The following is a 60,948-nucleotide window of genomic DNA, read 5'->3' on the forward strand; positions in this document are numbered from 1 at the left end:
ACAAGATCAATGGGCAACATGTTGGCGTGGGCTGCCAGCGTGGACAGGCCGTAAACATGTCGCTTGTTCAATGGATGTTCCAAAGAGCAACAGGTACCTTGCTATTTTTTTTAATTTTTTTTGAGAAATATAAATGATTAAAAAATATTATTAAGTAATTGAGCAATAAAAAATAGAATGTAATTACACTTATTTTTTCAGAAACATCAGCATTTTCAAGCATAACCTTTTCATACGTTAGTCTTTTCAAGCATAGTCTTTTGCAAACATCAATATTTTTAGATATAGACTTTTTGGACATAGCCTTTTTTGATAACATGACCGCTCCAGACAGAGGAATCAATTCATTTTCCCAACTATTTTTCATAGACTTGGTTCGTGAACCACCACAGATTTTAAGTATAAATAGGTTCATAGGAGGCAACATGTAGAACGAAACCAATCGCCTCAAGCTCTCCTACGCCCCCTAAAATGGCCTCTGATCCCCTCCCAAAGAAATATAGGCCGGTTCCTACGCCTACTGGGGTGGAAATGCCGATGTGCTTGCGTGGATACTTTTGTATGCCGAAGAAGTCTAACGACTTCTCAGGCACCTTCGGAAGAAGGTTTTTCACATGTCCGAACTACTAGTACGACCCTAGGGAGGGCAGCCTTCCTGGTGGTTACCACCAGGTAAACCCTTTTGGCCAAAGTATATTACAACTATCTGTCATTTACCACTGACCATTGGTGTCTCCATTGGTAGTCTCCGTCACCTCTCTGTGAGTTCGTATAATGAATGGATATTGAGCAATCGCAAGCAGATGTGTTCCACTTATACAACGACCATCGGGCGGCATGGAGATGATTCGAACAAATGGAAGTGAATGAGAGGAGGGAGGCTGAGCACAAAAGAAAGTAGGAGGAACGGAGGAAGCTGAGAGAGGAGTAGGCCCGTTAGGAAGGGAAAGTACTAGATGATGTGAGGAAGGGAAAGTACCCATGTTGCACTTTAATAGAGTAGCGATTGTAATCAGGTTGTTTACATTCCCTAAGACATGTTAGGTTTACAGGCGGTACATGACTTGGTTAGTAGGAAAGTGTACTGTACATGCCATCGTATATGTTTGTTGTTCGAGAAAGTTACTATTGTTGTGTGGAACCTGCGGGTGAAGTCCGAATATGCTCTGTGCGTCTTGGCCCTGGCCCATGACAGCTGCGTAGAGAATGCTCATTAGACTCACAAATTAATATATTCAACATTATCGTATCAGATATCTTACCCATCATCGGCACCACAGTGAACCTATGGTGGGTTCGTCCATGTCGTCTGACTCTGTGTCGTATGGGCTATGGTCCACTACCGGTCGACCAATGTCGAACCACTCGTAGGACCACAAATGGAGAAAAAGTGAACAACTAGTGAAGATGGCATCCACAGCTGTCTTTGTGCATGCCTCGCACAGACCCATGTAGATTGCGGCAAGCACAACATGAGCCCAACTGTACTAGGGGACTTTTCCCAGTCCGACATCAGCTATCTCCCGGGCATACAGGATCAAGATCTTCCAGATCGAGTTATTTTTAGTGGCAGTGAATATGATCCATCTGAACATCCACAACAAGTAGGCCTCTAAATACCTAGCAATTGCATCGTCATATGCATTTGGGTGGATGTAATCCGCCTGTCAGTTAGCAAATGAAAAACATTAGTATGTATAGGCGGAGCATCAGTCATGTGAAGAAACAAATCACAAGTAACATACCACGAACCAGAGTATAAACCTCTTGGTATGTCCATACGTCTCGGACACAGGTAACATCCTGTATGGGGGGCGCTGACCTTCCGATCAACTACACCAAACCATGTCAGGATGTCGTCGCGTCAGGAGGAACCCGTACCTCAGTCCCATCCCTAGGCTTGCGCAGGGTAGGCCAAGTAGGAGCGAGATGTCCTCAAGTGTAGGTGCCATCTACTTGCACAAGAGATGAAACATGTGCGTCTCCGGTCTCCACATGTCCACCAGTGCAGCGAGCAGGGCACGATTGAAACTAAACCACCGTTCAGACTCTATTCGCCCAATCCACGCGTCTGCCTCGACAAGTCTACATGACAGGAGCCCTAAAACACTAGGTCCAATAGTTACAAACATCCATAAAAAAACAACATTAAAAAAGTACAACTATCCATAAAATACCAGGTCAAACAATTACAACTATCCTTAAAAAACTATAAAAACATACAATTATCCTTAAAACACTAGGTCCAACTATCCAAAAAACATATGTAAAAAAAGTACAACTATCACTAAACACTAGATGTAACAGTTACAACTATCATAAAAAACCTATATCACAGCAGTACAATTATCCCTAAAAACACTAGATCAAATGAGTAACAACTATTTCTAAAACACTAGGTCCAATAATTACAATTATCCTAAAACACTAAATTTAACAGTAGCTCTGCCTTATTATAAAAATCTAGACTAAAAATCTTAAGTCTAATAAAAAAAATTTACCTCCACCAATAATAAATTTGGATAGAATTTTACCGATTTCCTCTCCTTCTCTTCTCTTCTACTAACCCTCACTCTATCTTTTTGTGGTAGCCCATGGTGAAAATGAGTTACCGAGTGACCAGCGTGGCAACATTGCCACGCTGAGTCTTAGTTTTGCAATATTTTTATATTTGCAATTTTTAATATTAAAAATATAAAAATAAAAATTCTCGCTGGCCAGCGAAGAGAAACAAGGACTCGGGCGGCGGGCCGTTGGAGGGGATGACGACTAGTTGCTACCGACCGCCAGCTCTGCTCTTCTGAAACATCGCCAACCTCGCGACTTTTTTTTTATTTTAGCCTTTTTAAAACTAATATTTTAATAATAGCCTGTCGAAACCTAAATTTTCAGAAACTAGCCCATTTTATCACGCCAAAGTGTCTGACGTGACTCCCTAACGCCAGACATTTTAGCGTGATAAAATGGGTTAGTTCCTGAAAATTTAGATTTCGACAGGCTATTATTAAAATATTAATTTTAAAAAGATTAAAATAAAAAAAAGTCCAACCTCGCTAGGGTAGCGTCGACTAGTCGTGAGATGGGGCGCGTGAAAAGCGTGCCGTGCGTGTTGATGTGGCAGGTGCAGGCCGAGTCAGAGTCAAACAACAACTCAACTGCTCCTCCATCCACACGGCACGGCAGCCAGGCCAAAGTCGCCTCGCCTCGCCTCGCCTCGCCTTCTCTGCGTCTGCGGGTGAGCCGTGTGCCTTCCCCACGACCTCTCCCGTCGCCTGTACCCGTGCCCGCCACACGCGACGCGACCACCCAGCCTGCCAAGAGCAAGATCTCCGTCGCCTGCTCTTCTTTCTCTTCGAATCGGAGGTGACCTTTCTTTCTTTTTCATGGATTTCTCGTTTTATTCGTTTCCTCTCTCCCCCTCCCCCCCCCCCCCTCCCCTCTCCTCTGTGAGGAACTTAGGATTAGGATGTGGAGAGATCGTTTCTTTCTTTCCTTCTCTCTTTCTAGAGAGGGGGATTCGATTCGAGAGTTAAGACGGATGAATGCAACTGATGCAAGGTTAAGGAATTAGTTAGCACCCGTAATGAAAGATTCGACTCAGGCCTACAAGTATGTTTTTTTTAAAATGACAAGTATGAATTTTGATCGCAACGAGACACCATTAACCCTGTATTACAAGGGAGACTCCGACCTAATCTAATGATGAGTTATATCTCCTCCTGTTTTCTCCCTTCTCATTTTGTTGGCGATCCTGACCTTTCTCAACATTTCAACAACAAACGATCATCCTGGGAAGGAAATTTGGGTGCTTTTGCTCGGCAGGCCAGCTCTCCCTGCGCATGCGCATGTGCTAACTGCTGTTAGGTAGGTAGGCAGGCAGGCCAACAATCAACATGGGCTCCAAGTTGTTTACTGGAATGCAACTACTACTCAACTCCAATCCAACCAGATTCATTCTTGCAATACCACACACACAAAAAATCATGCTTTAGGCTTGCCAGCTAACTTTGCCTGTGCAGCGACGCAATCTTCTGCTTCAGACCTTCTTTTTTTAGTTCTAGCATACCATTCAGGTAGTCTACAGTTGACTTTACACATGCTGATCAAGCTTTTCTCAAGCCTCAACATCAACTCTGCATTTGTGGATCCATAACCTACCCTTCCCATTAATGCTCAACAAGATGGATTTTGTTGACTTAATAACCTAATGGCTCATCTGTTAAGCATCAACCTTGCATGATAGGAGACAATTGGCAGTATGCTTTCTTACTCTTTCAACACAAACAATCTCTTGGCTCATATTGCTCTCTTAACTTTTCTGCACTTGCAGGTTGAATTGCCTGTGGTATTCGTATGGATTCCATTTTTCAGAGATCTCTCAGTGAACCCATGTGCTTGGAAGAGACTGTCGTCCAACAAGGAATTGAAAGATGCCCATTCCTGAGGAACATCAACGAGCCTACAAATTTTTCCTTCTCGGCCGTCAACTTTCCTGACCCTGTATGCCCTTTACTTCCAGCTCCTCTTTACATTACCAGACCATCTATTTCTGAAGATTGTATGTGTTCTGGATGCGATTGCTGAACTGTATGTTTGCTGCTTGTGAAGGCAACAGGAGCCAAGGGTCCGATTTTCGAAGACGGACCTAATTTTGACATGGCATTTCGAGTTTTCCACGGTAGAGATGGGGTCGTCCCACTTTCAGAAGGACCCTTTGCACAAATTGAGAAGCCATTGCCAAAGCCCAATCCTGAATTTAACCCCTTGGCAGCCAAAGCAGCAACCATCAGTCTCTCAGCGTTTGGAGGGTTTTTCAGCTTTGGCGATTTCTCAAATAAGCGCAATAAGAAAAACTCCAACAAAAAGAACCCCAACAACTTACCCCAGGTAATTTGTGCGTTGCTAAGATCTTGTCTTCCCAATCACTATGCTTCTCAATCTTTCCTGTCTCCTGTGTCCCAATTTTCCAGTGTTGTCTATTATGGTCCATCTTTTTCATCACCAAAAGAAAGTAATTTATCTTGGCAGCAGTAGACACACATTTCATATGATGTGTGTGAACTGTCCTACATAGCAGAAACACTAAAATGGGCACAACACAAAAAAGCTTACCGTGTTCTAGCAAAGGTGCATGCCATTCAATTATCTGATTTTGCTTTCCCTGGCATTTCAGAATAAAGGTCAGTCTAACAATCATGAAGCACTGAGCAATGAGTGGCTGGAAATGGGTCAATGTCCACTTGCAAAGTCATATAGGGCATTAAGCGGTGTTGTGCCTCTTGTCGCAAAGATGATGACACCCCCAGCTGGTATGAAACTGAGATGCCCACCTGCTGTGGTCGCTGCCCGTGCAGCACTATCCCGCACAGCCTTTGCAAAGGGGCTTCGCCCTCAGCCCCTGCCAACAAAAATACTGGTGATTGCATTGCTTGGTATGGCAGCAAATGTTCCTCTTGGCATCTGGAGGGAGCACACAGAGAAGTTTTCGGTGCAGTGGTTTGCTGCAGTTCATGCTGCGGTGCCTTTCATAGGGATGCTCAGGAAGTCTGTGCTGATGCCGAAGACAGCCATGGCCCTTACTATAGCCGCCTCAATATTGGGTCAGACAATTGGGTCAAGAGCTGAACGTATCAGATTGAAGAGGGCTGCGGCGGCAAAATCAGCAGCGGAGGGCCGTGGCGGTACTGCTGCCTGCATTAAAACGCCGATGAGTCTCAAAACCGGGAACCACAGTGTCGTTCAGTTCTGGGATCCGCTTGCCCTCAAAAAAGTTGAAAGCACCGTGGGTGCGGGTTCCCCAGCAGTTCTTGTCCGTACCGTTGGTGCCTTCAATTGATGACAGGATTGGTTTTATTTTGATCATACCAGCTTCAAACAACTGTTTGTTGTATTCATTATTGTACAACCAAAGAATTATTGGTTACGCCGAATCCTTCACTCCGTTTTGGAGGGTATATTGCAGTGAATAAATTATAAAACACTTCCACAGCTGATAACTGTTTGCTGTCTTAGAAATACGATTCTGGGAATGCATATTTTGTTTACTTTGTTAGCCAATTAAGTTGAAGCATATGTTACCATTGCACGCAGTAATCAGTGCTTCTCAATTTAACTTCACGAAGGAAATTCGTGAAATGGAGTGAAGAAGCTTCTGTTGTACTCTTTTGTTGTTTGGCCAAAAATCCGAAGTTGATTATTCTGGTCCGGTCCCTTCCAGTTCCAGCTCCCAACTTTTCACACGGACAAAAGGATTGGCTGGTTTCATTCGTCTGAAATGGTCAGAACACAACTGCCAGTCCATTTCAAGTCTCATCATACCAAAAGCAAACGCAACCAACAGGCATAACTGCCTGCTCAAAATCAAAATATAGTCAGAGTAATATGGGCAGCAAGCCAGATCAATAAGCTACAGCTAGTGCTAGGATTTTACATCATCTTTGTTTGGCAACAGCTACAGGACATCAAAAGCAACTGTTTGTTTAGCAGACTTTCAGATTCGCACAAAATACAGCCCATAGACTAGTATATCTCATCATCTGGAACATCTGGTGTAAGAAACTTCTGTGGATCCTTGTACAGTTCTTCGTAGTTGTATTTAGGCTTCACCCTCTCTGGGACAGGCTCAAGTGGGATGATGCTGTCTCCATCGATCACCCCGTCGATGAGTCCATAATCAACAGCCTCAAGAGGACCCATGTAATGGTCTCTGTCAATGTCTTTCTCTACCTGCTCCAGAGTGCGCCCTGTGAAGCCTGATATGAGCCGAATGACATTCCTCTTGTTAGTCAATATCTCCTTGGCTTGGACCTCTACATCTAAGGCCTGCCCACTTGCGCCTCCCATGGGCTGATGGATCATAATCCTGGTGTTGGGCATGGCGAATCGCTTGCCCTTTGTGCCACCACCAAGGATTATAGAAGCCGTGGATCCAGCTATGCCCAGTCCAATAGTGGAGACATCCGCCCTCACAAGCTGCATTACATCATAGATGGCCATTGTCGCACTGAAAGGTAAACAAAATAGTCAGTCACAAAATGCAAGGATTTCACATACACAGATCTATGATGAGGTAATGGCCGAAAATAACTATATGCACTCTAGCTTGATGATCCACATATACGATCACAAAAGACAACTAGTACTTGTTCTCGGTTTGACATAGAACGCGATATAATAAGTAGTCACCAGCAAGCCAGAGATTGAGGGTAAGATAACTCTTCGATCGGATCATTCAGCACAAAGAATCAGGTGTCTGCATGCAGATTTGAATATGATCTCCGCAACAATTATAGCTATAGTGCTAGTGCATGTGAGGTCTCACAGTCGGTATGTTTGGAATTTCAGTCAATGAATTGCTGCTTTAGGAATTACTAATCTTGTGGTTAGCAAGTACCAATAAGCTTGGAAAAATACAATAAACTTGATAAGCGTGGTGCTTAAACCAGAACAAAATATAAATTTAACTAAAGAAGATACATTTAGCGATCTAGACGCAGTTGAGGATAAGATTTCAATCTATGCAACAAGATATAAGCAAAAAACTAAAGTGAACGAATAATCTTTAAAGGAACTGAAGAATTCTCCAAAAAATTAGCAGGCCCGGAAGGTGAATAGTCAGTGCAGCAAAGATGCAGTGAAAATGGTGAAGAATCACACAGAGATGACTGCAGACATCAGAAGAATAGGTCCACCCTGAAACTATCATGGTTCATGAAGGCTTGGATCAATCAGCCCGCAGGTTATATTGTACAGGTCATGATTAGTGTAGAACTGTAGCCTATATTTATATTAACATAAATGGAAAGAAGTGAAGCCTGTATGAAATCAAATAGCTGAGACTGCTTTATATCTCTATCTATTCAACTAATAAAAGTTGTCAATTTATTTTGATTACAGTTCATATAGAATCTCAAGACCAAAATGTAGACCGTGCAGATGAATGTGGTTGTAGACTAGCACATATAAGATGGAGAATGCCTACACCTTGTCCGTTTTAGTTCTTAAATGATAAAGATGATGGTTCAAGGATTGGGTAAGATAAAGTTAAGCATTTGAGTTAAAGTTTGTACATTGCAAGAGTAGTAACAAGTGTGGTCATTGAATTGGATTTGTAAGTGAAGCAAGCATACACATCAGGAGTAGTCGATGATGATGAATGAACGAGGAGGAGGAGGAGGAAAATGGAAGGGAATGTTGGACCTTAGGGATCCCCCTGGGGAGTTGACGAAGAGGCGGATGTCAGAGTCTGGGTCGATGGCGTCAAGGAGGAGCAGCTGGCTGACGACGGCATCGGCGAGGAAGTCCTCGATCTCGTTGCCGAGGAAGACGATGCGCTCCCGGAGGAGGAGGCCCATGACGTCACCGGCGCCGGGCCCACCGCCCGCGGCATCCGACTCTGCTCGCCACAGAGGAGGGGCCGCCGCGGCCAGTGAGGCGCAAGGCTTGAGCTTGAGGAGGGGCCGTTGCTGCCTCTGGGTGGGGGCCGCCCAAGTGGGAGCGCGAGCGCATGGCTGCCTGATGCGCAGAGCAGCCGCCGCGACGGAGAGGGACAGGGACGCGGTGGCACTGGCACTCCCGGCCGCCATATCTATCCTATGGAGCTGGATAACACTCTTCGCTATTCTCTCTCTCTCTCTCTCTCTCTCTCTAGTAGAAGAAGAAGAGGAGGAGAAATGGAAGGGAAGAAGACGTTGGGCCTCATCCTATTTGGTCTGGGCTGGGCCGTCCATCTCTTCCTCGTTGTTGGGCCTCAAATGAATATGGGCCCACATCTGCAACAAGTCAAGCAAAGCAGGCCGCACGCGCAGACGGTTCTGTTGCAGGCAGCCCAGCGCGCGGGGCGTCGCGTCGGAGAAGAGGACGACGACGACGAGGAGGTTGGCGGCAGGCAGGCCCAGCGTCGGGGATGGGGGACGGGCGCGCGGGCGGCGCCAACCGCCCGGCGTGGCTGCAGCAGTACGAGCTGGTGGGCAAGATCGGAGAGGGCACCTACGGCCTCGTCTTCCTCGCGCGCCTCAAGCCGTCCCACCCGGCGCCCGGCCGGCGCGGCCCCCCCATCGCCATCAAGAAGTTCAAGCAGTCCAAGGAGGGTGACGGAGTCTCGCCCACTGCAATCAGAGAGATCATGGTCTGCTCTTCCGACATCCCTCTGCTTCTTGCTGCTTTCTATCCCTTCCCCTCCACTCCCCTTCCCTTTGGACTCGGGGAAGCACCAAACCCTAACACCACCTACCTGGCAGCTCCTCCGCGAGATCAACCACGAGAATGTCGTCAAGCTCGTCAATGTCCACATCAACCACGCCGACATGTCCCTCTACCTCGCATTCGATTACGCGGAGCACGACCTCTATGTCCGTCATCATGTCTTCTCTTCTCTTCTTTGACTTCTGTCCCTGATTGTATAACCAAACCAACCAACCAAACCGCAGGAGATTATCAGGCATCACAGGGAGAAGCTAAGCTCCCCCATTAATCCCTACACTGTCAAATCCTTGCTATGGCAACTGCTCAACGGCCTCAACTATCTTCACAGGTAACGTATATGCTGCCGGTGCTGCTTTCTCTGGAACACCCTATCTAAAATAATTTCCGAGTCTCACCTCAACCCTCTCCCCCTTCCCTCCTTCAGTAACTGGATTATCCATCGAGATCTCAAGCCTTCTAACATACTGGTACCCTGCTATTTGCCACTTGCCCATATACAAATAAATCTGCACAGTATTGTGCAGCCTTTTCCTCTTGCTGATAGTGCTTCCATGCATATTTATAGGTCACGGGCGAAGGAGAAGAACATGGAATTATAAAGATTGCTGATTTTGGGCTTGCTAGGATATATCAAGCTCCGCTCAAACCATTAAGTGACAATGGGGTGAGTGCCTCCATCTGCATGCCCGTAAGCTAGCATGCATGCTCCTGTCCTCTGTTCCTCTTTTCAGGAATACAAGTAAAGTAAAAGATGCTGTAGATGTATAATTGGTCACTTACTCATATCATTACTTTTTTTGATAATTTGAGGCTTAGATGATGCTTAGACCCATAAAACATCTTTATCTCTTCTCTTCTCTTCTCTTGTATTCATAGGAGCATGTGGTTTGTTATATGGATCTGCCATGTATATATATTGCTAACCAAAGATTTTCAGGTTGTTGTAACAATCTGGTATCGTGCTCCCGAGCTGTTACTTGGGGCAAAACACTACACAAGCGCTGTTGGTATCCTCACAGGGAGAGCAAAATCATATCTTTTTTTTTTTTTGCCTTCTGGTTCTCTTCATTCGATTCAGTTATTTCCTTAAATCATTTCTAGATATGTGGGCAGTTGGTTGCATTTTTGCTGAATTGCTCACACTGAAACCACTGTTCCAAGGCGTCGAAGCCAAAGCTACTCCGAACCCCTTCCAAGTATGGCCACTTATACTCCATTATTTACTGTTGTTACCTTGTTTTCAGATATATCATTAGACCATAATTGCTCCATTTTACATGACAAGTAAATAACAGTCTTGTATGGTGGACCCTTCTTCAAAGAAAATTAGGCAGTAGATAGTTGCATTTTGTTGCCTTGTATGTCCTTCTGTGTTACATCATGTATAAGTTTCCTGTGTATGCCATTCATTTATCTCACAGTTGATTTACGCATGTCTTGTAGCTTGATCAACTGGACAAGATTTTTAAGGTCTTAGGTATGGATGCCTTGCTTCTGCTTTGGTGTTGTTTGACTTTGTACTATTGTAGTGTAATAATCCAATTCTTCTGTAGGTCATCCTACGGTTGAAAAGTGGCCTACCCTTGCCAATCTTCCGTGCTGGCAAAACGATCAACAACACATCCAGGGGCATAAGTAGTACGTCAGGTTTTTTTTTTTTTTTTTTTGCTGCTCTAAGAAACCTGAAATATTTACTTTTTGTCAGTCCTGAAGGTAGTCATTTCTCCCTTGCAGTGAGAACACAGGTCTCCATAACATTGTTCAGTTGCCGCAGAAGAGCCCTGCATTTGATCTTCTTTCAAAAATGCTTGAGTATGTCACATGTTCATTGCGCTGTATCCCATTGGAAATTCAATATAACAGTGGTTGATGCTCACTAGTAGTTTTGATCGCACTAATATATTCGCCTGTTATAGGTATGATCCACGAAAGCGTATAACGGCTGCACAAGCTCTGGAGCACGAGTAAATAACTAATACTTTCACATACTCATTCTTCTTCTTTTTTGGCATGAATCTACATTTTGTTCATTTCCAAAATGTGTAATTTGCCCTCTGCCGATCTATTTGAATAGCTTGCCTGAATCTAGTTAGCAACCTTTCAAACGACATAGCAGTAACATGCTAGAGCCACCTTGTGGACCATCATGACCGGTTCTAGTCAAACATGGAAACTCTGAATTATGCTTTAGCTTTCATTATTTTCATAGACTATTAAATAGTCACTTCACTATGACTCAGCCATACTTGCCTCGTTCTGAAGTACTGTTTTGCAATTATTTCCATTTTGATGTATAAATTTATTTAACCCTTAATTTCTGTATTCAGGTATGATAGTAAAAGTGAACATGTATGAAATAGACTCGCAGGATCTCTTTTGAAATTTATGTTTCCTATCTGAATCTAATTTATTTTGTCATTAGTATTGATTACCTTTCTAGGTCCAAAGCTATCATTTACTGTTAGGATTTAAGGTTATCTGGTCTTGTTGACACCCTTTTACATATCTCTGCTTCATGAATCTTATATAATCAACATGAGAACATAATGGTTTCTGGGTTCTATTCCCTCTATTTTCCAACATCTGAAGTTTCAGTGACATGTTTACTTAAACAAAGATGGACATTGTGGACATTATTTCCATTCTGAAAAGTTGACGTCTTGACGAAGCCTCTCTAGTCTAATGTTGTGCTGTTGGTGACTACTTTTTAACGCATGAACTCTTCTGAATATTCTCATTTCTTTGCTTAGGTACTTTCGGATGGACCCACTGCCTGGACGAAAGTAAGTTATGTGTGAGCAGAGTTTTAATTGCCTTTACTTTTCCAAAGAAATACTTGTTAGTTTATACTTTATACATCTAAATGCTGAATAATTCTCAGATGTTTGGCATAGCATCTCATTTAGAAAGTGAAGCTATTTCTCATCGTTCTGACCAAAATGCCTGTCTGGTTAGCGCGCTTCTACCTTCCCAGCCAGGGGAGAAAATTGTGACATATCCTGTTCGTCCGGTTGATACTACAACAGATTTTGAAGGAACAACAAGCCTTCAACCAACTCAACCGGTAATGCAACTCTACTAAGCCCTTATTTTCCAATGCCTAATCACTGGAAAGGTTTATGGGATAGTTGCGGTCCTTCTCAAGGAGATTCAGATGTGTTTAATTGATCAAACCTTTTATCTTAAGATTTGGTTCTTATTTCCAATTTGATCACAAGACTTGACTTAGTGCAATTTAAGGAACCCAACTTCTTGTTTGTTGCAACACATTTGCATGCAGGATTGTGAAATCTTGCGATCCACATTATAATGCGACGCATTTCTGTATTTCAGCCATCAGGGAACGTGCCTCCAGGAAGTCAATCTGTATCGAGACCCATGCCAAGACAAGTGCCTCAACCCATGGTTGGGATGCCAAGATTGCCAGCTGGGGCAAACATGTCTGCCTTCAATGCCGCATCGCAAGCTGGTATGGCTGGGCTGAATCCTGGTAATATTCCTATGCAGAGAGGCGCAGGTGGTCAGTCCCATCCGCACCAGGTATTGTTGCCCTTCGTTTTTTTCGATTACTTGAATACTTGTTGAAGGAGGCTTGTGAATTGTGATTACTGAATCTTACCTATGTTTATGTGGGCAACAGTTGAGAAGGAAGGCTGATCAGGGGATGGGAATGCAGAACCCTGGGTATCCTCAGCAGAAGAGGCGGTTCTGACATTGACAGGGGAGGGCCGTTCTTGCCTCACCTGACCTGACCTCACCCTGGCTACTGACTGATGATGTGTATGTATTCTGCCTGTTCAGATGTATATGAGGTGTTTTAAACATGTTGATTTTGTAAGCTGGTTATTGCTGTTGCTGTTGTAATTTGTTATCAGCATTTGAATGTGATTGTTGTAATTGTAAAACATGTAATCAGTTGTGAGAGATAATACTAGTACAAGTCCTCGGGTGGTAATATACAAATTATATGTTTTGCTGCAGTATTGGGTAGGATTGCAGGTACATTTTGTGCAAGGCGAACAGATTCGGATGGTGGGTCGACTGGTTCAAGATGGAGCAGCAGTTTCAGTCCAGAGCTTTGATCCCAGTGTGATGGATACTACTTTAAAGCAGATTCGATAAAGAACCTTTCGTCTCAGTCTCAGTTTCTCTATCAGATTATTAGAGTGTAATGTCAGGTTGAGAGTTTCCTTCATCTTTGTAACTTCTTTATCAGTATTTGCGTGCCTGCGTGCCGCTAATGGATGATGCCTGGATAAGTTAGAGGCTGGACTTGTGAACTCCCAGACATTACCATTACTCCTCGGCAAAAGACGAGGACCAAATGGGCAAGAAGCCCAGGACCGAGAAGGTTTTGTGATAAATATATTTATAGAAGTTTGGTATTTATATAGCTGTCCATACTACAATGACTTGTTTTTGGAGGTACAACAGCGTTTCTGGAGCTACAACGGCGAAAAGGTATAAGACGCCGGGTACGCGCTCTTTCCCTTTCTAGCGTCTTCGTTGCCTTCCTCTTTGTTCTCCCTGCGGACGCGTCTTACACTCCCTGTGATTAAAAGGAATCATAAAAAAGACAAGTTCAAGTTGCCTTCTCATGACATCAGTATGCTCTTACGTATCAGAGATGGCTTTCTTTACTATACTAGTTTATAGTAGTTATTTCAAGTGATCATAACTTGTTTATCTGATGTCTGTTTTTAATTTTGTTTGCACCATTATGTTCTATACTTGTACATGACGAGCTTAACAAAATGAGAACCATATTGAATATGTTTTTGTGATACTTGCATCTGCTAGCAACTTATATGCAAAATGAGTAGCAACTTGCGTATAGTAAGTTACCGAAGAAGTTGTAAGTGATAGTAAGTAGCAGCTTTTATTGAATTTGAGTAGTAACGCCTACCGTGACTAAGTAGCAACTAACTACTTGGAGGTGTAAAGTTAAATAAAATGGTAGTTGCAACTCACTCTTGAGAAAGTAACAGCTTACGTGGGGATTAGATAAGGAAAAAGTTTATATCGCATCTCTCAACTATTGCTCGAATCTGTTTTACCTTGAACCGCAAAAATAGATATCACATCTCCTCTAACTATTCAATCTGGTGTAATCTATCTCCTTAACTGGTTTTGATAGTGGGTTCATCCTACGTGGCGCTAATGTGATGGTGGGACCCACATGTCAGATGAAACGTGGTATACGTTATTGTACACATAAACATTCCAGTCAGATGGCACGCTCCCAACCACGCGCCCTCCCTCACTCCCTCCGCCGCCACTCCCTCTTTCTTCCCGAGCTCCGACAACAGCCGCCACCACTCCTCGAAGCTCTATTGCTCGATCCGAGCACACAACTGTGACCGTCGTACTTCCCTGGTTCCATTTTGCCACTCCCCCGACCTCATTTTGCGCCGAGCCCGAAACGCCCAATCTGGGCTGCCTTCTCCAATTTCTCACCGACGGTAATACATCGCTCCAATCCCCTCCGTCTACACCATCTAGGGCATCACAGCTAGCTAGCCCTCGCGCGCCGAGATGCTCTGGCGCCGTGCCGACTCTGTTCCAACCACAAAGCTCTGTCACCAGACCAATGGGTAGCCTCTAGACCTAATCCAAGCACGGGACCAGTGTTGCCCTAGCCTCTAGCTACTTCGGCCAAGCTCAATTGACCCGAGATGCCTCAGTCTTCTCTCCCCTCTCCGACGGCCGAACACCCATGGTGTCGTCGCTCGTCGTGTTCCCGAGCCCTAGAGCCCGATCGGAGCCGCTCATCTCCTTCCTCTCTCCCTTCTCTCTCTCTTTGCAAAATATCGGAGCTTGAGTCACCGTGGTTTGCCCGGTCGAGCTTGAGCATCGCTGGTTGTCCATCATCTTCTTCTACCTCCAGCCACCCCCGCCCGTGAGAGCACTGGTTGGAGGTGTGGTCGGGCTCGTGGTCGGGCATGTGGTCGGGAGCAAGGACGCTGAGGGAGGGGATGACGCGGTGACGGCGGCACTTGGGCTAGTCACTGCGGGTGGAGGCAGCACTGGAGCTCTTGGCGTAAGCACTCCTCGCACTTCAGCGCTTCTACGACATCGTGGACATGCTTAGTGACTACATCCTCAGCTGCGACAAGTCCTGTTTCGATGATGAATCGACCTCCTTCTCGTCGTCCTCCTGCTCATCCGGCTTCGGTGACCTTGGCGCCGTCTCCTGGACTGAGCTCCTATCCCCGTGGCGCGATCGCTTCGAGATAGCCGGCGTGCACCTCACGCTCACAGAACAACGACCTCGTGGGCGCATGGCCACAGCCCAGCGTGTCGACGCTGTGCCAAGAACCTGCACCTGAGTTGGCTGAGGTGGTCGAGGAGGGTGGGGTCGGCACTGACGAAGAGGAGGAGGGTGGGGTCGGCACTGACGAAGAGGAGGAGGGAGATGGCGGCGGGGGACGAGATGTCTCCTCCTCTCTATCTCTCTGAGTCGCACGCATAGGCATAAGACGGGGAGAGAGAAGAGGGAGGAACAAGATAATGAGATGCCATCTGACATGTGAGTCCCACCGCCATGTCAGTGCCACATAGGACGAAATCACTATCAAAACCAGTTAAAGAGGTAAAGTGCACCGGCTTAAATAGTTAGAGGAGGTGGGATATCTGGTTTTGCGGTTCGAGGGGGTAAAACAGATTTGAGCAATAATTAAGGGAGGCAATATGAACTTTTTCCATTAGATAACAATTGACATTTATATAGAAATAGCAACTTGCTAGTCCTATTCATACAACTTGACCGTGTGTGGACGGTAGCAACTTATGTGGCTAATTTAGTGAATTTCAAACGAAGTGGGTAAATGCAAGGTAGCAACTTGTGTGATGACTATGTTGCAACATGATATGAGGGAGCGACTTGAAAAAACATATGTAACAACTTTAGATGAGGTAGTAAATTTCAATAGAATATTTAGTAGCAACTTATATGAAAACTTGATTAACATGTTTACGTATAACTTGCTACTTGAATTGCATGGAGTAACTTGTTAGTACATATAAAATAAATAAAATGTCTCCACGCAAAACGTGGATCTCATTTTGTTACAAGACACAGAACGGCCCAACAGAAACCTGAACTGAAACAAAACGGCCCAACACCGGCTCCATCCATCGTCGTCTTCGATGGCCGGCCACTGGTTCGTTCTTGTACCTCGATCCCCTTTCTTTCTTTGCTCCTCCTCCTCCTCGATTCCGTCTAGTATTCATTCAATTTCCAAACCCTAACCTAATCCCCCCACCCGATCGATTCGATTCGATTCGATTCCATGGCCGGCTGGATCAATTCCACCGCCACCGGTAGCGGCGGCGCCCGAGGACCTGGAGGAAGAGGCTTCACAAACCGCCGCTCCACCAGTGACGTCATCCACGGCGATAGCAGCAGCGGAGGCAGGTGGAGGGGAGAGAGGTCGAGGCTGAGGCCACCACCGCAGCCTCACTATCGCTACCGCCCTGTCGATGTCGCTCATCGCCACTCCCCGCGCTCCTCCACTTCCTCCGGCCACGCACAAATAACTCATCCCGCCTCAGCCACAGACAAGTCTTCCGCCTCCGGAACTGCGGCTCCTGCCAGTACCAAGGAGCCAGACGACAAGGCTGGCCGCAGCGCCGCCAACTTCGAGTGCAACGTCTGCTTCGACATGGCTGCTGAACCCGTCGTCACCAAGTGCGGCCATCTCTTCTGCTGGGAGTGCCTCTATCAGTGGCTCCATGTCCACTCCCACCACCGTGAATGCCCTGTCTGCAAGGGCCAAGTCGCCGACGACGCCATCATACCCATCTATGGGCGTGGTGGCTCTGCGGCCTCCGTGCACAATGCGCCGCCAAGGCCCAACGGAGTCAGAGTCGAGAGCTCTAGGCAGCAGCAGCAGCGTACTGATAGAGGCATGGTGTATATGGATGATGAAGAAGAAGACGATCCCTTCGATTTCCAAGGCATAGTGAACTTTGGTTTCGGAGCTACCTCACTCCGAGATGCTGCCATGAGCTTCATGCCTCCCAACTTTGATGACGTGGAGATGGAAGACCAATATGATGAATACGACCCCGACGACTCTGATGAGGTCTACGACTACCATTTGCTGGGTTTTCCGGTGTTTGCGTCTGCTGGGGCTGAGGCTGCCAATCCCAGCTCCTCGCAGGCACATGCTGATTTGATCAACCTTACGGACAACATGTTTGGCACTGCCAATGGCGTCTATCATCACCAAGAGCTTGGATACTCTGGCGCAAACTCTCATAACCGGCGACGGCATGGTCGCCGTTATCGCGCAAGGGTAAGATCATCAGCAGATCACTCAAGCACCGATGGAATGCTGATGGGTGCTTTTTACGGCGAGAATAGTGCCAGTTCTAATGTTAGTGCAGGTGCTTCTTCTCGGCCTAATGGTGGCTGGGCTGAGAGAAGAGGAAGAAGCAGCCGGAATTCAAATTACAGTTGAGGGATGCAGAGGATAGCAGGAGAGAGGACAAATTACAATTACAATTACAATTGATAGGTGATATTCGGCCAGCCTTGATGATAGCAGTGTTGAGATAATCAAAACAAAAAAAAAACCTGTCAATCCTTCTTCTCTCCACCCTTTTGTAGTCTGTGGCAATGTGCACCGTGTTAAGCAGTACCATAGCTGAAATGCTCTACTTGGTTGATCTTTTACATCTGATGATACATTCAGCCATTCATAAACTTCTGGCATTACCTCTGCATAGCATAGGACTAGTTTCAGCAGTCGGCTCGTTTTGTTGGTTGGTTGAGTTGTTGCTTGTGCAGGCAAATGATTTGTTGGTTGGTTGAGAAGGCAATCAGCAGTAGTGCTTGCTTCGTTTTCTTTTGATTGGATGGAACCATGCAGCAACAACATGGAGATAAAAGCTAGTAGTGAGGAATCAAAACCATCGAAAAGAAGGGGAAGAAAAATCATTCCCTAAATCAAGCAGGCAGTAGATAAGATAGGTAACAAGTATGAATCGAATCCTACACTATTGAAGCTCAAATAAACAAGACAGGAGGATGGCGATGGGAGATAAATTCCTAGCTAGCTTGCTGCTGATGGCTAGTTGAGCTGCTGCTTCTTCTTCTAGTTGTCGTCTCCGTATGCCAGGAATCGGTAGCGCTCCTCGTAGGGCCCCTCGAAGTGGAGGTCGGCCTCGAACCACCGCGGGTACCGCACCAGGTCCCCCGCCACCAAGTGCATGTAGTGGTCGCCGTTGGCCGCGCCGGCGGGGAGCACCTTGACCTCCCCGGACACGATGTACACCAGCTGGTCCACCTGCCAGTCCCACGGCATCCGGCACCGCCCGCCCGTGCGCCACGACGACCACGTCTCCATCACCCGCAGCGCCTCCACCCTCTCCCGCGCCGCCGCGCCGCGCTCCACGCGCACCTTGTACACCTCCTCCAGGGGGCGGCCCAGCAGGACGCCTCCTCCTCCTCCTCCTCCTCCCCCTCCTGCGGCTGCTCGTAACCTTCCGATGCTGCTGCGAGTACTAGGAGCAGGAGGCGGCCGGTGCGCCGCGGGGAGCACGAGATGGAATCCGACGGCGGGCCTCATCGCGAGCTAGTCTCTTATCCTTTGCTCTCTACGCGAGGGCAGGGCGACTGGGGGAGGCAAGGCCGCCTTATCCTCTGCCTCTTTCCGCTCCACTCGAGCAGAGCAGAGCAGAGCAGATGAGGTCAGATGCTCCGGTCCCGTAGATATATGAGTTCTGCTTCTCAATGGTCATTAGGTCGACCCAAAACTCACTTAATCGACTGAACTGAAAATGCACTCTCACCCTGGTCACTCAGATAAGTCATCAGATACAATGGAAGGAAGCGAGCACCCTCTAACACAAAATTACGCACGCATTGCATTACGTGTTCCTACTCAACTACTAGTGCGATTACTCCTGCCTGCATTATTTATTACACTATGTTGCTACTCTATACTGCTCAGCAACCAAAATAATTGGTAACTCAGCTGCCTGTTTCATCCAGATCATCAGTAACCAAAACGATCCATCCATGGCCGTCAGGCGGCAAATGGGGATTCCATTCCATTTCTTCAGATTCAAACTAATCGAGCCACAGGTGCGTCATGTCATCAGTGGATGTATTTACAATCACTCCCACACACGATGGACCATCATGATGATGCACTTTCGACTCTAACAGACACGTATTCATAATAAGCTCAGATTCTCTTCATAAACGCACCTCATCACCAAATACTACCACCACTTTGTGAACCAAGCTTTGCCACCCACCATCACAGCAGGAAGCCAACAACAATAGGGGCAACACAAAAAAGAAGAGAAAACATCCACAGATCATCCTTCAATCAGCCTATCACGAGGATCAAATGGTCTGTTCCTCCTGTTAAAGCTCAGGCTCAGGATGATGACGATGTTGAGGTTATCCGTCCAGCAGCTCGCATTTCGTCCAGACTAGTCGCTAACCAGTCCAACCCTTCATACAGGCCATCACCTTTCAGAGCACATGTGCCCTGGATGTGCCAGATGCGGTTAGTCAGGTCATACAGTCCAAGACCCTCGCACACTTCCATTGGAGTCATTGCTCCCCTCTGCAAAAAAAAAAAAAACAGCAAATATTATCACACCATAAAGGACTTACATTGACATCTTCTGTTCAAAATGAAACCAAAAAACTGCTGGCAACAGCTACACATGGAGCAGCTATTTCCAGTACAGACATAGACATGGCCACAGACTTCAGCAAAAAATGAGATGTTGCGAGTGTCACATGGACAAACACTTTATATTATACAGAAAAGAACCAAGCTCGGACAGACTAAATCAGAAGCCAGAACTGCATAATCTTGCAGTGCATAGACCACAGATGTTCTGTCATAAAAAAAGTAACAATACAAAATAAATGTTCCACAGATAACATGGCTGAACATACCATGTCTTGCTTGTTAGCAAACACCAATATGACACTGTTAAGCATAAAAGGGTCATTGATTATAGCCTGAAAGAGATATCAGATTTCAACAAGTTAGAACAGGCAGCACAAAGAATCTCACTGCGCAGAGGTGCCCAATAATTAAAGATATAAACCTGAAACTCTGCTCTAGCTCTTCCGATCCTATCTCTATCCAATGAATCAACCACGTAAATCTGCAAAGTGAAGCAAAGAATGGGAAAAAATCTTACATTTCAAGAAAGCAGTGTTTACTACAAAGCAATGCCAAAGAAACAAATCAAAGTTGAGCTATAGCATAATTCATGAAGGCCTTGGGCTAGAGTATCAACAGATGCGCACGTGAGTCATGGACACAGCGCATGTTTCCTACAACAATTTTTACTCTTTCTGGCTTCTGTTTGCGCTAAGTAATCAAGAGGAATAAAAGATGCCCAAGTAAAACGGGATCAAGTTAAGCAACCATCAAGAAGTTAGTTGACCTATGCTTGTGACTTGGGGGTGGTACAGCAGTTGCATTCTGGGCTGTAAATACTAAATCAGAGAGGGCACAACTAATTGGAAGAAACAATACATCACAAGTATTTCCATGTTGGATTGCTACTTTGAATAGATTTTTATGCTGCTACAGTTGAGAAACAGAAATGAGAATAAGTGACCAGAGCATCGGTGTTGTTGAAGTAGTGCCTCCACAAGGGCCTCAGTTTCTCTTGGCCACCAACATCCCACACAGTGAACACTACATTCTTGTACTGAACCTTCTCGACATTGAAACCTGTAACACGACATAGGGCATGGCATCACTAGAAATATGAATGAATTTGTATGGTAGGTGCTGAGTTGGACGAAATAATGGTCAGCGATGGTTGGAAGCAGAAGAAACGAAATGCGTAAGCAGACATGTGGTAAAATTGTACCTATGGTAGGGACGGTGGAGAGAACTTCGCCAATGTGCAGCTTATAGAGTATGGTTGTTTTACCAGCTGCATCCAACCCAAGCATCACCACCTGTCAACAACGGAGAGGCCATTTCATCAGAAGCGTATTCAGTTAAATAAGGTCACTGATATCCATCTCACGAGATACAAGAGAGGGGAATAAACATGTAAACATGACACATGGTTGAAAACACATAATAAGTGAAGTAAGAATCCATCGGTATATCAGTTGGTCCTGGTACGATTTGATTTGAGAGCACACCGTGGCTCGTCACTCATCATTTCCCTCTCCTTCTCCCTGGATGGTAGTGACTGCTAGCCCGACACAGATTGTTGCCGGTACAAATCATCCACTACCGATATAGTAATTCCGTACAAGAATGAGATCTCTAAGACACTCGCATACATCATACATGTGGGATTAACTATGGTTCCTCAGTGTCGTTTCACTCTCCTTGGATGTTAATGTTAGTGGTTGGTAGCCCGACAGATTGCGCGGATTAATGGGGGAACACATCATTCACTACTAATCCAGTACTAAAATCAATGCTACGATACATAGAGGTGGGATTACGACATGACGCGCCACCACCCTTGTGACTGGATCGGGGAGGGGAGAGGAGGCAGAGCGTATATACCCGCATCTCCTTGTTGCCGAAGAAGGCGTCGAAGAGCTTGCGGAAGGCCTGCCCCATCTCCTGCCTCTCAATCCAGGCGGATCTGGGCACCTCGGATGGAAGAGGGCTAGGTTCTTGGAGCGCTGCCCAGCCGAGGAGAGGAGAGGTAGTCTGGTCCACTGGATGTAATCTGGACCGTCCGCCCTCTTGGTTCATCTCGGCACCATCACGCTCCAACTAATCTAACTCAGACCCAACTACCTACGAGCCCTTGATTGATACTAATTTGGTTTCGCTCCCAAGTCGCTAGCACCAAATAAAAACAAAAGGGGGAGTCGGTCACCCACGATCTACCGTGAGGCGAGACTCTCCCGACACTAAAAACACCATACTTTATTTATTTGTTATGCTTATATAATTGTTAATAATATTTTTATCATTTAAATAACAACAATGAACCTTTCAACTTTCACCGATTACTTAAGGGAATTTAACAGCTCATCAGGACTAAATTTCCCTCTTAGGAAGAACATATTTTAATTGTCCTTTGAGTGATCAGTCTCGATTATACTTTACGATAGACAACTCCTGTTGAGCCCGCTGCCAATGCCCCGGACCTCGCTGAGAAAAAGAGGATCTATGAGGCAGCTAAAAAGAAATGAGAGCGGTCTAGCCGTATGTCCCTAATAATCATAAAGAGCATCATCACTATAGGGATTAGGAGAGCAATCCTCAATTCAGAGACTCAGAACGAAGTGGGGCCCACGTGCTAGAGACAGGAGTTCACTTTAACTGCGAATTCTATTCTTTCCTCTCCCAAATTTCTTTCTCTTATCCAATTATGACGCTAATGATGCATGATTAAGGTCATTCACACGATTATGGAACTTGGGATGTGACAACCGTCTCTCTCCATCCCTCTCCCCTCTATAAATATAGCCCTAATCTCTCTCTCCCCCCCCCTCTTTCTCCCTTTCGCCAAGCCACAGCGCCGCCGCCGTCGCCATTGTCGTCGTTGCGACGTCGCCGTCACTGACACGCCATCGACATGCTACCAAGGAGCACCGGGGAGACATCATCATCCCTGTGCTACCACCCGTCTGCCAGAAGCCTGATGAGAGCCGCCCGCGCACGGAGTCGAGCCATTCCATCGTCGTCTCTTCGCCAAATCATCGGCCACCGCCCCCTCCAGTCACCGTTCACCCACTCGGTGAGTCTCCCTTCCCTTTTTGCACTGCGTGGATAGAATGTAGTCGCCCCTGAGCCGTGGGTCCCACCATGAATAGTATCTTTTGGTAATTTTCTGGTTTAATTTTGGTTTAATCTTTCGGGAGTCATAACTTCTCCGTTCTGGCTCCGTTTTCAGCGATTCTTTCGCTGAAATTCAACTAAAATCAAGATCTACTCATCTGTCACCTTATGATGTACACTAGAACTTATTTGGATTTCCATTTGGTGTTAATTTATTCTTCTCTAGTGTAGCCGTTATTGATCGTAGTCGCAATTGCAGGAAGCATCAAGAGCGAGGAGGACCCCAATTACAATCAAGACTTTGAAGAAAACTCCAGAGAAGGCAAGTCGTATTTCCTTGATCATACTGAACCTATGGTTTTCAAATAATATACATGATCAACTAAAACCGGACTTATTATCGCATGTGCTATGTATTGTGCCTTTTACAAGCTACTTACAATAGTTAATTCTATCAAACACATGCCATTTCTTGAATATTATCATCCAGAATACATATCACCCTAGAATTACCTGTCATTATCTATATTAACATCGGAAGATGCCATGATATCTAGCATGTTTAGGATTGAATACGACTCCTCGGAGACGTCGCTTTTATGCATCTCTTCGGAGATAATGATTTATTGTTATCAATGTTAACTCATATACCATGAATCCTTGATGGTTGTAAAATCCTTGATGTGGCGTGGGATAGGGTGGGTGGTGTATAAAGGTGTGTGAAAACTGATTTAGCGAGGGTGAGTGGGGAAGTCCTCTGAAAGTTGGAGGCTATCACATACGTTGGGGGCTTGAGGTGATACTCATTGCCAACGGGAGATGCTTGCCCCGGTCGTTTAAGGACTGAGTCAATTGCCTCGACATGCCTAGTCACCTCGTGCAACCATACGTCATGTATGGGCAGGACTTGACTTTTCCTTACACCGAACTGGGTTGGGCATCATACCAGGAGGTTGAGAGCAACGAGCAGCCAAGGGTCCATCTGTCCCGCTGTTTGGAGGTTTCAGGGACCAACTTAGACTTAAAAAGGGATGCTGGCATTCGGAACATGCAGCTCCGGTACTTGGCTTGTCTCGTAGAAAAGCCAACCAGGAAAGTTATTTGGAGAGTCTCGGTATGATTTGCTCATCCGCCTGCAATAGATGGAGGCTGAGCATCGCATGGGTAAAGTTATACAACCTCTGCAGAGTGTAAAACTATTCGAATAGTCGTGTCCATGGTCATGGACATGCAAAGCGTGACCCCATTTGACTAGACTCAGGGTGCATGTATCTTGATGAGTGAGTGTGTGGACTAGATGTCTGTGTGATGTGGTTACTGGCTTGATCCGTCAGAAGCCGTGTGGTACTAGAGATACACTAGATGTGATAAAAGGGACTGTAGAGTGAGGTGTAGCTCCTCCCAGGACCGAGAAACCCCAGATATAGCTTGCTACTGGTTTATGAACTACTTGAACTGTTTTAAAGTCATTAGCTGATGATACCACGAACCACCTGCATAAAACGACTTTACGCTAAATCTAAAACCATAAAGCCTTGCCCTTGAAATACCTTTTTATGCATCTATCAACACTTTGAAGCAGTATAGGGCTTGCTGAGTACCTTTCGTACTCACTCTTGCTGTCATTCATATGAAGAAGCCGATGCCGACTTCGTCGGAGGTGAAGATGGGGATGAAGAGTAGTCTCTAAAGTTGTGTTCGCATCATCGCTGCTTGTGGCTTGGGCTTTTGTTCCGCTTTGGATTTTGATGGCCGCTAGGCCAAGGTTGTAATATACAATACGAGTTGTAACCTTTGAATTCTGAATCTTTCTATGTTGTATGAAGTTTTACTTTGATACTACGACTATTATACTGTGCGTATCAGCTACGTAATTCAGGAACTGATACTGGAGGCACAGACTAAATGGGGGGGGGGGGTCTTACACCAAACTTGATAACCATCAAGCTCACCTCATAAGAAGCAATTGTACAAGGTAGACATCACAAGGCAAAGAGCCCTTGGAACAATGATCCATATCTACTTGATTATTTGAGAAAAAAATGAAGTGAATGAAGTGCCAAGTTTTAATACTTCCCAGTTTACACGATCAAGATCATTAATGTCTCATCTCAAAAAAAGACAAGTAACGTAGAAGTGTGACTAATCTCTACTATATAAAGTAGGAGTTAGTTCGTGTGTTACACCCTCCCTCCCACCTATCTAATAAACAACCAAAAAAACCGAAAACAAATCGCACAAAACTAAAAAACTGAAGAAAACCAGACCGCATTATCTATTAGTCATCCTTCCCTACCCACCTCGGCCACCCTTGTCCTCCTTTCCCACCCACGCATGCCCTATGGGCAACCTCTCCCCTCAACCGTGTTGCCTCCCTTGAAACCCCCAACCCACACCTGGTGTCCTAGTTGGCCTGCTCGAGCACCACCAAGCGCACCAGACACAAGAGCTCAAGCTCCACCTAGCTGTCAATCATGAAAAGCAGGCCGGCGAAGTTGTTTGCTACGGGGTGCCGTACTAATCCAATCTATCCATATCGCTCAATCGCTATGATTTGCTAATGATTTGTTAGTTTTGGTTCGCGTGTTTGCTGCATGTGAGAATTTGAGCATATGGACAGATGGACTTTAAGCCAAATCATGGGAATCTGAGACCGAAGAAAAGGAAGTGGAGATGTACGACGAGACGTTAGATCTGGTGCTACTGCGCTCGGGGACGACTGGATCTGACAACTTGGTCTCTTGCGGGTGATCCCTAGGTCATGGCGCAAGCAGCCCAGTTCATAGGGTGGGCAACCCGCCGCTGTCGGCAAGCTCACGGGTGCCCTTCCTCTCTATCGGTATCGAAATTTGGACTTGTTGAAAAGAGGAGAAAAAGGGAAGAGAGAGGAAGAAGTGGCATGACAAATGGAACAATTGCACTGAAGGAATATGGTAATGACTGAGAGGAAGAGTGCAATCCAACCTTAACAAATGTGCGACGAGTTGGTCGGCCTGTCACAAGTGGCCGAAGCGACAGCACGCGAAGAGTGGGCGACGACCTGAGCTGACAGCCCATAAGCTTAGCCACGTGTGTGTAAAAAATATTGTGAGATTTAGATACCGTTGCAAGGCACGGGCACTTTACTAGTTACTATATAAAACACGAGTTGGTTCTCACGTCATTTCTTCTTCCCATACTATTATCTTATCTAATAAAAATTCCTAAAATTTAAATAATTTATTCACTTTTACTTATCCACCCTCATCCTACATCCGCCCCGGCTTGCTACCGACTATAGATATATGACACATTTTACTAATAAAAATAAATAAAAAAATTAGAAGAGAAATTAGCGGATAATCTCCTCATTTTTTTCAAATCCTATATAAAATCAAGCTATGACATCGCTTTTGATGTATTCGTTCGGCGACGCTCCCATGACGCATCCATATATCTATACTTTGAGTTTGTGATCGATGTTGTCGTGTCTAATATATATATATATATATATATATATATATATATATATATATATATATTCAACTCACATACTTACACTTAGCTAGTTAGGTGTTAAGAAGCTCTAATACGCCCGTCCACTGGATGCGGCTCAACTACTCGCTCGAGGTTGTTAAGGAAGGTTGGATTTGCTGGTCTGGCGTGATTGATGATTGAAACTAACAATAATACTAGGAACAGAGTACAACGTGACCGGAATTGTTAATGGGGAAACATAACAACTCACTCGCTGCCTATCGATCCGATTCTGTCTCTCTCCGGTTGTAAGCCTTGTGAGTCGATTCATTCATCCGAGCTGGAGGCAGGAGGAGTCGGATGCGAGTCGACGGCGGCGACCTGCTTGGGCGTGTACCGGGCGGCGAGCACCATGTACAGGAGCAGGCTGACGACGCTGATGACCGTCCACAGCCAGAAGTAGTAGTCCAGGTGCCCCTCGTTGAGGTCCGGCGCAAGCCACCCGGGCCTCCCCGTCACGGCCGCCACCAGCGTCACCACCAGCGAGTTCACGTAGAACCCCAGCGACAGCGCCAGGAACGAGAAGGCCGAGCAGATGCTGCGCATCGCCGCGGGGGCCTCCCCGTAGAAGAACTCCAGCTGCGCGATCCCGCAGAACACGTCCGACCCGGCCACCAGCACGAACTGCGGCACCTGCCACACGATGCTCAGCGTCTCACCGTCACCGCTCCCCTGGTGGATGGCACGGAGCCGCCTCCTCTCCACCAGCGCCGCGGTCGCCAGGGCCAGCACCACCAGGAACCGCCCCACGCCCATGCGCTGCAGCTGCGTCAGCCCGCCAGGCCGGCCCGTCACCCGCCTCGCCACCGGGATGATGGCGGCGTCGTGCAGCAGCACCCACAGCAGCATGAAAACCACCTCCACAGACACCAGAGACGCCACGGGCACCTTGAATCTGCCCCCGAGCCTGGTGTCCATGGCCATCCCCTGCTGGATGAAGGTGGTGGTCATCTGCCCCAGCGACGCCGCGTACAGCACGCACGTCGCCCAGATGGGCAGCATCCGAACCAAGATCTTCACGCCCTCAACCTCGGTCACCGTGCACAGAGACCAAGCGCCCTCCTCCTCTTGCCTACCATCGTCGTCGACGACAACGGCAGCCTTGTCCAGGCAGCGCAGCCCCTTGGTGCGCGCCAGCCGCTGCTGTCCACCACTACTAGACTTATCCAATTCGTGCAGCACCACACTGTCACTAGCGGCAGCGCCGTCGTCCTGTAGCAGCCTCAGATTGCGCTTCCTCAAGGAGGCGACGAGCACCCTGAGGATGTCCTTCAGCGGGCTGCCTGTCGGCAACTGCACCCTGTACCAGGGCGTGCCCACCACGAAGGCCACCGCGGCGACGAGCAGGCACCCGGTGCCGACCCCGAAGCCGAGAGCCCAGGCCACGTTCTGCTCCAGCCAGGAGATGAGCGTGCCGGCGATGAAGATGCCCAGGTTGATGGCGGCGAAGAACCAGCTGAAGAAGGACTGCTTCCGCTCCGGGTGGTCGGTGTCGTCGTCGTCGTACTGCTCGGCTCCGAAGGGCAGCAAGGCGGACTTGACGCCTCCCGTGCCGATGGACGTCAGGTACAGCGCCGCGAAGAAGACGGAGAATTGGGTCTTGGTGGCCGGCGGGCACGACATCCCCATCTGGCACGCCGTCGCAGGCCTCAGCGATGGGATCGCCGCAGACACGGTCAGGAGCACCAGGCCCTGTTATAGTGTTATTGCATTGGTTCATTCATTCATTCATTCATTGTGGCAGATGAATCGATTAGGACTCACGATGAGGTAGAAGGCGATGGACGCCAAGATGGTCTTGTACTTGCCCCAGTAACTGTCGGCGAGGAAGGCGCCGATGACGGGGACGATGAAGGTGGTGCCGTTCCAGGTGTCGACGTGGGCGGCGTTGAAGGCGGTGCTCCCGTGCAGCACCGTGCCCAGGTACACCACCAGGTTCAGCGCCACTCCGGAGAAGGCGATGCTCTCCAGCAATTCGAAGACTGTGTGTGTGACACAGGACGACAAATTAGTTATCAACTCCAAATTCGAAGGCAGCCTCTATCATCGAATTGAGAGAGGCCATGGCCATGGATACACGGAATCAAAAAGAAAGAAAGAAAGAAAGAAAGAGAGACCCTTCGATTACCCAGGACGATTGCGGGGGCTTTCCAGGTGAAGCGCTTCCAGGACGCATCGCCGCCGGATTCCATGTGCTGATGATGACCATTGGAGCCAGGAGGGGGAGACATGCTGCTGCTCTGCTCTGCTCTGCTCTGCAGGGGCGGAACAGGAAGAAGAAGATGTATGTGAGGATGAGCTAGCTCATGGATCGAACGCTTTTGGTTGTATCGGCAGCCCAATAGACGGACTGAGATTAGACAGCAAGCTACTCCTACCAGTCAAAGAGCTGTGGAATCAGTGGGAATCTCGATCCATATCCCAGGCAGGCAGCGCCAGGCCAACCTCAACTGATTTGGTTTAATGTCCACTCCATATGAAACCAAAAAGTCAAAGGAAACTAGAGACCGGACAAATGAAGCGCCGTCGTCGTCTCGCTTATCTTCTGCATTGCCTTGAGCTAGACTCAAGACAAGAGAAGAGAAGAGTAGAAGAAAAGAAAAGAAAAGATGATGGTAACTGACCAACTTGGAGATGTCAGCGGTGGCTGCAACAGCTAACATCTCTCTATGATACTGTCTCTTTCTCTCATCTGCCAACCACCACCAGCCCAACATCACCAACGAACAGCTGCTAGCACAGAGCTGTAAAATGCAACTCCAACCAAGCATATTATATATTCTATATGCATGTAAGGCCCGGCAAGGTAATTAATTCAGAAACCAGCGAAGAAAAAGAAAGAACTCCACTGGGGATCGTCTGCAAACAGATTGCGATCGAGAAGAAGGAGAGGAGAAAAGAGCAGGATCGTTCTAGGAAGGAAAGAAGCAGAGGAGGAGGAGATGGAGGAACTACTGACTGGATCGTCAATTACCTGCGGCTCCGGAAGCAGGGGGGCGGCTCCTGTCTCCACCGCACCCGCTCGGCTCCTCCTACCGCTGCCCATGGTTCGTTGTTGAGCCGAGGGTGGGAAATAGGCAGCCAGCAAACGCAATCCAATCCAATCCAATGCAAGCAGAGCTTAGAGACCCTCCCTAGTTCCCTTACAACTCAAGAAAAACTCACCAGAACTGAAGAAAAAAGAGGATATGGCAATCTCCTTGCATGATGAGATAAACAAAAGGCATTTCTTAACTGCCAGATGTAGATGAGATCGTGCATGAAACACATTCGATGCATAACTAATAATATAAGACTGCACTGCACTACTACTTGTCAAAATTAAAGCTCATAAAAAAACAATATAATTAGACCATCCAATCCAATTGGCTGGATCAGATGAGCTTAAACTGGCAGTGGCAGGCAAGCGCCGAACCTCACGTTGTCTCACATGTCCAGTGGCTGTTGCTTATATTACAGTAGTACCCTGTCCCTTTGATAACAACAACAACTAGCTCGCACCTTGGTTTTCTGAAAGATCTCACATGAGCTGAGCGTTCAAACTAATCGACTAATATCAATGCCTGCAAATGTTGGTAATAAACACCATTATTAGTTTATGAATCGGAGCCAACCGCTATGCATTTGCATGCCAACCACAACTTGCAAACTAACAAAGCTGCGGCTGCTTTAGTCGAGTCAACTGGAATCGCTCAACTTGTCTTGCTGCTGGGTTGAGAATGTGATGTATCGGTGGTTTCACAAAACAAATGCCAATCCAACAGCCGCCTGATCTCTCTCTCTCTCTCTCTCTCTCTCTCTCTCTCTCTCTCTCTCTCTCTCTCTCTCTCTCTCTCTCTCTCTCTCTCTCTCTCTCTCTCTCTCTCTCTCTCTCTTGTGAGTAATAATCTACGTGCGTTGAAAATGAAGCATATGAACCCAGCTGTTACCGGAAGTCCGGAAACTAGCTCACCGAATGAATTTCGCTGCACGTATGAACCAATGCCCAGCAGCATCGCTGTTTGCATCTCATTGAATCACATAGTCGCACACGAACCCAACAGATCATTCCTTTTTGTCCCCTTAAAACGGATGGCAGGAGATATCATCTGCCCATTCATTAAAGAGAGGAAAACAGACTCACCAAGGAGATAAGCACACATCAAACAACATCAACAAAATCATTTCAATCTCCATGCGCACTACATAATTTTAGCAATATTTACGAGTATTCCAAAATAAACTAGTACAGTAGGATGAACCATTGTAGTCCAGAGGACACCGTATTCATATGAAGTAGCTGTTGGAATTTATGATTAAGCGACATGCTTCTACCATATTTAAAAGAATTAAATAATGTAGTAATTATGAATACAACAAGCATTTCCGCTACATAATTGCCATAATTAAAACAATATAAAAGAACAGGAGTTTCTAGAACTTTAATCAAAGAAATTAAGCTACTCAGGGACATTATGGCAATTAGGTGACATGCATATTTACATCATTACCATAGTTGATGTTTTGCTCTCATATTAGCAGGTTTCTGCACAAGGTAGCCATCCACACTGATGTTGTGATCACATATCCTTGGCTTAGGGCAAGTATATTGGTGCCGGCCGTCTCATGCATTGACACATAATCTTGAGACGATTTAGGGCCCCCGTTTGGCAGAGCTCCAGATTCAGCTTCTGAGCTGAATCTGGAGGAGCTCTGCCAAACGGCAGAATTTGGCTTTAGCTCCCTGAGTGAATCACTTCTCCTGATTCACTGAAATGAACTAGAAGCTGAGGAGCTGAAAAAAGTAGCTTCTCCTGAGGAGCTGACCACGCTGATTCTCCTGATTCATAGAGTTTATCCTAGAGAATCATTAAGAATCACTTTCAGCCACAGAATCACTTCCTCAGAGAATCAATTTTTTAGAGAATTTGAATCAGGAGAAGCTCTGCCAAACAGGCCCTTAACATGCAACCCCTATAATAGGTTGTCTTTTTATTTGTCTCATAGTATACGCAAGACATTAATCTGTGCATGGAACAAATGAGTATTATGAGTTGCATGACAATGATAACCCATACAATAGTACGAGAGTAGCCTTATAGTTCTAAATTTTAGCTTATGAGACCGTTGTTTCGCGAAACAACCACTTCTTTCTCTCACCCCCTCTATCTCGTATTCTCGTCCATATCACCAAACCTCGTACATGGCATTGCATGAAAATACCTATGAGATGGCTAACATATATCAAAATTCTAAAACTAGGTTTACTAGGCCTGGTACAAAAACTAGGTCACTTAACCTGGCACTAGTAGGCAAAACCTAAGTATATACTAGGTCTACTCGGAATAAAAGTCTGATTATTAGTTAAATTAGATAATAGGCCTCGTTCAAGGCCCGATATCGCCCATCCTAGCCCATACCGGTAATAGCATATATAGCAACATAAACACATAGTCTTAGTTATAGATGTATGATGAAAGTGTGGTTGAAAGTTCAAACAATATTAGCATATGAATTAGGAGCTTCACTTATTGAATGTTGAACCAATGTTTATAAATTACCTGCTGTTGTTGAATGGTGCACTACATTGAATTGTTATTTTTATTTATAGTTACTTGTTAAAAAAAAATTAACACCTATATACGACAAAAGAGATGTAGTGTATAAATAAAAAATAAATAGAAAAACATGTTACAAGGCCTAGTTGAAGACGCTAGTTATGTACATCTTTTTATATTAAATATAGTGGATATATTATTATTAGTTCATCGTAAATGCTACTTGGCGTCTAAATGTAAACTCCATTTTGCAATATATTGTGTTTTGTGTTCGATTGTGTAAAAATACAAAAAAAATCGTGAGAAATCGATACAATGAAGAGATCTTGGAAGATTCAAAGCAAAGAGAGGATATTTTACAGGACCAGCAACATAAGGAAGGTATTGCACAAGGCAAGGCCCACAGGGCCCATCTTCTTCCATAGGTCGGTTTGGCATGACTTAGTGTTTCTGGAACCCTTCACATGGTATTGGCAAAGCAATTTGACCTCCTTCTTCAAGAAAGATCCTCTTTGAACCCCCATATAAAGAAGATCTCATCCAACGGTGAGATATTTCAGTTTTTAGAGAGAAAAAAAGATCACAATAGGATTAGAAATCTCGAGGGCATCATTCTGGATGAAACCCGAGGTGGGACCGCATAGCATAGGAGTGTGTAACATGACACCCCTTTGTGAAGCACTGCATCGTCACCCTAGTGGCCGGTTGCCTGCCCTCTTCGACAAGCAGCCTTTAGAGAGGCTCTACTTCATCTTACTCCATGTATTATTGATCAGCTATAGGGTAATCTCTCTGCTCTTCCTCGGGATGTTGGAGAACTTGCATGTAACTCTTCGACGATAATTGTATTTATTTAAGCTGTTCAATTTAAACGTGGTGTTTAGGCTTATGTACCGATAGCATCATTATGGTGTGTTGTTGGAGAACTTGCATGTAACTCTTCGACGATAATCATATTTATTTAAGCTGTTCAATTTAAACGTGGTGTTTAGGCTTATGTACCGATAGCATCATTATGGTGTGTTTCTAGATGATCTTGGCATACCCTTCCTATATGACACCTTAGACGAGATGAACCTCTTCATCTACAAAGTAACCGTTGAACAATGATAGTAGACTCTTGAATCTAATCTTTGCATGCTTGTGAACCTAAATCCTAAGGAAGATCACTTTATCTATCTGTTTACAATCCTACAACCATCCACCATATTTTCTGGGATCCAATCACTTTACAATCAACCTTTTGTTTAGTTAGTTTATATTTTGTTTAGCTAAATCTTTGATCACATGTTCCTTGAGTTTGATAAACCTTAGAATACTCTTAGATAATTGCTACATTGACCCATGTGTTTACGGTTAATCTAATTGCGTGCGTACTCAACATCAACACACCAGTACAAGGTCAATTACCATATCCTCTCTACAAGGTGAGGTGGTCTAGCGAGTACATGTACTTGCCCTTACGTGAAAACCCTGTACTTACCAATTTTAGGGTTTTAGAATAACAATTAAATGCCTAGAATTGAAAGAAATATAATCAGGAATAGTGTATTGCAAATTAGAGTAATTAATGCAATTCTATCACAGGGAATAGCTATCAAAGATGCTAAGCAATTAATGGAATGATGTTGACACTAATCAACACACTAAAACCCTAGAGCTGTCACGCTATGTAGATAGTAGCAGATTGCACAACAGTATGTAAATCGAGAGAAGCAATGGGTCACTCACTACACGTAGATTGTCTACGTGGGACGACAAGCTCAACGAACACGAAGTTTTGTCCCAAAAAAATCTAGATCACCGCTCATGTCCGAGGATTAGTCGACAGGAGGTCAGCGAAGATAATGGAGCCGACGTCGACACCAGCAAGTGTGCTCACGTAGTAAGCAAGTGACATACATCGCAAGGAATTGGAATGCCGAGCACAAGCTACGCATCCACGCAGGGGCCTCGGAGTAGAACAAGTCAAGCTGCGCTATGCCACAGAATACATGGGAGCAGGGGGAGTTGCCAGTGCCACCCTATGTATGCTTAGATTTTGGCCAGCCTTGACGCAGCGCAATCTCCACATCTCAACCAGTGCAGCTGCTGCCAACGCTGGATTTGATTTCCAGTGTATCTTCTGCCTAATGGGATCACAATGCTGTCCTGAAACACGACCCAAACCATCATAAAGATTTCCTCAGCGGAGTTCAGGGAAGCAGCAGGCACAGACAAGGATCCCATCTTGGTGTTCATTGCATTCCCCTGTTGAATCAAAGTGGTAGCTGTTTGAGCCATTGGAGCTGCATACAACACACAGGTGAGGTGACCCATATCGGAAGCATCCGGACCAGAATCTTCACTCCCTCCACCTGAGTTACTGTACATAATGACCATGGACAACGTTACGTCTTGGTCCGCTAAAACCACAGCAGCTTTATCTAAGCACCTGAATGAGTCCAAATACCCAAAGTGTTCAGCATTAAACAAAACATTAAAAACAAAAGGAGGAAAATGCACTTAACCAGTCATGAAAATTTGTAGTTTTAGGATGAACTGCACATACAAAGGTTTAGACTTTATCTCACAGAACATGACAAAGAAATGCATGTCACAGTTAGGAGAGAGAATTTAATTCAATCTGATGGGCAAACAGAGGCTATATTGTACTATAGTTGAATTGCATTTTTTAAGATAGTCGTTGCAAATTGAACCTTGCATTAAAAATTAGTTTTCTACAAATCTAGAGACTCGACAGTCTTATCCTTGATCTACATATATATATCTAATGTCTCCCCTTGGGGTAGTACTTGCTGAGTAACTTATATACTCACTATTGCTATTTGTGGATTCAGATGATTCAGATGCCGATTTCGTCGAAGGAGAAGATGGAGAATAGAAAAACTGATTTCGTATGCACTCAAGTTGCCTAGAGGGTATGGATCGTTTTTGCGTTATTTCCGTTATGTTATGAGACTTTATTTAATTATGTCTACGAGTTTTTATTGTAATGAACTATGGATTACCTCTTAATATCGTATTTAATTATTATATATCTGTGATATCTACTTCTGTTAAAAATATACACGTACTCGTTACTGATCTAAGTATTAGTATGAATTGCATAAAGTGATCATATGAGAGATCCGACGAGTTGATGGACGTTCCGGGGCCGCGAAAACGAAAATGTTATAAAAAAGAAGTAACAAGGCCTGGGCATGGGCTGGGCTGCTGTCTGTTCTCATGGGCTTCATCTCCCCATTTTCCCCTCAAAAGAAAAGATGATGATGGATCAACGTACCGAACCCTAGGCCCGCCATAGACACACGCACGCAGAGACAGAGACACCGAGGTGCAGATCCATGCGGCGGTGGTGGTGCGCTGCCGCCGGCCTCGGCCGCCGCGTCCTCTCCTCCTCGTCCGCCACCCGTTCCCGCCCACTGCCGCCACCCTTGATCCCCAAAGACCCCTCCATCCATTTCCCCTTGTCCTGCCGCCAGCACCACTCCCTCCACGCACCTCTGCCCCAGGGGTTCTTCCCCACGTCCTCCTTCCGGCCGCCGGTGAGCTCTCCTCTCCTCCCCTCTTCCTGGGGTTTGGATGATTTTGATTTCTTCAGTGGTGTCGCGCAGGCGGCGCATCAGCAGCAGGTGCGGCACTACGCCAACAAGGAGAGGTCGCGCGCGCCGCTCACGCCCACCATCTCCAAAGTCAAGAAATACAAGCTTAAGGCGCCCTCGTAATGGCCCATTCTTCCCCTCCCTTTCGCCTCCTCACCTTCTCAGAAGGCGCCTCAAGCTGCTGCTTTTGCTCTTGTTGTTAGGTCCATGAAGTTTAGATTCCGGACCATGAACGACGGACAGATCCGCAGGTGGAGGGCCGGCAAGCGCCACAATGCGCACCTCAAGGTACACACTATATCCAGTGGCAATGCTTTTCTCAATTTGTTGCTACAATACCACTAGCAAGCCGTATTGACTGATATCAAATTGCTGAGCTCTGCGATCTGCAGTGCTCTGAATTTGCTCCGATAAATGTCTTGTTTATAGTCTACTAAAGTAGAGTTGTAAGCAGGTGCTGTGTATTCTCAAATCCAAGTGTGTGGTGTGGTCCGATCTTCCCAATAGAGCAGCCACACTCACGAATTACTATTGTATAGCTTGACGATGCATGGCATGCTCTTGACTTGGTACAGCATAATTTTAAAATAGCCATGTATGATGGAATCATGGAATATATAGCTGCCGGTTCCTCTCTTAGTATGTAATATGGTATCACTAATTTCTAGCGCAAATCAAGTTGAGCATTTCAGGAAATAGCTTTGGTGATATAGGCGCAGAGAAGTAATTAGGGAAGGAAAGAATTAGTTTTATTTTAGGTTTCAGGATAATTAGTTTTCTTTTAGGTTTTGGAATAGTTAGATTTCAGGAATGATAAGTTTGGTAATTTAGGATAGAATCAGCTAGTAGATAGAGTTGAATTCGGTTTAATAGTTAGTTGGATTAGGATTGTGACTCTTTAGTTGGCCGGCTATATATAGTTGGCAATAGCTGTGTATTAGGATCAAGCAAGAAATAAACAAAGTAATGATCAGAGCCCGCTAGGTGGGGTGATCTAGTTATCACAGTTACCCGTTTCTCAATATTTGGTATCCAGAGACATCGATCCTGCACCTCCATGTCGCCCTGTTCCTTCGCCGCTACTCTGTTTTCAGCCGCTCCATCAGCCCTTGCCGCTCCACCAGCCAGGTTCCTGCGCCTGTTCCTGCGCCACCGCTGTTTTCCACGTCGCTGCTTCCTTGCTCCACGACGCCGCCGCCGATCCTGTGCAGCCACTGCTGCTGCCCTAGCACCACGCCGTCGCCACCCTCTTGCTACTGTTTTCCGTTCGCATCCGCCAAATTTCGCTTCCTGCTAGCACAACTCCCTCTGCCAGCCATCAAAATCAGCTGTCGCCAAACATAGCAACCAATTCTGTATGCATGGGAGAGGAATTTCAGCACCTCAGGTTTGGCTTCTTCAGCCACCTCGGGTCCTTTCAAAGGCAAATTAGCTAGCTCAGATGATGATCGGTGCGCTTCTCGCTTTTATAAGCTTACTTTTCCCAATTTCAATAGAGAGGAATATCCTTTTCCTTGGTTGAACCATTGTGAGCAATTCTTTCATGGGCAACGGACACTGGAGAACAACAAGGTATGGCTAGCTTCTTATCATATGACCGGCGATGCACAATGGTATATGCAGTTTGAACGTGATCATGGCACAGTTAAGAGGTTCGTTTTTTAGCATTATGTCAACATGCGCTTCAATCCTCCAATTCGCAGCAGTCCTTTGGGTGAGTTGGCTACCCTCAGAAAGGCAGATTCAGTGCATGAATATCAGAAGAAGTTTTGGGCCCATTCTTTCTCGAGTTACTCCATCCCTTGCCCAAGCAACAAGTCAACTTATTCACTGTGGGACTTGAAAAACCTCTTATCACCGATGTTGAGCTTCAGAATCCATCTGATCTTAAGGAAGCCATGAGTTTGACATGTGATAGGAACAATGCCTTTGCGACGAGTCTGAAAACCCTTCTCAAGGCGGTTCTCGCCCAACGGCATCACACCAACAGCAGCAACAACTGCAGCAGCAACAAGTCTGCAGTTATCTCAAGGTCAACAAGGTCATCGATCTTCTCAAATTCCTACAGTTCCTTCTCCCACCTCCGTTGTTGGACAACACATGCGCCACCTAACTACACGAGATGGCTGATCGCCGCGCAAAGGGATTATGCTTCAACTGCCCTGAGCCATTTTCTAAAGATCACTTACATCAATATTCAATGAAGGGAATTTATTTTCTAGAATTAGAAGATATGACTGCATACTAATACAACGATAACGTTTGATTCTTTAGTTACCTGGACACCCGTGTCTAAATTTTTTTGCCGAGTCGGACACTCGCGTATCCGTGTCGGATTCCAAGTGGTATTTGGCGTGTCCCAAATTCTTTTGCCGAATTGGACGCCCCGACACGAGTCAGACTTCGACACCCGCACCCGTGTCCATGTAACACATAGTGTGTATTAGGATTAAGCAAGAAATAAATAAAGTAAAGATCAAAGTCCGCTAGGCGGGGCGATCTAGTTATCTTAGTTACCTGTTTCTCAATATTTGGCTTGCCCTGCAACTTAGAAACAACAACTTGTGAATTTGTTAACAAAAGTACACTGAAGCTACTTACGCTGCATTTTCTCTTTTAGACCATGTAAAGTAGAAGCATCCTCATGTCCAGTCTGTTGAGATATATTTTTTGCATCTTGATGCATACATGTATGACAGCTCTCGTGTTTTCCACATAGTTGTCATTGCTTATAATCGCTTTCACTATACATTGAAATTGCATGTATGTGATTTATTTATGAATTATGGCATTGTAGTCCAAGTCAGCAAAACGAAGACTTCGGAAGCCTGCATTGGTGCATTTAGCTTATGCAAAAGTTATAAAGAAGCTCAACTTCCGTGGGTAGGAAATGAAGGCAAACAGGACAGAGTTTGGCATGGGACACAGATTGATATGCATCATGCAGATTCTAAACGCTGGCGTCTCCTTTGTGCCTTGTTTAAATTCTTGCTTTTGTCATTTGATGCATAGACTTCAGATGCTGTGCTCTCATATGTTCTGAGAGATTGATGAGCATTTTACGGTATACCAGCCGTTTGTTTTCTGCAAAATGTAGTTGATATGCACACATTCTCAGGGAAATTCATAGGAAACTTCTGCCAGTAAATAAACAGCTCTGCAACATCCAATGGCTATAATCTTTGGGTGGAGTTTTGATGTAGAAATTCAGTGCAAAGTTGTTCTTTATCTGGAATTGTTGCCAGTAAAGTTTGCCACTGTGATTGTGTTGCGGACTTGTGGTACTAGTTTTGCAACGATCTTACTGCAAAATCCTTTGGTGCATACATGCACTTGTTGGAAGGAGAATGTTTGTGGTGGTCGGTGGGCAACTTCAGAAACAAATTGAAGTTGTGGTTAAAGAATGAGCAGTCGCAGTGTCGACATGTACCCAAGGATAAGAGCGTAGCTGGGTTATGATGTCGCTTTTGGGATTGTTTAATTGGTCTGGAAGATTAACATGTATACTAGAAAGTCCGTTGCATTGTCCTGTCTCATCAGCAACAGCGTTTGCATATTTGCAATGTGGTAAGAAGATTCTTCTTGTCGTTTGAGCTTTTTATCTGAGCATTCTGTCCTCAGGTTCTCCTTTCATTCTGTTCCACTTTTCGTTTTTCTTTTTTACTTTTGTTTGGGTTAAACAGTGCCTTTGGACTTATCTCTGCCATCAATCATTAGCAAGGCAGACTGGAAAACTGGAAGTGACACATCGAGCTTTCATTCACAACTGAAACATCATTCGATCTCTGTCTCCATTCGATCGAGCTTAAAACTGTCAGCGAGATAAATAAGCTTATGATTTTGCAAGTGTTCCTACAGCCTGAATAATCTAAGTGTGATTCCGTATATTTAGCCATCATCCACAAGTAGTACATCCCTCGGTAATCAGCAGTTCATTGATCCTTCCTTTCAGCTAAAATGAAAGAGGCAATTAACAGAAAAAGGATGTCGAATCCAACACTAAAAATTATCATAGGATCGATCTCTAGGCACGCTCTTAGCTTGCACATGAAATTCCTATATATAGATGATGGTTTCTGGGTTAGAATTAACAGATGGATGGAGTAGCAAGCCATGCATCTAACTCTAACCATCTTTATTTGCTGCCTCTCCAACTCCAAATGAACCGAAGAAGCTGAAGCTGAATGGATCCAACAGCTGCTGCTGCTGCTTGTCATCTTCCTCCGGCAGCTTCTCCAAGTTATCGTCATCGGCAGCAGTAGCATGCTGTTGCTGCTTTTCCGAGTTGAAATTGGGGGCGAACAGGATGTTGAGGGCGCCGTCCATATCGGCAAACATGTCCAAGTCATGATCAGCAGCAGCGGCGACTTCCTGCTCGGGTTTGGGGTGATCCATGTCCAGCACCTCCTGCTTGGGCAGCTGCTGCTGATGAGTATTTCCAATGGAGCGCAGCGTGATATTGTTGACGATGATGTTGTTGGCGTAATGATGAGGTGACGACGGCAGTGGCGGAGGAACGGCAGGCACGGAGTGATGCTGATGATGATGGCTCTTGGCGGAGGAGGACGAGGCCGGCCTGGTGGAGCCGGCGAGCGCGTTGCGCTGCGTTGGCCAGGGGTGGTTGTGGTCGGAGGTGTAGGTGATGACAAGCATGGAGGGGTCGGTGCGGCTGCGCTCCACCTGCTTCCTGGCGGAGCAGCCCTTGGAACTGCTGCACCGGTAGTATCCCCTCGGGTACGGCGACCCCTTGATGGGCTTCTGCCCGTACTTCCTCCACGCCCACAGGTCGGAGGGTACCACCTCGCCGCTCGCGCTCGGCCGCCCGCCCACACCCGGCGGCGCGGCCGTCGGCGCCGGGATGCACACCACCTTCTTCGTCTGGCTCTTCCTACGACGCACACACCATCGTATATGTCATGCATATAGACGAGATGCGAACTAAACTAATGAATGATCGTGCTCGTGCATGCATATATGCATGATAGTGCGAACCTTCGCTTGATTGGCGGGGCATGAGGATGAGGAGGGGCCATCGCCGTGTGCAGGCCGTGCTCGTCCATCTCCGGCGCGGCCGCGTCACCTTCCCTCTCAACGACGTTGGCAGGCTCGGACATAATGTGACGAATCAGCCCCTCTGGCTGCAGGGGCTGTGGATACGACGGTGATGACTGCAACAAGACAGGATGATCATAAGAGCCGCTGCTGCTGCTCACCATGAAGCCCATGCCATCGCCATGTACCAGCTGCTGCTGCTGCAAGTGCACTACTTCAGCATGATCGTCACCGCCGCATGCGCAGTTCAGTCCTTGCAGCAGCAGCAGCTCCTCTTCGTGCGCCGGCAGATCATGGGAGCCATGGGTACAGACGGTTGTGGCAGTAGGAGTGACCACCGTCGACGGCAGCCGATGGTGAGGCCGCGGGTGCTGCAGGCTTGCCCGGACTACGTCCGAGAGGTCGCCTTGGTCGGCCGGCGACAGCCAAAAGAAGTCACACATGGGAGTTAGCTAGTAGCTAGGACGAATCGAGAAACGAATTTGGCCTTTCAGAGAGGGGAGGGGAAAATTAAAAAAGAAGAGAGAAAAGCAATGGAGTTTAAGAAGGCAGGGATCGAACGTGTAGATTTGTCATGGCCAGGCTGAGGCAGAAGGCACACATTATTATACAATACAATGGAGGCAGCCAGCGTGATGTATATATTAGAGCTATATAGCAGTGATCGATCGATGTAGCTATATATCTACATACATGCATGCATGAATAATGCTTGCACGGTCCAAACCAGCAACACTTGCATCCTTCCCGCCGGGATGCAAGTGTCATGATGAGTAGCTGGCTACTGTCATTCCATCCATCTTTTCTTCTCTAGCTTTCCCCGGCTTGCCTTGCTTATTGGGCTCCATCCATCCATCGATACATCATCTCACACGCGCTAGCAGCTATCTTCTTTTTGCATCCGCGCGTCCACATCGATGAATCGCTTCATTTGATGCATGGGCGCGCCATCGATGGAGATCAACTGCATTGCACTGCACATCTAAATCTATCGTGCATGCATGTAGCTATCCAATATCCATCTCTTCCTTTTTTTCATGATGTGCTCTATATATATATCTTGGATGGTGTGATTGCTACTATATGTCACATCAACCGTCGATAGATGCTTCAAATGTCAGAAAAGAGCGATCGAGGATAGTGATTGATCGATGTCAGTGCCTGATGATAGTGACAATATAATATATAAATATATCGCAGCAAACAGGCGGCCAATCCTACCTGCTAATCTAAAGGATATATAGTAATCTGAAGCCGTTCCTGGTTGCTGACTACATATTTAGCAAATTAAGCTATGTCAATACATGTTTAGATTGAAGAATATGTGACCCTCGCGTCCCCCAAGGGGGGGGGGGGCGTAGAGGCCCGTGACCCCACGTCGCCCCCGTCTGGTGACTCGGGGATAACTCCACCCTCCGCTAGCACCCCTAAACTAAGCTAGCGGGCAAACGCCGACGCTTGCGGCGAACGATGGCTCCGAAGCCGGAGCGTCACAACTGCGTTCCTTTCTCCCTCCCCAAGCTCCCCTCATTTTCCTTCCTCCTCCCCCCTGCCAGTCTTCCGTCGCGGCTATTCCCGATGTTCCTCGTCTCCGACCGACCGGATCCCGGTGTCCTAGGGCCTGATCTGCTCTCTACAGAGGTGGATCCGCCCTTCGAGGTCCGGATCCAAGCGCCACTGGTCCCGGCTAGCTGACCTTGGGTCGACTACCTTGGCGGGGGGGGGGGGGGGGGTGGCGGCCTTTGTGGCCAGGGGGCTCCGGGGCGCCACCACTGGTTGGTGGCCGTGTTGCTCCCCCTACTCCCCCCCCCGGGGTCATCTCACCCCGGCCGTGGGCTGGTCTCCGGCGGCGTCAGCCTATCATTCCTCGTCGGTGCCATGGGCGCGTGCCCCTCTGGCCTTTATCTGAGCCGCCTTGGGGCTGGCGGCATCAGCGGTAGCTTCTGCAGCTGCCACCTGCAGGTCGCGCTCATCTCTTCTTGGCGTCATGTGGCTTATGGCGCATGGCGGCTTGGCCAGCCTGCTCAGCGTCTCGTCTCTTCTTGACTTCGCGTGGCTCATGTCACTGACGTTGGGCCGGCTGCGCTGCCCCCGGTCGTTGCTTGTTGGTGGATGCGTTGCCCGGGGCCTTGTTGTTGTGTTGTGTGTTCGTGCTCTTGCAGGTGTAGGGTCTGGTTGCTGCTCTTGCAAGTCTGGTCGATCCGTCGATGCCGTGGTTGGGGAACTATATATGGGCGAAAGCCCTGGCAGGCTTCATGCCATTGCCGACGACGGTGACGCCCGTTGTTTGATGTTCTCCTATTCGACGGGGCTTCCCGACACCTTTCGGTCCCAGGACCCCATCTGTTGCTTGTGGTTTGGTGTGGGAGCCGTCGACCGAGTTGGTTGTTAGGCGTGGGAACAGGGCTCCGACTGTTGAGTTGTTAGGATGTTCTGGTTGAGGTGCTAGCTGGGTACTGTTGCTGGCTGGGTAGCGTCGTTTGGTGTGACTGCCGTTTAGGGGGTGGGGGTTCCTTTCTTTCTTTCTTTGTCTTGTGCGTGAGCTGGGCTCCACGAGTTGTAATGTTATGCTTGTTAGGTTTTTGTGCCCGGTTTTTCGAATAAATTGAGTCACTTTTCTTCTTAATACAATAACATGCAACTCTCCTGCGTATTTGAGAAAAAATTGAAAAATATTACTCGCTAGCGAGTTGCATGCATGTCCTAGCTAATACTAGTAGGCCGGCAAGCATGATCAGGACGGTGATCAGCTAGCTGGTCAAGCTTTTAAATGAGAAGATGATGTTGGTTAAAAGTGTGTGTGTGTGTGTGTATAGAGAGAAAACTAGTCTATACTCCCGGGAGTACATACGCTCTACTATGATATATTCATTTATCACATGAGATACTCCCTATGTTATGAGATACTGTCGGAGGGTGAACTCCTCAAGCAGGGATCCGGAGGGACCCCCTTTGAGATTCGGCCGGGGGGATGATTCTAAATCTATTTTGCGGGTAAAATAAATGGGTGTAAATGCGATGCAGGTGGAATGGAATGATCGGATGCAGAGGTTAGTAAATGCTCAGGAGATTTTTAGACAGGTTCGAGCCGCACTGAGTGTAACACCCTACTCCTGTGTGTATGCTATAAATACTCTGAGGAAGTCTCTCTGAGTGTCGCAGGGTTACAAGAATATTTGTCTAGTCTAGAGCTTCAGGCTCCTTGTTCTTCGGTGATCTGAGCTTCTGTACTTGTCTTTGACTTCTTCTCTGGTTGTACTGAACCTCTGCCTTGCCTAACTTCAACTTGTCTTCTCCGGGGAGCCCGCCCCGCCTTAAATACCTGCCGGGGTGGTAGCATGCCAGAAAGGGAGGGCGCGAGTTCCAAGGTGCCATAAATGAAAAGCAACCATCATGGGCTGCTGCGCGAGGTGACGGGAGGGTTGAAAATACGCCCCCGTCCGGTCTTGTAGGTCATCATGCCGTTCTTCAACAGGCGCCGTGGGGAGGGCCCACCGTGCAGCCACCGAGCAGCCTGGCGTACCCGCTCGGTCAAAGCAGGCCTAACACAGCAGGGCGGCAGGCGGGGTGCCTTGGGCTTCGCGACGTTATCCCGAGGCGCGCGAGGACGGGAACCTGGACGAGGGAGCGTTGGTGGCCCTGCTACGGGTGGTGACCGGCGTAGAAGACCTCACCCGGGCGGTCCTGCCCCGGGAGCAGTTGGCACTCTGCGCGGACTCGGGCCGGGTGGCACTGCAAGCGACGCTGTTGGAGTTTGACGCCTAGGGTTTGGTCGATTGTCCGGGGCGCCGGAACCCCGGGACTATCCAGATTCCTGGGGTAGATGAAGAGACGGCGGGAGAGGCACCGCCAGTAGCGGAGCGGCGGCCCCGGGGGACAAGGGAAAACGTCCCCGGGCGTTCGTGCCCTAGCCGTCGTCCTCGTCGTCGCCGTAGCCTCCACGGCAGCGGGCGGCGGCGGGCGGCACGAAAGAGGGGGGCCGGGGCGGCCAGTCGTCGGGCGCGGAGTCCGCGACGGAGGCCAGGTCCAGGGCGCGGGAGCCCGAAGACCAAGGTCGGGCCGGCGGCACCACAGCGGGCGCCCGGGCCGACCTGCCGCCGGAGTCAGACTCTACGGCGGCCCCTCAACGGCCCGGGGGATAGAGCCCCCTGCCGAAGAGGAGGAAGGCGGACCCTAGGCCGAAGCCGCAGGGCCCGGAGTTCAAGATTTCAGAGTCCCGGTGGCAATACTGTGGACCGAAGTCCACGTAAGCCCTTTTCATCTCCGAGTACGTTTGCCCGGATGTTTAGTTTAAGGGTACTGACCTTTTTCCATTTTTAGGCCGCCCAAGGAGGCGCCAAGGCCGGCTCCCGCCCTCGAGCCGAGCGCGCCCGCGTCTGAGCCGAGCCCACCCCGAGCACTTCGAGGGCGGGGCAAGTGGCCGCGGCGAGGGTGGCGCCGACGTGGCAACCATCGGGGGCCCCGAGCGCCTCTGCTGAGAGGGCTCGCAGGGGACCCAGCGCCCGGGAGGTGATCGAGCGGCTGGAAGCGGCCGTGGCAGTAGAGCGAGCAGAGCTCGAGAGGGACCGCGCCGCCCTCGTCGAGGAGAGGGGGCGCCTAGAAGAGGTCGGCCGGCTCCGGGAGGCCCGCATCGTCTCGGCCCGCGCAACCCACGAGAGGGTAATGCGCGCGGTGGCCGAGGAGCGGGAGGCGCTGGAGGAGGTGCGTGACGAAGCTGTCGCCGCGCAGGAGGAGGCCAGCCGCTTGGAGCAGGCATCGCGGCGGCGGGCCGCGAAGCTGCTCGCTCGGGAGCGGCTGGTCCGTGCTCGGGAGGAGGCCATCGGTCAGCGCGAGAAGTCTGTGGAGACCGCCCGGGCAGACTTAGCCCGTCGGAGCAACGAGCTCGAGCGTGGTCGTGCCGAAGTCCACCGTCGGGAGGAGGAGGTTGCGATCCGCGAGACCGACGCCGAGATCACGGCGACGGCGCAAGATGCCCGGGAGGAGCAGATTACTCTGTGCGAAGCGGAGGCCACCTCGGCGTCGACGACCCTTACTGCTCGGGAGGAGCAGGCCGCCAAATGGGAGGCCAAGCTGGCCGCCCAGGAGCGGGACCTTGCTACCCTTGCCGAGCAGGTGAAGTGGGGACAAGCCGAAGCCCTGGCGACCAGCGGCGTCCCGACCAGCGCGACCGAGGGGATCAGCCTTGAGGAGCGGCTACAGATCGCGAAGGACGAGCTCGAGACCGTCATCGTCGAGCGGGCCAATGTGAAGCTGATGATGCGAGACATCCTTCGTCAGGTACGGAGGTCCGTGAGGGTGGCCGGGCTCGGGCGAGTCAACGTGGGCGAGAAAGGGATGGACCAAGAGACCATCGGCCACCTCGCCCTCGGCTTCGAGGAGATCAGCCGGCATCTGAAGGCTCTCCCCCGGGCTGTGCAGGAGTTGGCATCCCGGGAGGGGCGCGCTCTGGCCCAAGCAGTGGCTGAGCACGTCCTTGCCTGCTACCGGAGCCGAGACCCCACCTTCTCGCTGGAGCCGGTCCGACAGGGGGTGGTCGAGGCCGAGGAAGGGGCCGCCCGGGAGGCTGTCCGGGGCATCTCCGCCGAGGTGACGGCATGCTTCACGTGGGAGCCGCCATCGAAATCGAGCAGCGGCAGCAGCAGCGAAGCCTCCTCACCGCCTTCAGAGCCCGCCGATTTAGATTAGGCTTTTGTTTTTTTGACTTGTTGTAAATATGAGAGTGATCCCCTCCGAATGTTTCTTTTTTAATATAATAGAAGCCTTTCTTCAGGATCGCAACTCCAATGTTTGTTTCAATGCTTGTTGTGATGTCTTTTCGCTTTGCACTTGACGTCCCGAGAAGTACTTAGTCGGACTGAGCCCGACCTTCCTTCCCCGAGAGCGAAGTCGCCCCGACCACTCGTCGTCCGAGTAGTGAGACCAATCCGCGCGTTCAGCCCTCGAGCCCTCGCGAGGCCGCAGCTGCTAAGTCAAGAGACAAAGGCATGTACTTCCTTGCTCGGGAGATAGGTCGATCCAGCACGGAGCACGTCACGACTAGTGAACACTTTTCCACTTTGCGACCTCTCAAACGAGCAGATCAGAGACACGTGTGGCCGGAAATGCGACCAAGAGCCCTACGGTTTGGTGGTGTCCGGGCTAGGACGGACTAGACCGAGCACCGGCAGCCCGCCCCTAGGGTCTAGGCGGTCCCGACCACTCTTTGCTCAAGCGGTAGGATTACCCGATAACCCCAGGGATTCGGTAGTGCCCGAGGTACTGCCAAGCTGGCCGAACACCACGACCACCATGAAGGACTTCGGTCAAATATCACCGTTCGTACGGTACGCCTGACTACTGTCTGTTCTGTCGTTCCAAAAAAGCGAGCACGTGGGCAGGGTTTTCTGCGTGAGGAGACCATCTCGCCGAACAAGTTAGAATGCGAGGGTCCTGAGGATAACTCAGGAACAATAGATTGCTGAGTAAGTAAGAATGTGAATTCGTATGACTTTAGCCACTCACCGGACAGTTGTCAGCCTTTCGGCCGACCGATGCAGGAGGGGTGCTGTCGGAGGATTAACTCCAGTCGCAGGGATCCCGAGAGACCCCTTTTTAGAGATTCGGCCGGGGGGATGATCCTGAGTATGTTCGTTGGAGAAATAAATGGGAATGAATGCAACTGCCGGTGGTGGTGGAACGACCTAGTGCAAAAAGAAGTAAATGCACCGGAATTTAGACAGGTTCGGGCCGCACGGGGGAGTAACACCCTACTCCTGTATGGATACTATAAATGCCCTGAGGAAGTCCCTGAAGGATGTTGCTGGTTACAAGAATGTTGGTCTATCTTATAGCCTGGGGCTCTTTGTTCTTCGGCCTGTCTCGTACTGCTCACTTCCCAGTCGTTGTTTCTCTTGTGCTGTGTTCTTGTCTGTGCTTGTGTGTCCTCTCTTTTTTCCATACATGCTTCCTTCTGTGCCGCCGGCTGCTTTAACTACCCGCCGGCAGCAACGTGCCCCGAACGGGAGGGGGGCACGAGTTCCGAGACACCATAAATGGAAAGGGCGTCATCATTTCCTCTGGGCGAAGTGACCGGGGGTGGAAATTGCGTCGCATGCCCGGACATCCGTCACCCTAAATGCACTGGCAACGGGCGCCGTGGAGAGGGCCCACCGGGCAGCCGCAGAGCGGCCCGGCGTGCCCGTCCTGTCTTGTTCCCCTGCCACAGCAGCGCGGTAGACAGAACGCCTCGGCCCTTACGACGTTATCCCGATACGGGCCGGATGGCACGGGATGGGACCCGTGCAATTAATAACCCCACGCTTCTCAGCCAGAACGTGGCAGGAACTGACGCTGAGCGCGGCGGGAGCAGTTGGAGGTGACAAGCAACGCACGCTCTTTAAATGCAGCCTCGGGCCTTTGACTGGCTGACACCTCATCGGCGGGCCCCTCGGGGGCCACTGCCAAGGGGCTTTCGGGGTCCTCGAGGAACCGAGTGCTCGTGGGTACTGTTCACCTCCCCCAGCACTCTCTCCCGAGAATGCCCTTTCTTATCCTCGAGGAACCGAGTGCTCGGGGGTACTGTTCACCTCCCCGAGCACTCTCTCCCGGGCACACTTGTATGGATCCTCGGGGAACCGAGTGCTTGGGAGCTGCTGCACGCAGCCCCGAGCACTCTCTCCTGGAACTTCCTTCGGTGGATCCTTAGGATACTTGGGTGCCCAGGGGCCACCGCTAGCGGCCCCGGGCACGTTTCTCCCGGTACTTAGCTCTCCTGGTCGTCGGGGGGCTAGGGTGCTCGGAGATCACCGTACACCTTCCCGAGCACTTTCTTCCCGGTACTTGGATTTCGTGGATCATCGGGGAACTGGGGTACTTGGGGGCCACCGACTGCGGCCCCGAGCGCCCTCTCCCGGGACTCGATCTTTCTCACCTTGCGGGAGAGACTCCGCGGGATGGCGCCATGTGGCGGATGGCTGGCCTGGCCTCGAGATTCGGGGACCCCCGGTTCCTGATACACCGACAGCAGCCCCCGGGCCCATTGGCAGGCAATGGCCCAGACACTGCGGATGGGCCCTTCATCGCCAACGAGGCCGAAGCCGGTACTGACGCCACGTGGCGAGCTTTCGGATGGTGGTCCCTCCGGTCCGGGCCTTTGGTACGGCCCAACGGGGAGCCGAACGGACGCGCGTCCAAATGACTCCCGAGGCGTGTGACAACGGGACGGGCGGCGCGTGATAACGGGGCAGGCGGCACGCGTGGCAGCCGCGTAAATCGAGAAAAATACGCCTGGCAACTGCTGACACCGCACGACCCGTGGGAGATTCGCCTGACGGTTGTGTTGATCGAGGAAAACCGTCCCGCCGAGTGCGCCATGGCAGGCGACGTTTGAATTCCCCTGGGGTATAAAAGGAGGAGGGGAGCGAACCGCCCCCCTCTTTACACCATCTTGCGATCAAGCTCTTGCCCTCTTTGCGCTCTTGAGCCCTATACTTTCCTTAGGCGATCAGAGCACCTTCCTTTCCCCACCGTCCAGATCATCCCCCACCTCGACGAGATGTCAAGAGCAGGAGGAAACCACCACGACAGGACTCCCGACGGCGTGCTGCCGGAGTCCTGCCTGGTGAACGAGGAGGCGGCGGACAGGGTTCGGAAGCTGATGGTCCCCGAGGGCCAACGGGGGGCCTCGGTGGTGACGCCGACGAGCTTCCCGCCGGCGACAAACCGTCTGGGGCGCATCGTCCTCTTCACTTCCTTCGTGGTGACCGGGCTGGTGCCGCCATTTTCAGCGTTCTTTCTTCAGGTCCTGGAGACGTTCGGGCTCCAGTTGGTGCATCTCAGCCCCAACTCCGCCGTCATCCTGGCGGTCCTTGCCCACCTCTGTGAGATGTTCATGGGGGTGCCGCCGTCGGTGACGCTCTTCCGGCACTTCTTCGTGCTGCGGTCGGCCGGGAAGAAGAGGGGCCTCCCCACCGCGGACGTCGCCGGCCGCTGCAACTTCCAGCTGCGGGACGGCCTGGGGGAGCAATACATTCCCCAGGTGCTGCGAAGCAAATGGGAGGACTGGCGGTGTGACTGGTTCTACGTCGACGTCAGCCCCCATGATCGTCTGACTCTGCCGGAGATGGCGGCGGAACCCCAGAAGGCGACCTGGGAGGTGCCGTCGCAGATGGACGCGCAGATGGCGCGGTTCCTGGAGCGCATTGACTTCCTGCGCCAGGCCGGGCTTACTTCAGTGATGGTGGTGGCAGACTACCTGTGCCACTGCCTGGCGCCCCTCCGAGAGCGGGCCCGGCCCTGCTGGTTTTACACCGGCCCCCAGGACATCACCCGGACCCAGATCGGCGAGAAGTGGGACCTGGGTAGGCCGGCGCTGAGGGGCCTGCTCCGGGTGGCGATCGGGGTGGATGACCTGAGCCGGGCGGAGCTCCCGTGGAAGGAGATGGCGCTCTGCGCCAATCCTGACCGGGTGGCGCTGCAGGCGAAGCTGCTAGAGTTCAACGCCCAGGGGCTGATCGACCACCCGGGGCGCCAGAACCCCGGGACTATCCAGATCCCCGGGGTGGATGAGGCGGCCGGCGAGAGGGCCGAAAGCAGCCCAGCGCGAACCGGCGGCGCGGGCACCGTGGGCGGCGGGTCGCAGGCCAGCGGCGGGGCTGCTGGCAGCAGCCGCCGCACCGGAGGAGGAGGCGCCACCGGCAGCGGGGCGGCGACGGCGCCGGAGGACTGGGGAAAGTGCCCCCGGCTCTTTATTCCTGTGCCGGAGTCCTCGCCGTCACCGTCGCCAGGCGAGGGGGGAAACCAGGGCGGCTAGTCGTCCAGCGCGGGGCCGTCGGCGGGGGCGGCATCTGCGGTTCTGGAACCGCACTTTGGTCTGCTTGGGCCCAATTCGGCGCCCGGAGACCACGCGGTGGCCCTGCAGAGCCCCCGGCGGAAGGAGGAAGGACTCTGGGCCAACGCCGCCGAGCCCGGAGTACAGGATTTCGGCAGCAAGGTGGCAGTACCGAAGACCCACAGCCGCGTAAGTTTCGTCCTCCCTTCTTTCTTGGGCGTGCTTTGCCCGGACTAAATTCTGAGTTTTGATCCTATTCTTCTCTTGCAGGCCGCCTATGGGTGCCGCCGAGAGCCAGGGGCGGCCAAAGGCACCGAGGCCGGCGCCAACCCTCGAGCCAAGTGCGCCCGAGCTGAGTGCACCGGCGGAGCCAGGGCCGTCGAGCGGGGCGGCGGAGCCAGGGCCATCGAGCACAGCGGCGGAACCGGGGCCGCCTAGCGCGGTGGCGGAGCCAGGGCTGGCGAGCGCGGCGGCGGAGCCGGGGCCGGCGAACGTGGCGGTCGAGACAGAAACGCAGCCACCGCCCTGCTCGGAGCCGACAACAGCGGCCGCGCCCGAGCGTCCGGTGCCGTCTGAGTCCGCCCCGAGCGCGCCGAGCGCGGGGCGGATGACCGCGCGACAGTTTTCAGGGACCCCGAGCCCCCCGGAGGAGGTTCGCAGGGGACCCAGCGCCCAGTCACCGCCCAGCTAGCCCGCCGACCCTCTCCCGGTCGTGCTTGGGAGCGTCCGGGAGGTGATCGGGCGGCTGGAGGCAGCCGTGGCGGGGGAGATGGCGCAGCGGGAGGCGGAGCGCGCCGCTTTGGCCACGGAGAGAGCGCAGCTTACCGCGGCTTGGCGCGTTTTCGACTCCCGCCTCACCGCGGCGCGCGCCGCCAACGAGGACGAACGACGCGCTATGGAGGAAGAGCGGAGGGCCTTGGAGGAGGCCCGCGCGGAGGTCGCGCGGGAGCAGAAGGCTCTGGAGGATGCCCGCACGGAGGTCACGCAGGAGCGGGAAGACGCGTCCGCCTGGCCGAGGCATCGCGGCAGCAGGCTGCCGGGGCTCTCGCCAGGGAGAGGTAGGCGCAGGAGCGGGAGGAGGCGGCCGTGAACCGCGAGAGGGCAGCAGAGGCCCTCCAGGCTGACCTAGCCCGCCAGAAGGACGAGGTCGACCGGACCCACGCGAGCTCCAATACTGGGGAGAGGAGCTCCAGCACGTCGAGGGGGAGCTCCAACGCCGGGAGGAGGACGTCGCGATCCGGGAGACCGATGCCGAGATAACGGCGGTGGACTTGGGCACCGGGAGGATCTGCTGGCTCGCCGGGAGGCGGAGGCTGCCGAGGCGGCGGCGGCCGCTGCTGCTAAGGAGGATCGGGCCGCCAAGTTCGAGGCAGAGGTGGCTGCCCGCGAGTAGGCCCTGTCCGTCTTGGCGGGGCAGGTGAAGCTAGCTGAGGCCCAGGCGCTCGGCGCTGGCTCTGCTGGTGCGGCTGGGGGGCAGAGCCTCAAGGAGCGGCTGCGGACCTTGACGGAGGAGCTCGAGGCCGCCTCGGTCGAACGGGCCAGCCTGCAGCTGATGCTAGAGGACATCCTCCGGCGGATGCAGCGGTCTGTGAGGGTGGCCGGGCTCAGGTGACTTCACGTGGCGGAGAAGGGGGCGGGCCCAGGTCGGTTCGCCCTAGGCTTCCAGAAGGTCAGCGAGCGCCTCGAGGAGCTGCCCCAGGCCGTCCAGGAACTCGTCGCACGGGAGGGGCGTGGCTTATCCCAGGCAGTGGCCGAACACGTCCTGGCTTGCTACCGGAGCCGGGACCCGAACTTCCCGCTGGATCCAGCTCAGGAAGTGGTGGTCGAAGCCGAGGAGGAGGCCGCCCGGGAGGCAGTTTGGAGCACCGCCGCCGCGGTGGCGGCCGGCTTCACGCGGGAGGCGCCGCCGACCCCAGTCCCGAGGAGCAGCAGCGAAGGCTCCGACTCCGACTAGGCTTTTGTAGTAGTTTCTTCTTCTTCTTTGTCTTGATGTAAATATGGGAGTGATCCCTCAGAATAGCTGTCCTTTTTTGTGAATATAATGGAAGTCTTTCTTTGGGGTCGCAACTCCAGTATTCTTCTAAGTGCTTGATGAAGTTTCTGCTGTTTTCACTTGATGCCCCGAGGAGTACTCAGTCGGACCGACCCCGACCTTTCCTTCCCCAAGAACGAAATCGCCCCGACCGTCCTTCTCGGCGCGTTCAGCCCCCAAGCCCTCGCGAGTCCGCAACGGCTTAGTCAAAAGACAAAGGCACGAACTTCCTTGCTCGGGAGATAGATCGATCCAGCACGGAGCACGCCATGACCGGTGAACACTTCTCCACCTTGCGACCACTCAGCAAGTAGACTGGAGACACGCGCGGGCGGGAATGCGACCAAGAGTCCCCACGGTTCGGTGGTGCCCGGGCTTAGGACGAACCGGACCGAGCACCGACAGCCCGTCCCTGGGGCCTAGGCTCCGGACTACTCGAGCGTTTCGAGCGATAGGATTACCCGAGAACCCCAGGGACTCGGTAGTGCTCGGGGCCCTATAAGCAGACCGAACACCACGACCACCATGAAAGACTTTGATCGGACATTACCGTACGTACGATACACCTTTCTACGGACCGTTCTGTCGTTCTAGGAAAAAGTGGACACGTGGCAGGGTTTTGTGCGTGAGGAGACCATCTCACCGAGCAGATTACAGTACGAGGGCCCCCGAGGACGACTCGGGGACAAAATATTACTGAATGTAAATTCGTCTGAATTTAACCACTCACCGGACAGTTGTCAGCTTTTCGGCCAACCGATCCAGGAGGGGCATGCGCTCCGAGCTCGGGGTGCCCGGGAACTTGGTTCCCACGGCCGGGGCGCCTGAGCACCAAGGGGCGCATGAGGAGCCCGGGATCAGGCGATCCCGACCACTCACGCCTGAGTGGTAGGACCACCCGAGACCCTTAGAGCTGAGCAGCGACCTGGGCACTGAGGCCCTCGCGGTCGAGCTGCTTTTGCTTTTGATTGTCGCTCTGTGACTTGAGAAAAAATAGAGAAATTCTTTGCTTGGTGCGCTCTGTTAGTGCGGTACTCATTATAGATTGCTCTAATTTTCGACCCGAGACCTCTTGAATACCCAGACCGGCGGACAAGAGCAGGCAGAGGCATAACCCAGAGGTCCTATGGTTCGGTGACGCCAGGTTATGACAGACCAGACCGAGCACCGACAGCCCGCCCCTGGGGCCTAGGCTCCGGACTACTCGAGCAGCTTGAGCGATAGAATTACCCGAGAACCCCAGGGGCTCGGTAGTGCCCGGAAGACTGTCACGACACCGAACACCACAGCCTACCACATCAGACGTAAGTCAGCGGCAACTGACCACGCGCATACCGATCAGGATTCTTTTATCAGCGGGGAAAATGAGGGAGCAAATTTTTCTCGCACAATCGAGCATCTCACCAGACAGATTAAACATATGAAATCCAGAAAAATGAAATTTGACATAAGGATTGCACATTGATATACATATTGTATTGAAATTTTTTTTTACAAGGTTGGGTGACTTACCTAGTTAGTGGTAGCCCCCGGTCAATTTGGGCGGGGGGGAAGCCCCCGGCCTGGTTGACCTGAGCCTGCAAACATGGCCACCTACGGGAAGAACTTGCGTAGGTGCTCGATGTTCCACGGATTAGGGAGCAGTTGCCCGTCTTCTGCAGCCAACCGAAAAGAGCTTTCTCGCGGGACACCGATCACGGTAAAGGGGCCTTCCCACATAGGAGATAGCTTATTCCTTCCTTCGCGCGACTGGACGCGTCGGAGAACTAGATCCCCCACCTCGAGAGACCGGGCCCGGACGTGGCACTGATGGTAGCGCCGCAGGCTTTGCTGGTAGCGGGCTGCTCAGACGGCGGCACGCCGCCGGCGCTCTTCCAAATAGTTGACGTCGTCGCGCCTCTGTTGTTCCTGTTCACCTTCAGAGTAGGCATGCACCCGAGGGGAACCTACAGTGAGCTCGGAGGGGAGGATCGCCTCAGCGCCGTACACGAGGAAGAAAGAAGTCTCCCCAGTAGCGCGACTTGGCGTGGTCCGGTTGGCCCATAGCACGGCATGCAGCTCGTCGATCCACCCTTTCCCGTGCTTTGCGAGCACGTTGTAGGTCCGGGTTTTAAGCCCCTTCAGTATCTCCGCGTTGGCACGCTCGACCTGCCCATTGCTCCGAGGATGAGCGATGGAGGCGAAGCAGAGCTTGATGCCGAGGTCTTCGCAGTAGTCCTCGAACAGGGCACTTGTGAACTGAGTGCCGTTGTCGGTGATGATCCGGTTCAGGACACCGAATCGACTGGTGATGCCGCGGATAAACTGAAGCGCCGTGTTCTTGGTCACCTTGACGACTGGGACCGCCTCCGGCCATTTGGTGAACCTGTCGATGGCGACGTAGAGGTACTCATAGCCTCCGACTGCTCGGGGGAATGGACCCAGAATATCCAGCCCCCAGACCGCGAAAGGCCATGACAGGGGGATGGTGTGAAGAGCCTGAGCTGGCTAGTGAATCTGCTTTGCGTGGAACTGGCACGCCCTGCAGCGCCGAACCAGCTCGGAAGCATCGTGGAGGGCTGTAGGCCAGTAGAAACCTTGCCGGAAGGCCTTCCCGACCAACGTGCGGAACGATGCATGGCCACCGCACTTGCCCTCGTGGATCTCAACGAGAAGCTCGCCGCCTTCTGCCCGGGAGATGCATTTCAGGAGGACGCCGCCTGCGCCGCGCTGGTAGAGATCCCCATCTACTATGGCGTAGCGTTTGGACTGCCGAGCAACCCTTTCGGCAGAGGCATCATCCCCGGGAAGGAACTTTTCCTTCAAGTACCCTCGGATCTCGTCCATCCACGAGGCATCTTGAGAACTGTCAGCAAGTGCAGCGCACTCGCCGGACGGCGGCACCCTGACGGAGCTTCCCACTGAGGGCGCCGCCGGGGGTCCCCTGAATTGAGTTCGAGGTTTCCCCTTCGCCCTGTTCGGCAGGCAGGACGGAAGGCCGTGTGAGTCTTTCTTCAAAGACTCCGACAGGGACGTGCGCACGAGAGGAGGCCAGGTGAGAGAGGTTGTCGGCCAGAGTGTTGTCGCGGCGCGGGATGTGTCGCAGCTCCAGGCCGTCGAAGCGCTTCTCTAGCTTCCTGACTGCCGCCACGTATGCTGCCATTTGAGGATCCGTGCACTGGTACTCTTTAAATACCTGGTTGACCACCAGCTGGGAGTCTCCCTTGACCAGGAGGCGACGAATCCCGAGGCCCACTGTGGCTCGGAGGCCGACGATGAGACCCTCATATTCCGTCATGTTGTTGGATGCGCGGAACTGCAGCTGCACGACGTATCGAAGTTCTTTGACTTTCGACCGACCGATCCAGGAGGGGTGCGCGCTCCGAGCTCGGGGCATCCGGAAAGTTGGTTCCCTTGTATGGAGTGCCCGAGCACTAGGAAGCATGAGAGGGAGCTAGAGGCTAGGCGGTCTCAACCACTCACACCCGAGTGGTAGGACTGCCCGAGGACCCCATAGGCTCGAGCAGCGCCCTGGGCACTGAGGCCCTTGCGGTCGGACTGCTTTATTCTTGATTTTTGATCTGTAATGTTTTAGAAAATAGGGAAAGATTATTTGTTTGATGCGCTCTGTTAGTACGGTACTCATTATAGACTGCTCTTATTTTTGACCCGAGACCTCTCGAATACCCGGACCGGCGAAGTATACAGACAGAGACATAACCAAGAGGTCCAATGGTTTGGTGGTGCCCGGGAAGGACTGACCAGACCGAGCACCGACAGCCCGCCCCTGTGGTCTAGGCGGTCCCGACCACTCTTTGCTCAAGCAGTAGGATTACCCGAGAACCCCAGAGGCTCGGTGATGCTCGGGGTACTGCCATGGCACCGGACACCACAGCCTACCACAACAGACTTAGGTCAGCGGCAACTGCCTGCGCGCATACCGATCGGGATTTTTTTATCAACGGGAAAAATGAGAGAGTGTGTTTTTCTCGCACAATCGAGCATCTCACCAAACAGATTAAACATATGGTTTCCAGAAAAAAGGTTTGAAATAAAATTTGAAATAAGAATTTGAAAATAAGAGTATATATTGACAATTTTTGTACAAGATTGGGTGACTTACATGGTTGGTGGTAGCCCCTGGCCAACTTGGGCGGGGGGGGGGGGGACCCCGGCCTGGTTGGCCCGAGCACAATCTTGTTTACTCGGGATAGAACTTGCGCAGATGCCCGATGTTCCACGCATTTGGGAGCGGCTTCCCATCCTCCGCAGCCAGCCAGAACGAGCCTTATCGCAGGACACCGATCACGGTAAAGGTGCCTTCCCACATGGGGGACAGTTTATTCCTTCCTTCGCACGATTGAACGCGTCGAAGAATTAGATCCCCAACCTCTAGTGACCGGGCCCGGATGTGATGCTGACGATAGCGCCGCAGACTCTGCTGGTATCTGGCTGCTCGAACGGCGGCACGTCACCGACGCTCCTCCACGTAGTCGACGTCGTCGCGCCTTCGCTGTTCCTGTTCGCCTTCAGAGTAGGCATGCACCCGAGGGGAGCCAAGAGTGAGCTCGGAGGGGAGGACTGCCTCGGCGCCGTACACGAGGAAGAATGGCGTCTCCCCGGTGGTGCGGCTTGGTGTGGTCCGGTTGGCCCATAGCACAGCAGGTAGCACGTCGATCCACCCTTTCCCGTGCTTTGCGAGCACGTCGTAGGTCCGGGTTTTGAGCCCCTTCAGTACCTCAGCATTTGCACGCTCAACCTGCCCATTGCTCCGAGGATATGAGACAGAGGTGAAGCAGAGCTTGATGCCGAGGTCTTCGCAGTAGTCCCCGAACAGGGCACTTGTGAACTGAGTGCCATTATCGGTGATGATCCTATTTGGGACGTCGAAGCGACTTGTGATACCGCGGATGAACTGAAGCGCCGTGTTCTTGGTAACCTTGACAACTGGGACCACCTCCGGCCACTTGGTGATCTTGTCGATGGCGACGTAGAGGTACTCATAGTCCTCAATTGCTCAGGGGAATAGACCCAAGATGTCCAGCCCCCAGACCGCGAAGGGCCATGACAGGGGGATGGTATGAAGAGCCTGAACTGGCTGGTGAATCTGCTTTGCATAGAACTAGCACGCCCTGCAGCGCCGAACCAACTCAGAAGCGTCCTGGAGAGCTGTAGGCCAGTAGAAACCTTGCCGGAAGGCCTTCCCGACCAGCGTGCGGAACGATGCATGGCCACCGCACTCGCCCTCGTGGATCTCAGTGAGAAGCTCACCGCCTTCTGCCCGGGTGATGCATTTCAGGAGGACACCGTCCGTGCCGCACCAGTAGAGACCCCTGTTTACTATGGCATGGCGTTTGGACTGTCGTGCAATCCTCTCGGCAGAGGCATCATCCCCGGGGAGGATATTTTCTTTCAAGTACCCTCGGATTTCGTCGATCCACGAGGCATCTTAAGAACCGTCGGCGAGCGCAGCGCACTCACCGGGCGGCGGCACCCTGAAGGTATTCCCCACTGAGGGCGCCGCCTGGGTTCCCTCAACTAGGTTCGAGGATTCCCCTTCGTCCTGGTCGGCAGGCAGGACGGAAGGCCGTGTGAGCCTTTCTTCAAAGGCTTCGGCAGGTACGCGCGCACGGGAAGAGGCCAGGCGAGAGAGGTCATCGGCCAGAGCGTTGTCGCGGCGAGATATATACCGCAGCTCCAGGCCGTCGAAGTGCCTCTCCAGCCTCCTGACTTCCGTCACGTACGCCGCCATCTGAGGATCCGTGCATTGGTATTCCTTGGACACTTAGTTGACCACCAGCTGGGAGTCTCCCTTGACCAGCAGGCGATAAATCCCAAGGCCCACCGCGGCTTGGAGGCCAGCGATGAGGCCCTCGTACTCCGCCATGTTGTTGGTTGCTCGGAAATGCAGCTGCACGACGTACCGGAGTACTTCACCCGTTGGGGAGGTGAGAACCACTCCAGCCCCCGCGCCTTTCAGCGTGAGGGATCCGTCGAAGTGCATAACCCAGTACCCGGGCGCATCGTGTCCGGGATATGCGGAGATTTCTTCATGGTCGATCTCGGGGACGGGCGTCCACTCCGCCACAAAGTCAGACAACGCCTGGCTCTTGATCACCTGGCGACTGATGAAGTGCAGATCAAACTCCGCCAGCTCCACCGCCCACTTGATGATGCGCCCAGTGCCTTCTCGGTTCTGGAGGATTGGCCCCAGTGGATACGTGGTAACCACCGAGACCTTGTGCGCCTGGAAGTAGTGGCGCAGCTTCCAGGAAGCGACGAGCACAGCATAGAGCAGCTTCTAGGCTTGGGGGTACCTTGTCTTGGCGTCTCGGAGGACTTCACTGACGAAGTACACCGGTCGCTGTACACGGCGGGCCCGGACTGTGGCTTTACCCGAGGGCTTGTCACAACCCCCGAGCTCGACGCAGTGGTCGGGGCTGGCCGAGTGCTCGGGCTCGACTCCCTGGTCGGGGGCGCCAGGTGCTCGGGCTCGACTCCCTGCTCGGGTGAAACCGAGTGCTCGGGCTCGACTCCTTGGTCGGGAGGAGCCAGGTGCTCGGGCTCGACTCCCTACTCGGGAGGAACCGAGAGAACGGGGGACTGCTCGGGGATTGCCGGGAGCTATGACCCAGTACCTTGCCCCGAGCACTCATCACGCTCCACCACCAGTACTATGCTCATGACCTGTGGAGTGCCCGAGACGTAGAGCAGTAGAGGCTCGCCCTCGGAGGGGGCCACCAGTACGGGCGGTGAGGTGAGGTATTTCTTCAAGTCGTGGAAGGCCTGCTCGGCCTCCAGCGACCAGTCAAAATGACCGGTCTTCTTCAAGAGTTTGAAGAGGGGGAGTCCTCGCTCCCCGAGCTTGGAGATGAAGCGCCCTAGGACCACCATGCAGCCGGCGAGACGCTGGACTTCCTTGAGTCGAGTCGGGGGTCACATCTGCTCGATGGCTCGGATCTTCTCTGGGTTGGCCTCGATTCCTCAGCTAGAGACCAAGAAACCGAGGAGCTTGCCCGCGGGCACCTCGAAGACACATTTCTCGGGGTTGAGCTTCAAGCGGATAGTGCGGAGACTGTTGAAAGTCTCAACTAGATCTTCCAGCAAGGTGGCGCGGTCTCGGAATTTGACCACGAGATCGTCGATGTAAGACTCGACATTGCGGCCAACCTACGAATCAAGGGTAATGCGCACGGCGCGCTGGAAAGATGACCCAGCGTTGCGCAAACCAAATGGCATTGACACATAACAATAAGTACCTACCGGAGTGGTAAAAGAAGTTTTTTCTTCGTCCTCTACGGCCATGCGGATTTGGTGATAACCAGAATTTGCATCTGAAAAATATGAAAGATCGCACCCTGCAGTGGCATCTACAATTTGATCTATGCGGGGTAAAGGAAAAGGATCTTTTAGGCAAGCCTTATTTAGGTCGGTGTAGTCAACGCACATGCGGAGCTTGCCGTTGGCCTTCGGGACGATGACTGGGTTTGCCAGCCACTCTGGGTGGAGGACTTCTCGGATGAAGTCGGCATCGAGGAGCTTGCTTACTTGCTCCCGGATGAACTCCTGGCGCTCAGGCGCCTGCCACCGGACTTTCTGTCTCACCGGCCGTGCGTCCGGGCGCACATCAAGGTGGTGCTCGATCACCTCCCTAGGGATCCCGGGCATATCAGATGACTGCCATGCAAACACGTCGACGTTAGCCCGGAGGAAGGCGACGAGCGCGCATTCCTATTTGCCGCCCAGGTCACCGCCGATTCGGATGACCTGGGAAGCGTCTTCGCCCACCACGACCTCCTTCGTAGGAACGGAGGCGTCGGCAACGAGTCGGGGTTTGGATGAAGAGGGTCCTGGGCCCCCTGGGTGTCCTTCAACCTCGGCCTGAGCAGAGACCAAAGCCGAGTATAGCTGCTCGACGCAGGAGACGGCACTGCCGGTCTCGACGGGCACGAAGATGGGGCCTGCAGGGCCCATCATCTTAACCGTGAGGTATGCATAGTGTGTGACCACCATGAACCGAGAGAGCGCTGGGTGCCCGAGAATAGCGTTGTAAGGGAGGGGGACTTCCGCGTCATCAAAGATGACATTCTCCGTCCGGAAGTTGTTCCGGCTCCCGAATGTCATGGGCAGCTCGACCTGCCCAAGGGGCAGGGTGTGCCCGGGTGTCACCCATAGAAAGGGAGCGACGGCTTTAGGCGACTGGAAGGCACCTGCAGCTTCTCAAAGGCCTCCCGGGAGAGGAGGTTTAGGCCTGCACACCCGTCGATCAGCACTCTGCTGACCTTCACATTGCAGATGGTGGGGGACACTACCAGGGGGAGTCGCCCCACGCCTGCAGTTCTTGCAGGGTGGTCGGCCAAGCTGAACGTGATTGGGGAGTCCGACCACTTCAGGGGCCTTGCAGCCTTCGTGCTCGGGGTTGCCGAGCACACCTCGCGCCGCACGGTCTTGACACAGCGGCGGG

At 50.7% G+C, this 60,948-nt stretch overlaps 9 protein-coding genes across 15 annotated transcripts; 4 read left to right on the top strand and 5 right to left on the bottom strand.

The window, feature by feature from the left end:
* Positions 1-3,151: 3,151 nt before the first annotated feature.
* LOC133907403 (uncharacterized) lies at positions 3,152-5,988 on the top strand. The gene is made up of 4 exons (XM_062349438.1): positions 3,152-3,363; positions 4,331-4,500; positions 4,609-4,887; positions 5,174-5,988. The coding sequence occupies exons 2-4, from the start codon at positions 4,354-4,356 to the stop codon at positions 5,834-5,836; spliced, it is 1,089 nt and encodes a 362-aa protein (XP_062205422.1). The 5' UTR covers positions 3,152-3,363; positions 4,331-4,353; the 3' UTR covers positions 5,837-5,988.
* Positions 5,989-6,329: 341 nt separating this feature from the next.
* Positions 6,330-8,644, bottom strand: LOC133907404 (ATP-dependent Clp protease proteolytic subunit 4, chloroplastic). Its single transcript, XM_062349439.1, has 2 exons — positions 8,200-8,644; positions 6,330-7,003 (listed from the first exon to the last, which is right to left on the bottom strand). Exons 1-2 carry the CDS (start codon positions 8,583-8,585, stop codon positions 6,520-6,522), a joined length of 870 nt encoding a protein of 289 aa, XP_062205423.1. The 5' UTR covers positions 8,586-8,644; the 3' UTR covers positions 6,330-6,519.
* Positions 8,645-8,797: 153 nt separating this feature from the next.
* LOC133907402 (cyclin-dependent kinase E-1-like) lies at positions 8,798-13,184 on the top strand. Its single transcript, XM_062349437.1, has 15 exons — positions 8,798-9,127; positions 9,240-9,350; positions 9,429-9,532; positions 9,629-9,671; positions 9,770-9,868; positions 10,142-10,211; positions 10,306-10,400; positions 10,648-10,681; positions 10,758-10,842; positions 10,939-11,016; positions 11,121-11,168; positions 11,955-11,987; positions 12,160-12,268; positions 12,538-12,744; positions 12,845-13,184. Exons 1-15 carry the CDS (start codon positions 8,906-8,908, stop codon positions 12,914-12,916), a joined length of 1,410 nt encoding a protein of 469 aa, XP_062205421.1. The 5' UTR covers positions 8,798-8,905; the 3' UTR covers positions 12,917-13,184.
* A 3,038-nt stretch (positions 13,185-16,222) lies between these two features.
* LOC133907112 (uncharacterized) lies at positions 16,223-17,884 on the top strand. The gene has a single exon (XM_062349139.1). It carries the CDS (start codon positions 16,497-16,499, stop codon positions 17,667-17,669), a length of 1,173 nt encoding a protein of 390 aa, XP_062205123.1. The 5' UTR covers positions 16,223-16,496; the 3' UTR covers positions 17,670-17,884.
* A 239-nt stretch (positions 17,885-18,123) lies between these two features.
* On the bottom strand, positions 18,124-18,893 carry LOC133907114 (uncharacterized). The gene has a single exon (XM_062349141.1). It carries the CDS (start codon positions 18,777-18,779, stop codon positions 18,306-18,308), a length of 474 nt encoding a protein of 157 aa, XP_062205125.1. The 5' UTR covers positions 18,780-18,893; the 3' UTR covers positions 18,124-18,305.
* A 319-nt stretch (positions 18,894-19,212) lies between these two features.
* LOC133907113 (ADP-ribosylation factor-like) lies at positions 19,213-21,953 on the bottom strand. Its single transcript, XM_062349140.1, has 6 exons — positions 21,726-21,953; positions 21,067-21,157; positions 20,809-20,924; positions 20,287-20,346; positions 20,132-20,197; positions 19,213-19,790 (listed from the first exon to the last, which is right to left on the bottom strand). Exons 1-6 carry the CDS (start codon positions 21,918-21,920, stop codon positions 19,599-19,601), a joined length of 720 nt encoding a protein of 239 aa, XP_062205124.1. The 5' UTR covers positions 21,921-21,953; the 3' UTR covers positions 19,213-19,598.
* A 4,648-nt stretch (positions 21,954-26,601) lies between these two features.
* On the bottom strand, positions 26,602-29,899 carry LOC133907955 (protein NRT1/ PTR FAMILY 8.3-like). Of its 5 annotated transcripts, none has more exons than XM_062350090.1 (4): positions 29,446-29,899; positions 28,600-28,726; positions 28,236-28,453; positions 26,602-28,163 (listed from the first exon to the last, which is right to left on the bottom strand). In XM_062350090.1, exons 1-4 carry the CDS (start codon positions 29,515-29,517, stop codon positions 26,739-26,741), a joined length of 1,842 nt encoding a protein of 613 aa, XP_062206074.1. In that variant the 5' UTR covers positions 29,518-29,899; the 3' UTR covers positions 26,602-26,738. The 5 variants fall into 5 exon arrangements, with proteins under 5 accessions (XP_062206074.1, XP_062206076.1, XP_062206075.1 ...); XM_062350092.1 differs by having other exon boundaries at positions 28,600-29,201; positions 29,446-29,549; XM_062350091.1 differs by having other exon boundaries at positions 28,600-29,215; positions 29,446-29,492.
* A 5,399-nt stretch (positions 29,900-35,298) lies between these two features.
* LOC133907595 (uncharacterized) lies at positions 35,299-38,841 on the top strand. Of its 3 annotated transcripts, none has more exons than XM_062349666.1 (4): positions 35,299-35,556; positions 35,626-35,732; positions 35,817-35,901; positions 38,411-38,841. In XM_062349666.1, exons 1-4 carry the CDS (start codon positions 35,356-35,358, stop codon positions 38,498-38,500), a joined length of 483 nt encoding a protein of 160 aa, XP_062205650.1. In that variant the 5' UTR covers positions 35,299-35,355; the 3' UTR covers positions 38,501-38,841. The 3 variants fall into 3 exon arrangements, with proteins under 3 accessions (XP_062205650.1, XP_062205651.1, XP_062205649.1); XM_062349667.1 differs by having other exon boundaries at positions 35,641-35,732; XM_062349665.1 differs by having other exon boundaries at positions 35,299-35,732.
* Positions 38,842-39,605: 764 nt separating this feature from the next.
* On the bottom strand, positions 39,606-41,301 carry LOC133907593 (probable WRKY transcription factor 14). The gene is made up of 2 exons (XM_062349664.1): positions 40,606-41,301; positions 39,606-40,501 (listed from the first exon to the last, which is right to left on the bottom strand). The coding sequence occupies exons 1-2, from the start codon at positions 41,106-41,108 to the stop codon at positions 39,739-39,741; spliced, it is 1,266 nt and encodes a 421-aa protein (XP_062205648.1). The 5' UTR covers positions 41,109-41,301; the 3' UTR covers positions 39,606-39,738.
* Positions 41,302-60,948: the final 19,647 nt, after the last annotated feature.

The sequence above is a fragment of the Phragmites australis genome, chromosome 24 (assembly GCF_958298935.1).
Source record: "Phragmites australis chromosome 24, lpPhrAust1.1, whole genome shotgun sequence".
In the NCBI taxonomy this organism is placed as follows: domain Eukaryota; kingdom Viridiplantae; phylum Streptophyta; class Magnoliopsida; order Poales; family Poaceae; genus Phragmites; species Phragmites australis.

Coding starts and splice junctions, on each gene's coding strand:
- LOC133907403 (XM_062349438.1), top strand. CDS start 4,354: ATGGATTCCATTTTTCAGAGATCTCTCAGTGAACCCATGTGCTTGGAA. Junction 4,501..4,608: donor CCGTCAACTTTCCTGACCCT/GTATGCCCTTTA, acceptor CTGCTTGTGAAG/GCAACAGGAGCCAAGGGTCC. Junction 4,888..5,173: donor ACCCCAACAACTTACCCCAG/GTAATTTGTGCG, acceptor CTGGCATTTCAG/AATAAAGGTCAGTCTAACAA.
- LOC133907404 (XM_062349439.1), bottom strand. CDS start 8,585: ATGGCGGCCGGGAGTGCCAGTGCCACCGCGTCCCTGTCCCTCTCCGTC. Junction 7,004..8,199: donor TCCCCAGGGGGATCCCTAAG/GTCCAACATTCC, acceptor TTTACCTTTCAG/TGCGACAATGGCCATCTATG.
- LOC133907402 (XM_062349437.1), top strand. CDS start 8,906: ATGGGGGACGGGCGCGCGGGCGGCGCCAACCGCCCGGCGTGGCTGCAG. Junction 9,869..10,141: donor AACCATTAAGTGACAATGGG/GTGAGTGCCTCC, acceptor AAAGATTTTCAG/GTTGTTGTAACAATCTGGTA. Junction 10,212..10,305: donor ACACTACACAAGCGCTGTTG/GTATCCTCACAG, acceptor AATCATTTCTAG/ATATGTGGGCAGTTGGTTGC.
- LOC133907112 (XM_062349139.1), top strand. CDS start 16,497: ATGGCCGGCTGGATCAATTCCACCGCCACCGGTAGCGGCGGCGCCCGA.
- LOC133907114 (XM_062349141.1), bottom strand. CDS start 18,779: ATGAGGCCCGCCGTCGGATTCCATCTCGTGCTCCCCGCGGCGCACCGG.
- LOC133907113 (XM_062349140.1), bottom strand. CDS start 21,920: ATGAACCAAGAGGGCGGACGGTCCAGATTACATCCAGTGGACCAGACT. Junction 21,158..21,725: donor TCGGCAACAAGGAGATGCGG/GTATATACGCTC, acceptor CGTTGTTGACAG/GTGGTGATGCTTGGGTTGGA. Junction 20,925..21,066: donor CTCCACCGTCCCTACCATAG/GTACAATTTTAC, acceptor GTCGTGTTACAG/GTTTCAATGTCGAGAAGGTT.
- LOC133907955 (XM_062350090.1), bottom strand. CDS start 29,517: ATGGGCAGCGGTAGGAGGAGCCGAGCGGGTGCGGTGGAGACAGGAGCC. Junction 28,727..29,445: donor CCCTGCTTCCGGAGCCGCAG/GTAATTGACGAT, acceptor CCGCCCCTGCAG/AGCAGAGCAGAGCAGAGCAG. Junction 28,164..28,235: donor CCATCGCCTTCTACCTCATC/GTGAGTCCTAAT, acceptor ACACTATAACAG/GGCCTGGTGCTCCTGACCGT.
- LOC133907595 (XM_062349665.1), top strand. CDS start 35,356: ATGCGGCGGTGGTGGTGCGCTGCCGCCGGCCTCGGCCGCCGCGTCCTC. Junction 35,733..35,816: donor TACAAGCTTAAGGCGCCCTC/GTAATGGCCCAT, acceptor TCTTGTTGTTAG/GTCCATGAAGTTTAGATTCC. Junction 35,902..38,410: donor GCCACAATGCGCACCTCAAG/GTACACACTATA, acceptor ATGGCATTGTAG/TCCAAGTCAGCAAAACGAAG.
- LOC133907593 (XM_062349664.1), bottom strand. CDS start 41,108: ATGTGTGACTTCTTTTGGCTGTCGCCGGCCGACCAAGGCGACCTCTCG. Junction 40,502..40,605: donor GCCCCGCCAATCAAGCGAAG/GTTCGCACTATC, acceptor TGTGCGTCGTAG/GAAGAGCCAGACGAAGAAGG.